This window comes from Pseudophryne corroboree, chromosome 4 (genome assembly GCF_028390025.1).
Source record: "Pseudophryne corroboree isolate aPseCor3 chromosome 4, aPseCor3.hap2, whole genome shotgun sequence".
Classification (NCBI taxonomy): domain Eukaryota; kingdom Metazoa; phylum Chordata; class Amphibia; order Anura; family Myobatrachidae; genus Pseudophryne; species Pseudophryne corroboree.
In genome coordinates this window covers 837,188,238-837,260,326 of record NC_086447.1, presented here as the reverse complement: position 1 = coordinate 837,260,326, position 72,089 = coordinate 837,188,238, and positions in this window count along the sequence as shown.

Genomic DNA, 72,089 nt, shown 5'->3' with positions numbered 1-72,089 from the left:
CACCCACCTTCTATTAATGTCCCCCCTCTTCTCTCCTCTGGTATTAATAACGATCCTCCTCTTACACACCCTGCATGAATATCCCCCCTTCCTCTCACCTGTGAATTAATACCCCCATTCCACTCACCCAACTTGCATTGATGTCCACCTCCTCTTACCCTCCCAGCAATAATATCCCCCCCCCCTCCCCCTCCGTCTCACCCACCCAGCCCTCCTGCTCTCCTGAGTGTTATTTTTCTTAGGTGACTGTGACATTGCCCAGTACCAGCTCAAACATTCTGTGGGGGGCATTGTCTATACTTTTTTTTGGGGGGGGAGGCGAGTGGGGGGGGGGCAGCCAATAATGTTATGCCTAGGGGCGGCCAGATCCCAAAATCCGCCTCTGCTGCCAGCGTGCCTGCGGTTCATCTCGTCTGCTGCTTTACTAACCGCTAACCATTCTTGTGGATTCCACCATTGTACAGGATACTTTCATGGACTGTGTTTGCAAATATTTCCTATACTCTCTGGTTCACTCAGGTTACAGTACAGCATTTTCTCACTGACTATTATTGGTTTCCCGGTACTGTGTGCTCTTGGGCTGGCAGTTTAGTGTATAGGTTCCAGGTCTGGGGTACATGATCAGGTTACAGTCTATGCACTCCAATGTCCAGTACTGTTTTACCTGGGTTGTTCCTCTGTTCTGAGTTCCTCATTCGAATTCCGGTGCCAGGTCTTATATCAGAGCAGTACCAGGGATATAGTTTTCCCAGGCCCTTTTCTGGTTACATAGGATTATGATTCCTGATTTGGATTCCGGTTCCAAGCTGTCAGTACTATGCTGCTTTGAGTTCCAGGGGTTGCCTTGTTTCTGGAGTGGGTTTCTGGCCTGACTGGTCTCTCTGAGCATTAGGTGAGAGGTCGCCCTGTGACCTGGTGGCTTCTGGTTCCATTTCAATATCCTTGTATATCACCAGTCCGTGGTTCCTACATGTAATTAGTGTGCCCAATCTGTAAAACCTATGAGCCTTTGACCATCAAGCCTCATTCGAAATCACTCCATGAGCATACCCATATTACATCCTGCTCATGTCACTCATATGCCTACATCAGCAGAGCCCAGGGTCCCGATACAAAACAGACTCTCATTCCATGACAAGGGGCACTACTGTGTGGTGTAACGTGTGCTAATGTGAATAAGGGACACTACTTTCCTGTGCACTACCGTGCTGTGTAATGTTAATAAGGGTCACTACTGTAATCTACTCTACCGTGCTGTGCAACGTGAATAAGGGGCACTACTGTGCTCTACACTACTGTGCTGTGCAATGTGAATAAGGGGCACTGCTGTGCTGTGTAATGTGAATAAGGTGCACTGCTGTGCTGTGTAATGTGAATAAGGCACACATCTGTGCTTTGTAATGGTAATGTGAATAAGGCGCACTGCTGTGCTGTGTAATGTGAATAAGGCGCACTGCTGTGCTGTGTAATGTGAATAAGGCACACTGCTGTGCTGTGTAATGTGAATAAGGCGCACTGCTGTGATGTGAATAAGGTGCACTGCTGTGCTGTGTAATGTGAATAAGGCACACATCTGTGCTTTGTAATGGTAATGTGAATAAGGCGCACTGCTGTGCTGTGTAATGTGAATAAGGCGCACTGCTGTGCTGTGTAATGTGAATAAGGCACACTGCTGTGCTGTGTAATGTGAATAAGGCACACTGCTGTGCTGTGTAATGTGAAGAAGGCGCACTGCTGTGCTGTGTGATGTGAAGAAGGCGCACTGCTGTGCTGTGTGATGTGAAGAAGGCGCACTGCTGTGCTGTGTGATGTGAATAAGGTGCACTGCTGTGATGTGAATAAGGTGCACTGCTGTGTGATGTGAATAAGGTGCACTGCTGTGCTGTGTAATGTGAATAAGGTGCACTGCTGTGCTGTGTAATGTGAATAAGGTGCACTGCTGTGCTGTGTAATGTGAATAAGGCACACTGCTGTGCTGTGTAATGTGAATAATGCACACTGCTGTGCTGTGTAGTGTGAATAAGGCACACTGCTGTGCTGTGTAATGTGAATAAGGTGCACTGCTGTGCTGTGTAATGTGAATAAGGCACACATCTGTGCTTTGTAATGGTAATGTGAATAAGGCGCACTGCTGTGCTGTGTAATGTGAATAAGGCGCACTGCTGTGCTGTGTAATGTGAATAAGGCACACTGCTGTGCTGTGTAATGTGAAGAAGGCGCACTGCTGTGATGTGAATAAGGTGCACTGCTGTGCTGTGTAATGTGAAAAAGGCACACATCTGTGCTTTGTAATGGTAATGTGAATAAGGCGCACTGCTGTGCTGTGTAATGTGAATAAGGCGCACTGCTGTGCTGTGTAATGTGAATAAGGCACACGGCTGTGCTGTGTGATGTGAAGAAGGCGCACTGCTGTGCTGTGTGATTTGAAGTAGGCGCACTGCTGTGCTGTGTGATGTGAATAAGGTGCACTGCTGTGCTGTGTAATGTGAATAAGGCACACTGCTGTGCTGTGTAATGTGAATAAGGCACACTGCTGTGCTGTGTAATGTGAATAAGGCACACTGCTGTGCTGTGTAATGTGAATAAGGCACACTGCTGTGCTGTGTAATGTGAATAAGGTGCACTGCTGTGCTGTGTAATTTGAATTACTTCCTCATTACTGGACTGCTAGGCACAATTTTGATAATATAAAATCAAGTTAATAAGGGGCATTTTAACTATTTAATGGTGTTTGGTTGGTTTACAATACTGACATTTTAATATTTTTCTCAATGTCTTTTGATCCTGAAAATGACATTTGTAATTACTGTAATTAAAGTCAGCCAATACCTGATAATAATATGTGTCTGGTAAATTGCAGTCAATAACAAAATACAATAATTTCAGATTGTGTAAAGATAAGGCATTCATGTAACCAAGGGACTGATTCAGTTTGAGTTGTAGTTTTGCAAAAAAATCACAACACTACAACTCCTTTCTTTAGGATGTGGGGGGCCGGCCAACACAGGGCAAGGCCGCCCCGTATGCCGGGTACTCCCCTGCCCCCTGACGAGCACTTTGCGAAAGAGTGAAGGGCTTGCATATTAAGGGTAGCCCTTAAAATAAAAAAAAGGGGTGCTGGGCCATCATGTTTGTGGTCACAGCGACTGCATGTGACGTCATGCGTCTGCCGCAGCCTGCCCCACAAGTCCTTACACATGCGTGCAGCGCCGTGCGCAGAAGTGCGGAAATTGACGAATAGCGTTCAATTCTGAATTAGGCCCCAAGTACTTATTTCCATTTGTTATCCTAGGTAATTTCTTACCACCCCATCCCCCTCTATATGACCACTTCAGCTCCCCATAGTCCCTTCCCCACTGCATTCAACTTTATTAAACACATGAACAAACTAGGGCCACAATTAAATACTTTAAGTCAGAGGCGGCCAAAAGGTCGATCGCGATCTACCTGTAGATCGCGGAGCTCTCGCCGGTAGATCGCGATCCAAGTGTGACTTGCCGCCTCTGCCGCCTGAGTCAGCAGCATTCCCAGTGAGGCATTGCACGGGTGCACGGGTGACATCATGACGTCAGCCGCGTACCCGCACAATGCATGATTGGGAACGCGATGTGAGGAGCAGCAGCGGCAGCGGGAAGCAGGAGCAGGCACCTGACAGCGGGGATCCAGCCAGCCAGTGGGGAGACAGCCAACCAGCGGGGATCCAGCCAGCTAAAGTAAGTATTAATGTTAGTGGGGGTATATGTGGCACTGTGGGGGCATGTCTGGCACTGTGGGCACATGGCACTGTGGGGGCATATGTGTATCTGGCACTGTGGGGGCATATGTGGCACTGTGGGGGCATAAGTGGCACTGTGGGGGCATATCTGGCACTGTGGGCACATGCCACTGTGGGGTAGAGATGAGCCGGTTCGGTTCTCAGAGAACCGAACCCTATCGGACTTCACATCACGAGCACGGTTCCGAGCCAGGCTCAGGTTTTCCTGCCTGACTCAGTAACCCAAACGAGGCAAAATGTCATCATCCCGCTGTTGGATTCTCGTGGGATTTGGATTCCATATAAGGAAACGCGCGTCGCGGTCACTTTCACTCCAGTCTCGGAGAGTGTAGTGAGAGGACGTGTCTCCGTCCTCAGTGTCTGTGTGGGGGCGGGAAAGTGGGGTGGCGAGTCTAGTGCAGTCTTGTGCTGCTCAGTGCAGTCCAGTGTAGTCAGTGTCTTACAGTATGCTGCATCAGTCCAGACAGTCACAGTGTTGGTGTCCTCTGCTGCTATATGTCCCCAGTACTGCTGGCTGCTGTACAAGTCCCTTGCATTTTTGCTGTGTTGTCTTGCATCAGACCAGGGGTAGTGTCTTGTGCAGCATCAGTCCAGTGACCAGTCACAGTGGTGGTGTCCTCTGCTGCCATATATCCAGTGTAGCTGTATAAGTCCCTTTCAGTGGTGCTGTGTAGTCCTGCATTAGACCAGGGGAAGTGTCTTGTGCATCAGTCCAGTGACCAGTCACAGTGGTGGTGTCCTCTGCTGCCATATATCCAGTGTTACTTGCATATAATTCCCGTGATACTGGCGTATAATTCCCGTGATATTGCCGTATAATTCCCGTGATACTGGTGTATAATTCCTGTGATATTGCCGTATAATTCTCGGAATACTGACATATAATTCCTATGATATTGCTGTATAGTTCCTGTGATATTGCCGTATAATTCTCGGAATACTGGCGCATAATTCCTGAGACATTGCCGTAGAATTCTCGGAATACTGGCGTATAATTTCTTTGATACTGCCATATAATTCCCGTGATACTGGCGTATAATTCCTGTGATATTGACGTATAATTCCTGTGATATTGCCATATAATTCTTGGAATTTTGTCGTATAATTACTGTGATACTGCCATATAATTCCCGTGATACTGGTGTTTAATTCCTGTGACATTGTTGTATAATTCCTGTGATATTGCCATATAATTCTCGGAATACTGGTGTATAATTCACGTGATACTGGCATATAATTTCTGTGATACTGCCATATAATTCCAGTTATCCTGCCCTATAATTCCAGTTATCCTGCCGTATAATTCGATATAAATCCATATAATTCCGTATAAATCCAGTCCAGTGGTGCTGCCATATAAGTTCAGTGGTGCTGTCCTGTGCTGTATATTATTTACTCCAAATAAAGGGGTTATTAATATTTAATACAAATCATTTTTACAGGGTTTGCCCTGTGAGGTGTAGGGGTACGCTCTCTTGTGCCGCATATTGTGTTATATAACTCCAGAAAAATAATGGAGAACAAACATTTGGAGGATAAAATAGGGAAAGATTAAGAACCACTTCCTCCTAGTGCTGACACTAGCCATGACATAGACCATGAAATGCCATCAACGTCGTCTGCCAAGGCCGATGCCCATTGTGTTAGTAGAGGGCATGTAAAATCCAAAAAGCCAAAGTTCAGTAAAAAGACCCCAAAAAATAAATTTATATGGTCTGAGGAGAAACATAAACTTGCCAATATGCCATTTACAACACAGAGTGGCAAGGAATGGCTGAGGCCGTGGCCTATGTTCATGACTAGTGGTTCAACTTCACATGACGATGGAAGCCCTCATAACTGTGGCCTTGACACTTATGTTGGTGTTAGACGTGCGTCCGGTATCCGCCATAAGTGCAGTGGGATTTAGACCATTGATGGAGGTATTGTGTCCCCAGTACCAAATCCCATCTAGATTCCACTTCACTAGGCAGGCGATACCGAGATTTTGCCATTTAATTCCAGTGATATGAATGTATAATTATTAATTACAGTGATTTTGCCAATTAATTCCAGTGATTTGGACGTATAATTCCAGTGATTTTGCAGTATAATTCCAGTGATTTGGACGTATAATTATTAATTACAGTGATTTTGCCAATTAATTCCAGTGATTTGGACGTATAATTCCAGTTGGAATTGTTTGTGTCGCTTGGCTTAGTCATACAGCTACCTCATTGCACCTCTTCGACATCTTTGCATGAGGTGCTATTTGGGGCCTTTTTTTTGGATATCTGCCCTCCTGTCTGCCACTGCAGTGCCACTCCTAGATGGGCCAATTGTTTGTGTCGTTTGACTTAGTCATACAGCTACCCCATTGCACCTCTTGGGGCCTAGTTTTTGAAAAGTGCTATCCTGTCTGACACTGCCGTATGAGTCCAGGGGTACTGCTGTATTAGTCCTGGGGTACTACTGCTGTATAAGTCCACCAATTGCAGAATTTTTTAAAAATGACAGGGACGTGCTGGAGATGCAGTCAGTGGACCGAACAATTGCGGCCCACTCTCGACATTCAACCACTGCGTGATACTACTAGATGGGCCAGGAGGTTGTGTCGCTTAGCTTAGTCATACAGCAACCTCGGTGCACCTTTTTTTCTTCTTTGCATTATGTGCTGTTTGGGGCCTTTTTTGATATCTGCCCTCCTGTCTTCCACTGCAGTGCCACTCCTAGATGGGCCAATTGTTTGTGTCGCTTGGCTTAGTCATACAGCTACCTCATTGCACCTCTTCTACATCTTTGCATGAGGTGCTGTTTGGGGCCTAGTTTTTGAAAAGTGCCATCCTGTCTGACACTGCAGTGCCACTCCTAGATGGTCCAGGTGTTTGTACCGCACACTTGTGTCGCTTGGCTTAGTCATACAGCAGCCTCGGTGCACCTCTTTTTTTTCTTTGCATCATGTGCTGTTTGGGTCCTAGTTTTTGAATAGTGCCATCTTGTCTGCAACTGCAGTGCCACTCCTAGATGGGCCAGGTGTTTGTGCCGCACACTTGTGTCGCTTAGCTTGGTCATGCAACCACTTTGGTGCAACTTTTATGCCTAAAAACAATATTGTCAGGTGTTTAGAATAGACTGGAAATGAGTGGAAATTAATGGTATTGAGGTTAATAATACCATAGGAGCAAAATTACCCCCAAATTCTGTGATTTTAGCTGTTTTTATGTTGTTGTTTTTACAAAAATTATCCAGATCCAAAACCAAAACACAAAAGGGTGGTTTTGGCAAAACCAAACCAAAACCAAAACACAAAAGTGGAATTAGAACCAAAACCAAAACACGATAAGTGCCAGCCGCACATCTCTACTGTGGGGGCATATGTGATTGAGATTTTTACCTGTGGGGACCAATGTGTGATTTCGTGCGAGACAGTCATTATACCCTGTGCAGCAAGGCTATGCCCCTTTTTTGCTATACCACGCCCCCTTTTTGTTATGCGACGCCCCTATTTTCGGGACGCGCATTTATCCCTCCTAGGTAGATCACAAAAGCTTTTCAGCTTTCAAAGTAGATCACCGACTCCAAAAGTCTGGCCACCCTTGCTTTAAGTATTTAAAATAGAAATACTTCATTCTTAATGTGCAAAATAAAACCAGAGACAATTAAGCTCAAAGTGCGCAGTGTGCCGTTCCTACAACTCTGCCAACCCATGCCCATGTGGCAGATCCAGGCCTAAAGCATTGATTGAAGAGAAATTGATTGAAGTAACGATAAACACTCTTCAGTTTTGTCCTCTGTAAGCAGAATAAGTTGCACAGTGTTATTACTTGTCTGATGTAATACCGCTCTTACACATGGATACCTTCTGGACAGGAGTAAGAGGAGACAACAGTTTACAATGTTTGGGGTGACCTACTTTCTGCATGACTCACACATTTCTGTACACTCAGACAGCATCATACGTGTCAGACAGCTTTACTGTGCAGGGGAGAGGACAGAAATGAGGCAGGAGGCATTTCCAGTTACCTTTTGTAATTATTAAATATCAAATGGACAGAGCCTTAACTAGAGTTTTTAGTACCCGGTGCCAGAGAGAAAACTGGTGCCCCACCAATTTTTCAATAAGGACATAAGGTGCATGCCTCGTGGGGAAGGGGCATGGCAAGATTGATCACAGAGAAAAGCCCATGCATAATGATGATGCCCCTTTATATATATATAATGTTTATGTTTGGTTAATCTGTTGTTCACCTTGACAAAGGGCCAGTGAACACCAAAATGTTGGCATTTTGATGTGAAATACACTTTACTTTTGTTGGAAGTCTCTGAGTGCCGCTGCCTTGCATTTTATGGAATCTCTCTCTCTCTCTCTCTCTCTCTCTCTCTCTCTATATATATATATATATACCGATCTACGATCTGCCGGCACTCAAATCACCAATCTATCATGCTCAGGTGCCCATCCATAAGAATCCATATCCAATTCCAGAAGTTATGGCACTCAGAGACTTTTTCAAATGCAAAAACAATCACATGTATTTAAAAATTTCATTTTTCAATGTCATTTTTCAATACATGTGATTGTTTTTGCATTTGAAAAAGTCTCTGACTGCCATTACTTCTGAAATTGTGTGTGTGTGTATATATATATATATATATATATATATATATATATATGTACTGTGTATATATTCAAAATTATTTGAATTAAATATTAATAACCCCTTTATTTGGAGTAAATAATATACAGCACAGGACAGCACCACTGAACTTATATGGCAGCACCACTGGACTGGACTTACATGGCAGTATCACTGGACTGGATTTATATGGCAGTACCACTGGACTGGATTTTTACGACAATACCACTGGATTTATATGGCAGTACCACTGGACATATACGGCAGTACCACTGGACATATACAGCAGTATCACTGGACTGGATTTATACGGCAGTACCACTGGATTGGATTTATACGGCAGTACCACTGGACTTATACGCCAGTACGACTGGAATTATACGGCAGTACCACTGGACTGGATTTATACGGCAGTACCACTGGATTTATATGGCAGTACCACTGGACATATACGGCAGTATCACTGGACATATACGGCAGTACCACTGGACATATACAGCAGTATCACTGGACTGGATTTATACGGCAGTACCACTGGATTGGATTTATACGGCAGTACCACTGGACATATACGGCAATACTACTGGACTTATACGGCAATATCACTGGACTGGATTTATACAGCAGTACCACTGGACTTATACGCCAGTATCACTGGAATTATACAGCAGTACCACTGAACTGGATTTATACAGCAGTACCACTGGATTTATATGGCAGTACCACTGGACATATACAGCAGTATCACTGAAATTATATGGCAGTACCACTGGACATATATGGCAGTGTCACTGGACTGGAATTATACGGCAGTACCACTGGACATATACGGCAGTACCACTGGACTGGATTTATATGGCAGTATCACTGGACTTATACGGCAGTATCACTGGACTTATACGCCAGTAACACTGGAATCATACGGTAGTATCACTGGAATTATACGGCAGTACCACTGGACTGGATTTATACGGCAGTATCACTGGACTTATACGCCAGTACCACTAGAATTATACGGCAGTATCACTAAACTTATACGCCAGTACCACTGGACTTATACAGCAGTATCACTGGACTTATACGGCATTATCACTGGACTGGACATATACGGCAGTACCACTGGACATATACGGCAGTACCACTGGACATATACGGCAGTATCACTGGACATATACAGCAGTATCACTGGACTGGATTTATACGACAGTACCACTAGATTTATACGGCAGCACCACTGGACGTATATGGCAGTATCGCTGGACATATACGGCAATATCACTGGACATATACGGCAGTACCACTGGACATATACAGCAGCACAGGGACACCACCACTGGACTGATGCAGGACAACACAGCACCACTGTAATGGACTGGACTTATACAGCAGCACTGGACATATGGCAGCAGAGGACACCACCACCGTGACTGGACTGATACAGCATAAGACACTACACTGGACTGAGCAGCACAAGACAGCACTGGAATCGTCACCCCACTTTCCCTCCCGCACAGACACTGAGGACGGAGACACGTCCTCTCGCTACACTCTCCAATGCCGGAGTGAAAATGGCGGCGACACACGGCTCCTTATGTGGAATCCAAAACCTGCGAGAATCTGACAGCGGGATGATGACGTTTTGTCTCATTCTGGTTTCCAAGTCAGGCGGGAAATCCCGAGCCGGGCTCAGATCCGGGCTCGGGTAGTGAAGTTCGGGGGGGTTCGGTTCTCAGATAACCGAACCCGCTCATCTCTATTCTTAGGTGAGATGCTCATTCTGAGTCAGTATAGGGTTCCTTAAAGGTTCAATGGAATGGTTGATGTGCGCTTGATGTTTCTGATGGTTCTACCTTTGAACATAGGCGGATGTGAATGCCAGCAGTGGGTGTCTCTATGAACAAGAAGGCGTCTGAGCCAGTAGCATATTCTCGCAAGTCCTGTGTACAAATTTACAGCTAAGCACGCAACTGTATGCACCTCTATATCATGCCCTAAAAGAGGAGGGGGACTGTATACGGTCTCCATGTAAATCCCCTGTCCCCATCTGCTCTGCTCTGCTCACAACCATACTAACAAAAAAAATTAATGATTTGCGTGGGGGAGTGAGCTCGCATTTGCTTTTTGGGGGTAATTCTGAGTCAGATGCAGCGGAGTTCATGCACGGAATCTGCACTGTTTTGTTCACAGCCACACTGAAAATTAATCGCGGATGCAGAAGAATTATATTTCTTTCACGTTTCCCCAGCCTTCAGCTGAATTGGGAGGCTTGCTGCATAACCCACTAGCTGTTGCTAGGTGGCAAGTGTCCCGATGAACAAAATGTAAGGTGGCGGTTGAGTGATTGATAGCTAATATAACGTCCGTTGACAGTTTGAAATGGAGCCTTCGATGCCCCACAGTGTCCTTTTGTCACATTTGTTTGAGACTACAAATATTTTAGTAAATTGTGTTTTAATGCCAGTTCATGCACTCACTATCTTAAGTTTCCAGCCTGTATTTTATAATCTACCCAATATCACACAGGGACCATCATACAAGGTCTGGATTTTTGCACATCTTTGAAGCAGAAGCCAGGTATCTCTGGCCGAGCATAATTAAAAACCCTACGTGTGTCGGCATAGGGCCTTTTACGAAGTGTGGGTGGCTGGTTTGGTGTCAGATTTTGATTGAGGGGTTCGTTAACCATTTAAGTTAAAGGTGGGTGTGTATGTTTATTTATAAACAATTATTTATGAGCGACTGCCCCTCTTTATCTTCTGGTAATCCCTCCCTCCCTATTTGACTGTCCCTTTCTTTGTTCTTGGATTTGCAGAGGTGGGGTAGAACAACTTTATTCATTATTTATATTAATGGGTTCGCTCTCCTATCTGGAATTTAACACAAACCCATCCGGGGGGTAAATTTACTAAGATGGGAGTTCTATTTAAGATGGGATGTTGCCCATAGCAACCAATCAGATTGTACTTCTCATTTATCTAGCACCTTGTAGAAGATAATACCTAGAATCTGATTGGTTGCTATGGGCAACTTCCCATCTTAAATAGAACTCCTATCTTAGTAAATTTACTCCCGGGTGTGTAAAGTAATTATGGAGAGTTGAACACAAATATTTGGGTTCGTTTGAATGTGTGGTGTTATGTTTGTTATTGTACTGTATCTCACCCATTCTTGATCTGTCACCATACTAATATTAGGGATTAGTTTTTTAATAAATAATAAACTTCATTGAAATGGCTTCAAATAAATCTGACCTGAAATGTAAAACTCCTGTGTCTGTGTCGTTATTTTAGTGATGTTGTTATTAAAGGGGGTAAAGTACTATAGGAGGTAACTGATAGGGGGTTTATTGAATTTTTAAGTAAAAAGTGTTACTTACAATTAAATCAAAATAATTGTATTATCTGTATCTCTTATATGGATGATTTATTAAAGATCCCATTTTTTCTGCTGTAGTAATTTTTTTTTCATATTAAAAGTACATACTTACTTAAGAAATCAAGGGCCTAATTCAAGGTTTATCGCAAAAACCTTCCTCTAATGGGCAAAACCATGGGGGTCATTCCGACCTGATCGCATGCTGCAGTTTTTCGCAGCACAACGATCAGGTCACTAGTGTGCATGCGTATGCACCGCAATGTGCAGGCGCGTCGTACGGGTACACAGCGGATCGTTGCTGAGCGATGTATTTAACAAAGAATCCATGCGCGCAGCCGATAGCAAGGAGATTGACAGGAAGAAGGTGTTTATGGGTGTCAACTGACCGTTTTCTGGGAGTGTTTGGAAAAACGCAGGCGTGTCCAAGCATTTGCAGGGCGGGTGTCTGATGTCAATTCCGGGACCAGACAGGCTGAAGTGATCGCATGGGCTGAGTAAGTTCAGACCTACTCAGAAACTGCACAAAATGTTTTTGCAGAGCTTGGCTGCACAGGCGTTCGCACACTTGCAAAGTGAAAAAACACTCCCCCGTGGGCGGTGGCTATGCGTTTGCACGGCTGCTAAAAACAGCTAGCGAGCGATCAGGTCGGAATGACCCCCATGTGCACTGCAGGTGGGGCAGATATAACAAGGGTCATTTCAAGTTGTTCGCTCGCTGCTTTTAGCAGCATTGCACACACTAGGCCGCCGCCCTCTGGGAGTGTATCTTAGCTTAGCAGAATTGCGAACGAAAGATTAGCAGAATTTCGAATAAATAATTCTTAGCAGTTTCTGAGTAGCTCGAGACTTACTCCTACACTGCGATCAGCTCAGCCCGTTTAATTCCTGGTTTGACGTCACAAACACGCCCTGCGTTCGGCCAGCCACTCCCCCGTTTCTCCAGACACTCCTGCGTTTTATCCTGGCACGCCTGCGTTTTTCCGCACACTCCCAGAAAACGCTCAGTTTCCGCCCAGAAACACCTGTCAATCACACTCCGATCACTTCAACGATGAAAATTCTTCGTTCGGACGTGAGTAAATCTACTAAGTTTTGTGCTAAATTACTTAGCGCATGCGCACTGCGTACCATGCGCATGCGCATTTTTGCATTAATCGCTCGGTTGCGAAAATCGGCAACGAGCGAACAACTCAGAATGACCCCCAACATGTGTAGAGAAAGTTAGATTTAGGTGGGGTGTGTTCAAACATTACAGTGTAAAAATAAAAGCAGCCAGTATTTACCCTGCACAAAGACAATATAACCCACCCAAATCTAATTCTCTCTCTCTGCACATGTTACATCTTCCCCATCTGTCTGCAGTGCACATGGTTTTGCCTATTAGAGGAAGATTTTGCTTTTGCAATCAACCTTGAATTAGTCCCTTTATTTGTGCATTTACTATATAGTAACAGTAGCTTTTTCCTACAGCGCTCCATAACCATTTTATGTAATGCAGTGATATCACAGTGATACCAGCTAGAGGAAGATGTTGTGTTATGTATACTGAATTCTTAAAGGGGAAGTTTCATTTTTATTTGTATTATTACTTTCTCTGACGTCCTAGTGGATGCTGGGAACTCCGTAAGGACCATGGGGAATAGCGGCTCCGCAGGAGACTGGGCACATCTAAAGAAAGCTTTAGGATCACCTGGTGTGCACTGGCTCCTCCCCCTATGACCCTCCTCCAAGCCTCAGTTAGATTTCTGTGCCCGACGAGAAGGGTGCACACTAGGGGCTCTCCTGAGCTCTTTGTGAAAGTTTTAGTTTAGGTTTATTATTTTCAGTGAGACCTGCTGGCAACAGGCTCACTGCATCGAGGGACTAAGGGGAGAAGAAGCGAACTCACCTGCGTGCAGAGTGGATTGGGCTTCTTAGGCTACTGGACATTAGCTCCAGAGGGACGATCACAGGTTCAGCCTGGATGGGTCACCGGAGCCGCGCCGCCGTCCCGCCGTCCCCCTTACAGAGCCAGAAGAGCGAAGAGGTCCGGAAAAATCGGCGGCAGAAGACGATCCTGTCTTCAGATAAGGTAGCGCACAGCACCGCAGCTGTGCGCCATTGCTCTCAGCACACTTCACACTCCGGTCACTGAGGGTGCAGGGCGCTGGGGGGGGCAGCGCCCTGAGACGCAATAAATCGATAAAAAAACCTTATATGGCTAAAATAAATGCATCACATATAACTCCTGGGCTATATGGATGCATTTAACCCCTGCCAAAACATACAGAAAAAGGATGATAAGGACGCCGAGAAAGGGGCGGAGCCTATCTCCTCAGCACACTGGCGCCATTTTCCCTCACAGCTCAGTTGGAGGGAAGCTCCCTGGCTCTCCCCTGCAGTCACTACACTACAGAAAGGGGTTAAAAAAGAGAGGGGGGCACAAATTAGGCGCAGTATATAACAATACAGCAGCTATAAAGGGAAAAACACTTATATAAGGTTATCCCTGTATATATATAGCGCTCTGGTGTGTGCTGGCAAACTCTCCCTCTGTCTCCCCAAAGGGCTAGTGGGGTCCTGTCCTCTATCAGAGCATTCCCTGTGTGTGTGCTGTGTGTCGGTACGTTGGTGTCGACATGTATGAGGAGAAAAATGATGAGGAGACGGAGTAGAGTGTCTGAAATTGTGTTGTCACCCCCTAGGGGGTCGACACCTGAGTGGATGTACTGTTGAAATTGCATGACAGTGTCAGCTTTGTATAAAAGACAGTGGTTGACATGAGACAGCCGGCTACTCAGCTTGTGCATGTCCAGACGTCTCATACAGGGGCCCTAAAGCACCCGTTACCTCAGATACAGACGCCGACAGGGGTACTGACTCCTGTGTCGACGGTGAAGAGACAACCGTGATTTCCAATAGGGCCACACATTGCATGATTGAGGCAATGGAAAAAGTTTACACTTTTCTGATAATATGAATACCACCAAAAAAAAGGGGTATTATGTTTGGTGAGGAAAAACTTCCTGTAGTTTTCCTGAATCTGAGAAATAAAATGAGGTGTGTGATGATGCGTGGGTTTCCCCCCGATAACAATTGATATTTTCTAAAAAGTTATTGGCAGTATACCTTTTCCCGCCAGAGGTTAGGGTGCGTTGGGAAACACCCCCTAGGGTGGATAAAGCGCTCACACGCTTGTAAAAACAAGGGCTCTACCCTCTCCTGAGATGGCCGCCCTTAAGGATCCTGCTGATAGAAAGCAGGAGCGTATCCTAAAATGTATTTACACACATACTGGTGTTATACTGCGACCAGCAATCGCCTCAGCCTGGATGTGCAGTGCTGGGTTGGCGTGGTCGGATTCCCTGACTGGAAATATGATATCCTAGATAAGGACAGTATATTATTGCCTATAGAGCAATTAAAAGATGCATTTCTATATATGCAGGATGCACAGCGGAATATTTGCCGACTGGCATCAAGTATAAGTGCGTTGTCCAATTATTCCAGTAAAGTGGTCAGGTGATGCGGATTCCAAACGGCATTTGGAAGTATTGCCTTAAAAGAGGGGATGTACCCCAGGTCGCCTCTCAAAATAAGACGCCGTATTATCAGGCGCAGTTCTGGTTGGCAAGCGGACAAAAGGGTTCCTCTTTTCTGCTCGTGACAGAGGGAGAGGAAAATGGCTGCAGAGATCAGCCAGTTCCAAGGAACAGAAACCCTTTTCCGCCGCTGCCAAGCCCTCAGTATGACGCTAGGGCTTTACAAATTCAGGCACGGTGGGGTCCCGTTCTCAATGAATTTCAGTGCGCAGTGGGCTCACTCGCAAGTAGACCCCTGGATCCTTCAGATAATATTTCAGGGGTACAAATTGGAATTCGAGACGTATTCCCCTCGCCGTTTCCAAAAGTCTGTTTTACCGACGTCTCCCGCTGACAGGGAGGCAGTTTTGGAAGCCATTCACAAGCTGTATTCCCAGCAGGTGATAATCAAGGTACCCCTCCTGCAACAGGGAACGGGGTATTATTCCACACTATTGTGGTACCGAAGCCAGACGGCTCGGTGAGACCGATTTTAAAATCTAAAATCTAAAATCTTTGAACACTTGCATACAGAGGTTCAAATTCAAAATTGAGTCACTCAGAGCAGTGATTGCAAACCTGGAAGAAGGGGACTACATGATGTCTCGGGACATCAAGGAGGCTTACCTTCATGTCAAAATTTACCCTTCTCACCAAGGGTATTTCAGGTTATGGTACAGAACTGTATCAGTTCGGACGCTGCCGTAGGGATGGTCCACGGCACCCCGGGTCTTTACTGAAGTAATGACCGAAATGATGATATTCCTTCGAAGGAAGGGAATTTTAGTTATCCTTTACTTGGACGATTCCCTGATAAGGGTAAGATCCAGGGAACAGTTGGAGATCGGTGTAGCACTATATCAGGTAGTGTTGCGGCAGCACGATTGGATTTTCAATATTCCAAAATCGCAGCTGGTTCCGACGACTTGTCTTCTGTTCCTAGGGATGATTCTGGACATAGTCCAGAAAGAAGGTGCTTCTCCCGGAGGAGAAAGCCAGGGAGTTATCCGAGCTAGTCAGGAACCTCCTAAAACCGAACCAAGTCTCAGTGCATCAATGCACAAGGGTTCTGGGTAAAAATGGTGGCTTCCTACGAAGCAATCCCATTCGGCAGATTCCATGCACAGTGGAACCTTCTGGACAAATGGTCCGGGTCGCATCTTCAGATGCTTCAGCGGATAACCCTGTCACCAGGGACAAGGGTATCCCTCCTGTGGTGGTTGCAGAGTGCTCATCTTCTAGAGGGCCGCAGATTCGGCATTCGGGACTGGGTCCTGGTGGCCACGGATGCCAGCCTGCGAGGCTGGGGAGCAGTCACACAGGGAAGGAATTTCCAGGGCTTATGGTCAAGCCTGGAGACATCTCTTCATATAAACATTCTGGAACTAAGGGCCATTTACAATGCCCTAAGTCAAGCGAAACCCCTGCTTCAGGGTCAGGCGGTATTGATCCAATCGGACAACATCACGTCAGTCGCCCACGTAAACAGACCGGGCGGCACGAGAAGCAGGAGGGCAATGGCAGAAGCTGCAAGGATTTTCGCTGGGCGGAAAATCATGTGATAGCACTGTCAGCAGTGTTCATTCCGGGAGTGGACAACTGGGAAGCAGACTTCCTCAGCAGACACGACCTTCACCCGGGAGAGTGGGGACTTCACCCAGAAGTCTTCCACCTGATTGTAAACCGTTGGGAAAAACAAAAGGTGGACATAATGGCGTCCCGTCTAAACAAAAAACTAGACAGATATTGCGCCAGGTCAAGGGACCCTCAGGCAATAGCGGTGGACGCTCTGGTAACACCGTGGGTGTACCAGTCAGTGTATGTGTTCCCTCCTCTGCCCCTCATACCAAAAGTACTGAGAATCATAAGAAGGAGAGGAGTAAGAACTATACTCGTGGTTCCGGATTGGCCAAGAAGGACTTGGTATCCTGAACTTCAAGAGATGCTCACGGACGAACCGTGGCCTCTACCTCTAAGAAAGGACCTGCTCCAGCAAGGGCCTTGTCTGTTCCAAGACTTACCGCGGCTGCGTTTGACGGCATGGCGGTTGAACGCCGGATCCTGAAGATCCCTACCCTGGTCAAGGCCAGGAAAGACGTAACCGCAAAACATTATCACCGCATTTGGCGAAAATATGTTGCGTGGGGTGAGGCCAAGAAGGCCCCTACAGAGGAATTTCAACTGGGTCGTTTCCTCCATTTCCTACAAACAGGACTGTCTATGGGCCTAAAATTAGGGTCCATTAAGGTTCAAATTTCGGCCCTGTCGATTTTCTTCCAAAAAGAACTGGCTTCAGTGCCTGAAGTTCAGACATTTGTAAAAGGGGTACTGCATATACAGTCTCCTTTTGTGCCTCCAGTGGCACCTTGGGGATCTCAATGTTGTGTTGAGTTTCCTAAAGTCACATTGGTTTGAACCACTCACCACTGTGGACTTAAAATATCTCACATGGAAGTGACGAGTTAGCCCTGGTTTCAGCCAGGCGGGTGTCAGAATTGGCGGTTTTATCATATAAAAGCCCTTACTTAATATTTCATTCTGAAAGGGCAGAATTGAGGACTCGTCCTCAAATTTTCTACCTAAGGTGGTTTCTGCATTTCACATGAACCAACCTATTGTGGTACCTGCGGCTACTAAGGACTTGGAGGATTCCAAGTTGCTTGACGTGGTCAGGACCCTGAAAATACATGTTTCCAGGACGGCTGGAGTCAGAAATTCTGACTCGCTGTTTATCCTGTATGCACCCAACAAACTGGGTGCTCCTGCTTCTAAGCAGACGATTGCTCGTTGGATTTGTAGTACAATTCAGCTTGCACATTCTGTGGCAGGCCTGCCACAGCCAAAAATCTTAAAATGCCCACTCCACAAGGAAGGTGGGCTCATCTTGGGCAGCTGCCCGAGGGGTCTCGGCTTTACAACTTTGCCGAGCAGTTACTTGGTCAGGAGCAAATACGTTTGTAAAATTCTACAAATTTGATATCTTGGCTGAGGAGGACCTGGAGTTCTCTCATTCGGTGCTGCAGAGTCATCCGCACTCTCCCGCCCGTTTGGGAGCTTTGGTATAATCCCCATGGTCCTTACGGAGTTCCCAGCATCCACTAGGACGTCAGAGAAAATAAGAATTTACTTACCGATAATTCTATTTCTCGTAGTCCGTAGTGGATGCTGGGCGCCCATCCCAAGTGCGGATTGTCTGCAATACTGGTACATAATTATTGTTACCAAAAAATTCGGGTTATTGTTGTAGTGAGCCATCTTTTCTAGAGGCTCCTCTATTATCATGCTGTTAACTGGGTTCAGATCACAAGTTGTACAGTGTGATTGGTGTGGCTGGTATGAGTCTTACCCGGGATTCAAAATCCTTCCTTATTGTGTACGCTCGTCCGGGCACAGTATCCTAACTGAGGCTTGGAGGAGGGTCATAGGGGGAGGAGCCAGTGCACACCAGGTGATCCTAAAGCTTTCTTTAGATGTGCCCAGTCTCCTGCGGAGCCGCTATTCCCCATGGTCCTTACGGAGTTCCCAGCATCCACTACGGACTACGAGAAATAGAATTATCGGTAAGTAAATTCTTATTTTATCTAGCCATTTACCAGATCTGAAATTGGTTGCTGTTCTCTTTACTAATTGATTAAAGAGCCAGAGTGTTTTATAAGGATTACAGGCATAGCTCTGGGCTGGTTAAACTTACAGAATGGATTGAGTTACTTTGAATTGCATTTTACAAAATTGCTAAATTAGGGTATCATAAGATTTACAAGGATTGCTGATCTGAAATTGCAAAGCCCTGCAAATCCGAGAAGATGCCTAAATGCCTAGAGGCGAAAGAGATGGCATGAGCCTGAGTTTCGGGTTACTTGAGAAGACTTGTGCTGTATTTAGACAAAGGAGCACAGCAAGAATATATCTAACAAAAGACAATACAAAGAACAGATGACTGCATTTTAAAACTGTATTCCTTTTTAATTTTAAACTCTTTCATACATTGGAGGCTATTCAGAGATGGATGCAGATCTTGCTTCCTTTCACAGGGCTAGGCCACCCAGCAAGTGTGTTGCGCCGCCTCACAATATGTTTGCAATTTAATTGCAAATGCATCAATTAGAGGATGACCCCTGGCTGGGCTGCCATCTTTTTTCTCATTACGGCTGAATGTGAGGTCACGTAGCCACCCCAAAAACGGTACGAACGTGCCTGCGTTGTCCAGACTATGCACACGAAATTCCACGGCACCACCCCCTCGACGCCGGGAACTGTCAATCACGATGCTATCGCATATTCCAGGATCTGATCGCATCATGATTCATGACAGTCTGCACATGTGCACTGCGGCCAGTGTGTATGCGCAGACCCTTGCGCGGCTGCATTCGGATCTGAAAAAGGCCCATTGTAAGCAAACGCAACTCAAAATTTTATTTATGTTCGTATTATTTTCCTACAACCAGTCTTTCTCTTCATATTTACATTCATTATTATAAATTGAAGCCTCCACCAATGGCACCACCTGGGCAATGTTATCTTGTGCCATTTTTTTGTAATATGGTAGAAATAGACTTGATAATACAGATCACCAAACAAGGATTAATCAGTGAGCAATTGGCATACAGTGTTGCAGAGCTTTGACCCCCAAAATAAATCTTCAGGGAAGTGTCGTACTGGGGCATGAAGGGCAGTGGTAGGGGTCCCCCTTTCTTAAGAGGTGGGCCAGTTACCACAGGGTGAGGCCAGCCCACACAGAGGCTTGGACAGTCATTACAGACCATGGGGCCCACTGGATATTTCTCTTCAAACCCTACATGACCAGGGCCCCAGGTACCTGAAGCAGCTTCTGATTCCATACCGGCCTGCTTGATTACTGCGATCTGTAGATGAAGGACTTTTATCAGTCGCTGGAATCTCCCATAATTCATGTGGGGGGGTCAGCTTTTAGCCATGTGGCACTGACTCTATGGAACTCACTTCCCCACACTGTTCGAGAGGCCCCCACTCTAGAATCCTTCAAAAACAGACCCAAGACTTTCCTGTTTCCTCAGCATGCCCTTAATATTCCTTTAGTACCTCCATGCTCTGTATTTTCTGAAAAGTTTTTGTGTACTTTATTGTTTCTGTACTGTATTATGTTCTTTCTATCTGTTAAGTGCCTTGAGTCATAGCCGCTACTAGGGGGGGCCTAAGGGGGCACGTGCCCTGGGTGCTGGAATGAAGGGGGCTCTAAGGAGCCAGGATCTGGTGCTGAACTTAGCTGAGGGCACTGCATGCTGCTCCCGCTGGCTCCGAAAATGCAGTAGCTGTCAATAACTGACAGCATGTCGGGTGCCGGCTACCGAGTCTCACTCTTCCAGGTTCCGGCTGCTGCTTTGTGCATGTGACGTCATGATGTTGCAAGTGCATGTGATGTCACATGCACAAACCAAGAGAGATCAGAGAGAGAGAGGTCAGAGGCAGGAGTCCGACAGCAGTGAACCTACCCTCACCTAAAAATAAAAGAAGATGCGTGCTGGCAGTACTGCTGCAAAGCTAGGCTAAACCTGCAGGCTGTATTGAAAGTAAAGGGGGGGGGGGGGTGTGAAGACTGTGCTGCCTTTTCACTGATCACAAAGTAGCTGCCAATGAGCAAGCAGTGGTCCTCCTACCCTGCACTGTAACTAAATGGCATACAGTATGAAGGGGGAACCTCTGGTGCTCACCTTATGAGTTTAAAGAAAATGGCTGGGGGACACTGATTCCCAAATTTGAAAGTGCAAATTTATTTATAACGATGTGTATATTACTATATTAATTTTTTTTATAAAAAATGTACTAATTTTAATACATACTGTACCTATAAATGAATTTGCTCTTTAAATTTTGGAAACCAGTGTCCCCAATTTTATATATATATATATATATATATATATAATTTGTTTATTTTATATAATATATAATATATATATAATATATATATTGGAGTAAGAGCGCTACATAAATTAAATTAGTACTTAGTATAATATACCTGACTACCATGCTGAGGTCCACTTCCTCCTCCTTCTACTGCAAATAATGAAAAGAAGTATTTACCCGCCATGCTTCTATCCCCATTCTCCCTTTATTCCTACTATTACTCATTTTTTCTATTTAATAACAGATCTAAAATAATGGTTTATTCTCTGTACTTACTACTGTAACTGTACCATTTTCTCCTCAGCTTGATCCTTTACACATCTGATCTCTTCCTTAGCCTCCTTCTGTCCCCTTACAGACACAGTATATACTGTACTGCTTTATCTTCATTCTTCTGAGTCCGTTTAGATTTTCAAAAAAAACTATATTTTTTTCCCCCCATCAGAACTTCCCAGTTCCTCTGAGCTGACAATCAAATGACTTGTCTTTCTGTTGTCATTTATTTTATGAATTGCCGACACAAAGGTCTTTCTTTACAGAAGGGCTGTTTAATATTTGTCTCTGCTTCTCCATTCAAATGTCTACACAAATTGAATTGATAGTTGGGTTAAATGAAACTGCACACGCTAAGGCTTGACTATTGCATTTGCCAGCACTGTGAATCCCAATATCACTTAAATTTAGACCCTTTCCAGCAATGTGAACTTTTATTACTTGATGGACAGAGGTGTAATAGAGAGGAGGGGCCCGTGTGCAGTCTCCATCTGGGCCCCCTCCTCTATAGCCTACGGTGCAATGGAGACCCTAGTGCTGTACCAGAGTCCAATGAGCATGCATCCAGCAAAATGGCGTGGCAGCCATTTTCTTGACGATTTCTCTACTGCACATGTGCAAATGCTGTGAAAATGTCCGCTGCTCCATTTTCCCTGTGATTTGTGCGGGTGTGGTTCGTTTTATCCACAGTATCTAGGTCGACAATGTTTAGGTCGACCACTATAGGTCGACAGTCAATAGGTCGACATGGATGGAAGGTCGACAGGGTTTCTAGGTCGACATGTGCTAGGTCGACAGGTCTAAAGGTCGACATGAGGATTTTTTTTTTTTGTCGTTTTCTTCGTAAAGTGACCGGGATCCCAAATTAGTGCACCGCGTCCCCTCGCATGGCTCGCTTCGCTCGCCATGCTTCGGGCATGGTGCCTTCGCTCCGCTACCGCTTCGCTCGGCACACTTTACCGTTCCAATCGTATTCCACGTGGGTCGTTAAGTATGAAACCCCCCCCCCAAAAAAAAGTGAAAAACTCATGTCGACCTTTAGACCTGTCGACCTAGCACATGTCGACCTAGAAACCCTGTCGACCTTCCATCCATGTCGACCTAGTGACTGTCGACCTATAGTGGTCGACCTAAACATTGTCGACCTAGACACTGTCGATCTTCAGACCGGATCCCATTTGTGCAGCACTTGTGGAGGACTCTGCAGGGGAAAGTACAGTATTCAATAAAAGGGTGCAGGGTATGCGGTTTGGGTCCCCCTGAATCAAGGGGCCCACATGTACTACACATGATAAAGGCTTCACTGATCGCAAGAGGGGGAGGTTGTGGTATGCAGTCCTCCACTAAGTTGTGCATCCCACTTTATTGCCTGGTAACAAGTTGGTGACAATTTACTACACTATATATAGCCTATAATCACTATGGACACAGTTAGCTAATCTCCTTCCACCACAGAACCACTAGCAAGCCCTCTGTCCCCGTTCTATGCTGTTTTTAGAGACCGGGATTATCTACATCACAGCCGAATAGAGCCTGTGGTTTCTTTGTGACAACAGGACAGTTTGTGTCCTTGCTGTTCAGTGACTCAGCAAGTTTATTTACAGAATAAAAAAATGCAAACGTATCAAAGTAGCATATTATTGCCTCTAGGAAACTCTGCACTATGCATGTTTAATGTGCTTAAATGTGACTGCAATCATAGGTTATGTGGGAAGTGCAGGAGCAGATAAGATTGTACCTGGTGGAAGGTCACCTTTTCTGCGTCACCCCATGACCTTAGCCACTCTACACAACACCATCACTTCCCAGTCATCCCAACTGCACACTGTGGAGCTCGTGTAGGGCTAAGCCCCGGAAGGGACTTGTATGGTGGGTTTTGGGGCACGTGAGATGCAGCTTTTGTACCGCCAAACGTAAGCAGGAATACATGCATTGCATGAAAGAACATATTAAGATGCATTTGCAAAAGTCACGGCGCATCCAGTCCTACTACATTACCATACTGTATGCACCAGGTTACTCATACTTGCTGAGTTTTACAATGCCCCATTGTGTCATCGTGGTTCCACAGCCCTGCTATTTAAAGCCGCCATTCACTGCAGGGGGGCAAGGCCACGACGACGCACTTTAATGCGAATTGCAATCCACTGGGCTACTCACTTCACTTTCAAAGTGGGCAGCATTTGGAGGACTGGTCCACTTTTTCAGGAGTCTGGGAGAACCACAATGAACTTGGGACTCAAACAAACATGGGTGCACAGTGGGGGTCATTCCGAGTTGATCGCTCGCTAGCTACTTTTAGCAGCCGTGCAAACGCATAGTCGCCGCCCACGGGGGAGTGTATTTTCGCTTTGCAGGAGTGCGAACGCCTGTGCAGCAGATTGCCTGCAAACACATTTTGTGCAAAACAAGACCAGCCCTGTAGTTACTTATCCTGTGCGATGATTGCTGTGACGAGTGACACGGTAATGATGTCAAATACCCGCCCAGCAAATGACCGGCCAAGCCTGCGTTTATCCAAACACTCCCAGAAAACGGTCAGTTTACACCCAGAAACGCCCTCTTCCTGTCAATCTCCTTGCGTTCAGCTGTGCGATTGGAATTGTCCCTAGAACCAGTGCAAAACCACAAAGGACTTCGTACCCGTACGACGTGCGTGCGCATTGCGGTGCATACACATGTGCAGATTAGCCATTTTTTTCACTGATCGCTACACAGCGAACAACGGCAGCTAGCGATCAACTCGGAATGACCCCCAGTATCTCAGGGGGCATCAAGTGGACAATTGTCTTTTTTCAACCTTAGTTACTATGTTACTAAGTGTGTAAACTTACAGTACTAAACTCAAAAACTTTTAGAAAGCGTAAAAATGTGGCTTTATAGTAATAGTACTAAGGGGAACATTCCGAGTTGATCGCTAGCTGAATTTGTTCGCAGTGCAGCGATCAGGCTAAAAAACGGAAGTTCTGCGCATGAGTACATGGTACAATGCGCATGCGTGACGTACGGGCACAACGAACGATGTAGTTTTGCACAGGGTCTAGCGATGCATTTCAGACGCACTGCTTGCCGCAGAGTGATTGACATGAAGTGGGCGTCTCTGGGTGGCAACTGACCGTTTTCAGGGAGTGTTCGGAAAAACGCAGGCGTGCCAGGAAAAACGCAGGCGTGGCTGGGCGAACGCTGGGCGGGTTTGTGACGTCAAATCCGGAACTGAATAGTCTGAAGTGATCGTAAGCGCTGAGTAGGTTTTGAGCTACTCTGAAACGACACAAACATTTTTTGCAGGCGCTCTGCGATATAACCGTTTGCATTTCTGCTAAGCTAAAATACACTCCCAGTGGGCGGCGGCATAACGTTTGCACGGCTGCTAAAACTAGCTAGCGAGCGATCAACTCGGAATGACCCCCTAAATACTAAAGTTGCATTGCACTATTTGTACACAAAACAGCAATGTAATGAAGTGTCATAAACACAAGACAGAATAGTAAATAAAATATAATTACACACAAATAGAAACACAAAATGAAAAAACAAATCAAACATTTAATTATATTAAGTGAAGGGAAGCACAAATTTCTATTGTTTTCTTCTTTAAAACCCAAATCTTCTTTCTTGCAGATTAATTACCCACCAAACCCTAGGAGGAAAGACTGGATAAGCGAGAGAACCTCCAGAGCCTAGAAGACAATTTCTTACGTTTACTGGGAATGCTCACAATACGCCCCCTTCCATAAACACAAGCTATTTGTATTCATTAGAAAACACCATTTATAAAACGTTATTAGAACAATTATTAGTACATATATTATACAGCAGTAAGTATAATCGCTATTTCAGTGCACATAGGTATCACTATGAGCATATAGCTATATATTTTATCAGGTGAAACAAAATACTGATTGCATTGTCTACTATTTTTGCTCATTCTAATATCCACATTGACTAAGCGGGTTGGGTATGATATCCTGGGGCACTCTGACGATTGTCAGAATCCCAACGTTCAGACTCTCAATGTATTTTGGTTAGTATTGAAACCGTAAACCCTAATCCTAACCCTCACCCACCCTTTCCATAGCCTAACTCTAACCATCCGCTCCCACAGTCTAACCCTAACTCTCCCCTAGTGCTTAACCCTAACCGTCCCTTCTACAGCCTAAACCTAACCCTCCCCTAGTCCTTAACTAGTGGCGGATCTAGACTTAACTTTTAGGGGAAGGGGGGGCGCGGTTTAAGATGCACGACTCCTCCCCCTAATCATAACTCCTCCCACTTAGAAATGCCCCTCCCGTTCGCTTAAAAAATGTCCTACTGTTGCCATTACTAATAAAATGTTACCAGTTAGTGGAGAGAACCCTGCGCACTGGTGAGACAGGCTGGCGAATCAGCACATTCGTAGATCATACATTTACAATAATGCAGCTAAGATTTGGGCTACCAGTCCACTTTCAGAGAGAAATAAGTGAAATCTATTTATTTTAGCAGGAAAAAAAATGCTTTATATAAATACTAATTTCTTTTAATAGATCCTGTGATGGCATAAGTAATAAGACAACAATGGTACACATTATAGCACACGGTATGAGCTGAAATTCACATTTTATAACACACAGAATGAGCTGAAATTCACATTACACCACACGGTATAGACGAAATTCACATTATAGCACACTGTATGAGCCGAAATTCACATTATAGCACACAGAATGAGCCGAAATTCACATTATAGCACACGGTATGAGCCGAAATTCACATTATAGCACACAGACTGAGCCGAAATTCACTTATAGCACAAAGAATGAGCCGAAATTCACATTATAGGACACGGTATGAGCCGAAATTCACATTATAGCACACAGACTGAGCCGAAATTCACATTATGCCACATGGAATGAGACAAAATTCAGGGAGAGTGACAGCAGGGACATAGGGACAGGGAGCGTGATAGAGGGACAGGGAAAGTGACAGCAGGGACATAGGGACAGGGAGAGTGACAGAGGAACAGGGAAAGTGACAGCAGGGACATAGGGACAGTGAAAGTGACAGCAGGGACATAGGGATAGGGAGCGTGATAGAGGGACAGGGAAAGTGACAGTAGGGACATAGGGACAGGGAGAGTGACAGAGGGACATGGAAAGTGACAGCAGGGACATAGGGACAGGGAGAGTGATAGAGGGACAGGGAAAGTGACAGCAGGGACATAGGGACAGGGAGAGTGACAGAGGGACATGGAAAGTGACAGCAGGGACATAGGGACAGGGAGAGTGATAGAGGGACAGGGAAAGTGACAGCAGGGACATAGGGACAGGGAGAGTGACAGAGGAACAGGGAAAGTGACAGCAGGGACATAGGGACAGTGAAAGTGACAGCAGGTACATAGGGACAGGGAGTATGACAGAGGAACATGGAAAGTGACAGTAGGGACATAGGGACAGGGAGTATGACAGAGGGACATGGAAAGTGATAGCAGGGACATAGGGACAGGGAGAGTGACAGAGAGAGGGACAGCAAGGGCATACAGTAGGGATTAGGGAAAGAGAAAGGCAGCAGGGTAAGATTACCTATTTAGCAGCGGCGGTGCTGAAGATGCTGTGGTCTGCGGTGCGGTGGATAAGGAGGCTGTGGCTGGCATGGTGGGGAAGAGGCGGAGGTGCAGAGAAGGACTGAGGGCGGCAGCGGGGCACAGTATTTAAAGCTACAAATTCAGTCCGTGAGCATAAGGAGTCGATTGTGTTCTTTCTGCAGTTGTGAATGGAATCATCACCGCTCCTCTGCTGCCGTGAAAATGGAGCCTGCCTCTGAACGACGTCCTACTGCGCATGACAGTGTTTGTCATCGCGCAGAGGCATACTGACACTGAGCCTGAGGAGGAGCGGAAAAGGCCAGGGAAGGGGAGCCGGGCGCGGAGAAGACAGTGAGTGACACACTGCTTGCCCCGGCCCCCAGCACCTTGCAAGTTGCTCTCAGACTCTCAGCGGCGACGGCGGGGGGATGGATGGTCAGAATGGATGGTCGTTACTTCCGCCCACCACAGCAGCGACGATCATCTGTGGTAGCCGCAGCCTGGTAGCACCTCAGTGCTGGCTGCGACTGCCTCAGGTGATTGTCGTGGCGGGACCTGGCCATCCATCCCGACGCCAGTATGTGTAGGGGGGGCATTTGCACCAATCGCCCCCCGCTAAATCCGCCACTGTCCTTGACCCTAACCGTTCCCTCCCATAGCCGAACCCTAACTCTACCCTAGTGCCTGACCCTAACCCCAATAATTACTGCCTTGTTCCGTCGGGATTTTGAGTGTTGGGATTCTGCTGTCGGGATTCTGACTGTCAGCATGCTGAGCGCAGATATATTGACTACATCCTGAATAAACATGTTATTCCCATTATGTTATTATCAATGATGGAGAAATTTGTCTTGAAACATTCTAATAACATTTTATTCAGATAGCAAGAGAAGGTTTTACTCCTAGTGAAAATATAAACATTTGGTCTGGTCTTATGGGACAAAACAAAGGAGATTTATCAAAGCTTAAGAGAGAGATAAAGTTCCAGCCAATCAGTTCCTGGCTGACATGTTACAGGCTGTGTTTGAAAACTGACAATTAAGAGCTGATTGTTTGGTACTTTATCTCTCTCCACTTTATTTCTCTCCAGGCTTTGATAAATCACCTTCATTCTAAAAGGGTTAATGGACAATTCCATCTTTAAATTATATTTATCGTACAAGTACAAAAACTTAATTTGTTTTATATATTGTTTGTGACCCTTTATTCTGGCGCTCTTAAAGCTGGTAGTAAGGACTAGTGTAGAGGGTCCCCCCAAGGGCATAGCTACCATATGTGCAGGCAGTGCAGCTGCTATGGGGCCCAGAGCTGAGAGGGGCCCACCTTGCCTGTCAAAATTACATGTGTTATATACATTTTTTGCCATTGGGTTGTATGTAGGGTATAAGATGAACTGGAGGGCATTTTAATGTTATATAATTTGAACCGGGCACTGTAATGAGGCACAATATGAATGAGGAGCACTATATATCATAATGTGAATTGGGGGTACTGTGCGGCATAATGTGTACTGGCAGCTCTGAAATGTGACATAGTGTGAACTTATGCACTACTACAATTCATAAAAGAAACTACAGTAGGTCACTACTATGGGGCATAACATTAAATAATGCTCTACTATGGTTCAGAAAATTAACTAGGGCACTATTATAGTATAGAGCATAAAATGAACAACTGCTGCAGAGAGGTGTCTCTCTAAAAGCACTGGAACGGGGCCCCTTCAAAATGTTGATATGGGGCCCACATAGTTCTGGCTACGCCCCTGGTCCCCCCAAATTAAGTCCCAGGGCTGTCTCTATACAGCCGTTTCTTTCCAGGGTGCCTCCATTCCTCTCTGCAGGAAGAGAAGACCTTGCGGCTTGTGATTGGTTCCCCCACTCACGCCACTCTCCTGCCATTTAAAGACTGTTATCTTCATTGATTTGCTGATCCGTATTACAGCGGGTGTGGTTCATCAAATCGACAGTATCTAGGTCGACCACTATAGGTCGACAGTCACTAGGTCGACATGGATGGAAGGTCGACAGGGTTTCTAGGTCGACATGTGCTAGGTCGACAGGTCTAAAGGTCGACATGAGGTTTAATTATTTTTGGTGTCGTTTTCTTCGTAGAGTGACCGGGATCCCCAATTAGTGCACCGCGTCCCCTCGCATGGTGCCTTCACTACGCTACCGCTTCGCTCGGCACAGATTACCGTTCCAATCGTAGTCCACGTGGATCGTTAAGTATGAAAAAATTCAAAAAAGAAAAAAAAAGGTGAAAAACTCATGTCGACCTTTAGACCTGTCGACCTAGCACATGTCGACCTAGAAACCCTGTCGACCTTCCATCCATGTCGACCTAGTGACTGTCGACCTATAATGGTCGACCTAAACATTGTCGACCTAGACAGTGTCGACCTTCAGACCGGATCCCATTTCAGCACCAGCAGAGCCACAGAAGAGCCATGACTGCAACTAGCTCCTACACTGCCTTGATTGATATACTTTAATATTTTATACATTTTCAAGTAGGTTATTCATGGGATTATTTTCTTAATATAAATCAGTATAGCATGCAGTTCATATAATAGCACATGAACTTATCATTTGAAGAAGGCCCAATGAAACGTCAGAGTGCTGCTTAATGACAGAGCCTGATATTAAACAGCCCTGCACTAAGACTTTCAAGTGATTTATATGAAGAGCTGCATTAATCTTTCATAAACCTGAAATTACATTTATATGGGTAGTAACAGGTGGGACAGTGGAATAAAAAAACAAAACGCTTTATTAATCACAGCAGAACCTTGCGCCAGATATGATGGCATGCATATTACAAATATAGACATACACAGGGCATAATAAAGCACACACAGCTAGTCTAAACACATAATGAAACCTGCCACAGCACATACACAAGAGAATATTGCACAGACAGAAAAAAAGGTGTGAAAACGTTCCTTAGATACATAATTAATAGGGAAGAGCAAGGAGAAGAATTGTAAGGCTACAACAGAGGGGGTGGGTACGAGGGGGAGACAAAGAATTGAAAGAAATAGACAAATATCTCTTTATGTTCTGTAATTAAGGTTCAAAGGGTGACATAGGCTAGAGTACACTTACATATTAATATATTTACTACAGAAATGAAAATGAAAATGCAGAAATTACAATGATGTTGGCACGTGTAAACAGTATCCAGTATCTAGGTCGACAAGACTTAGGTCGACAGTGTGTAGGTCAACCACTGTTGGTCGACAGTAACTAGGTCAACAGGGTTTCTAGGTCGACAGGGTCTCTAGGTCGACAGGTCAAAAGGTTGTCATGAGTGTTTACATTTTTTTTTTAACTTTTACATACTTTACGATCCATGTGGACTACGATTGGGAATGGTAACTTGCCCGTACGAGGGGACACGGTGCACTAATTGGGGTTCCCGGTCACTGTACGGCAAAAACGACATAAAAAATATTTAAAAACTCATGTCAACGTTTTGACCTGTCGACCTAGACCATGTTGATCCAGAGACTCTGTCAACCTAGAATCCCTGTCAACCTAGTTACTGTCGACCAATAGTGGTCGACCTAGACACTGTCGACCTAAGTGTGGTTGACCTTCAATATCACACCCGTGTAAACGCATGCAGCACAAGCTATGGTATACGGATTTATTTTTATTTAATATTCAACTTTCATTGACTGCCTTTCAAACCTTACTTTTAATTTCTTCACATTTACTTTACTTATTTACATTTAAATTATTTTTTCTTCCAGTAGGATCATGCCCTTACCATGCACTGAAATATGTTTGCCCCCTCTCCAATGAGGGAATACACAAAGCTACTGCATACCACCCCACTGTCCGGATTTTGGGAGGACAGTCTCGTTTTTCACAAACTGTCCCACCCGCAGGTCGCAGTGTCCCTCGGTGGGGGGGCAGTTGGCAGACCCTCTCTAACTTGCTGATCTGCTTAGCAGAGCAGCAGTGAATAGATGCTGTGCCCATGCGCACACCGCGTCTATTCACCAGCAGAGAGGGACAGGGGGCATGCCAGCAGCTCAGAGAGCGCTGTTTATGCCCCCATAGTGACAAAAACAGTTTGTGGCTTGCGATCACGGCACTTGACATGAGGCCACGCCCCTGATTTCAGGCTCCGGAGCGCACAGATGTCCCTCTTTACAAGAACAAAAAGTTAGGAGGTATGCTACTACATACAGTAATTGCTATCAGCAGAGCCGGTGCAACCCGCTCAGCAAGGGTATGCAATGCTCTCCCTGCTCTGCATCCCTGCTGCTACCAGCTGCCGCTGCACCTGTCACACTGTATGACAGGCTGCGGCGCCGGCAGCGGGAAGCGCAGTGGCGGCTCTCAGGGTCAGGTTCCTTTAGCTCCGTCTCCTAACTGCTGTAGTACACCCGGCCGGCGCACTGCCGCTGGGAGAGCTGCTGCTGACAGACTGATGGGGGAGGCTGGAGCTTACTCAAGCGGCGCCAGAGCTTGGTGAGGATTTGCAGCTGCTGAGAGTATCCATCCCGCCCCACACGTCGCCCTGCTCAAAAACTGCTAGCAGAACACGGAATGGCTGATGAAAGTTCAGGTTAATTCAGAGCAGAGGTACAGCAGTTTGCAAAGCAGGGTTTTCTGTGTGTCCCTGCTGAGCTTCAATGGAGCAGAGTGCAGGGGACGCCCTCCGGAGCGCAGCCCAGGGAGAGAAAGAGTTATGGGCTGGCTGAGTGCATGGAGCTTTATGTGACCAGTTTCAAGTGCTTGGTGAGATTTTAGAAGGGATTTTACATATTGGACTGCATATTACAAAAAGGACTTTTCAAGGGTGATTATTACTTTTCAGATCTTTTAGTGTTATCTAGGGCACCATTTTATGTGTTGTTCACCTGGGTGTTTAGGGATTGCGGCTGAAATTCCGGTGTGCGGGATGCCAGCAGTCAGAATGCCGACTACAGCATCCCACTGTTTAGAATACCAACCAGGGTTGGGAAGCAAGCTAACCTTCACACCCTTACCCTAGCCCTCCCCGGTGGTGCCTAATCCTAACCCCTCTCCTCGTGGCCTAAACCTACCCCACTCCCCGGTGGTGCCTTGACCGTTACCCCCCTCCCTGCAGCCTGAACCTTACCCTACTACTCCCATGGCCTAACCCTCCCCAGGAGTACCTAACCCTCCCTCCCACAACCTAAACGTAACCCCTACTTTCCCACAACCTAACCGTAACCCCTCCCCCCGCAGCCTAATCCAAACCCCCGTCCCCCACGTGATTTACCTCTGAGACATCACGGCAGGCAGTCAATCAGGATCACAGCTGTCAGGATGCCGGAGCAGGCATTGTGATCCTATTCAGGATGCCAGTGGTGGCATTGTGATCATTGTTGGGATTCCGACATCGCCCTTTTGACAGCCGGGATCCCAACCGCCCAAATCCTGACCAGATCCGAGGTGTTTGTCAAGTGGACGTATTAATGGGGTGTGCGCTGGTGTGTTGCATATAAGTTTTTCTATTTTTTTCTTATTTAACATCATTGTGGGAGTGACAGGTGGCACTACTACTGTGGACATTATGTATATAAGGGACACTACAGTGGGAATTGTGTATAAGAGGCACTACTGTGTAATGTAACATGTACAGTATAAGGGGCACTACTGTGTGATGTAACGTGCATAAGGAGCACTACGTAACATGAATTAGTGGCACTACTGTTTGTCGTAACATGAATAAAGTAAACTACTATGTGGTACAATATGAATCAGGGGCACTACGTGCGGTGTAATGTTAATAAGATTATGCTACTGTATGGTGTTATTTGAATTGGGGGTACTGTTTTGTGGCCGTGCCCCTTTATTGTGAAACCACACCCCTTTTGCAGGGCGCAAATTTATCATTTTCAGGGGGGGCGCCAAACACCCCAGCACCAGCCCTGGCTATCAGACATGTATTCTTACATTGGCGTTTTAATGTTCTGATTCTGAACAAGATTAATGATGTTCTAAAGCAGTTTAGTTATACTAACCCAGGGGGCCCATGTTCTGAATTTGAACTGGCTTTCTATGTCCCTGGGAGGGAGATCTGATGATAGTTTGACTGATTGCACTGGGAGCCATGTGGTCTAGAAATTGCCCAGAGGGCAGCAGCTATTAGCTTGTACAATTCCTATGTGCAGGTAACCACTATTCCTGTTTCTGCATACAGTATGTGCTAATGACTGTCTGCTACTACTATGGATTCCTAACGCCATGCAGCATGTATATGTTCCAGGTGAGAATGCTGATTTATATACAGGAATGAAAAGCTATACCTTATACACACTTTAAATACACTTTACCATGGAGCCGCTGCGGCCGCTCAAACTTAATACACACTCTACGCACCTTTTACGCTGTTAGCGTACAGAGTCCCGTACCGTGTACGGACTTTGCGTACAAACGCCGCGCTGACGGTACAAAGTACACAGGGGCGTACACACCCAATGAATACACTTTAAACCTTATGCAGCAATGCAGTGCGATGCTATTACACTTTTAACCTTAGCAGGGAAAGAAAGACACAACACCAGTCTGTAGTTAAACCACTGGGTTCCGACACCACAGCGTATTATTGCTGAAAGGGGGTTACAATATAAACAATACAATACAACAGAATAATGGCTACATTCAATGGTACATACGTGATTGGATTCGCCACGCTACCCGGTCCGGTCCTCGGTCATCTAATAGATAACTTTGTGAGTCTTGTGTCTGACCAGGCCTGCTGCAGGCTCTCTTTATACAATTCATCCAAAACATAACACAATGGATAGTGTAATCTCTTTGTCCATTGGACACAGGGATGGTCATTTACAGTACAGGCGAGGTCATAGGTCGGTTTGAATAGGTAGGCGATGTCTGTTCCAACTGCTCTTGTGAGTGGTCTCCTCTGGATTCCCGCCGCATACATAATGTACAGTAAATACAGTTCATATCTATATTCTGCTCCTGCACATAACTATCCGCAGGAACATGCGATCTTTCTCAAACCAACACCGGAATGTTACCCTTAAAATACCCTTCAGCTGGATACCAAACACCACCTTATAACCTTGTTCTGTCCCCTCCTATCCTGTAAAGGTGGATCCCTTTGTTCTGTTACCATTTAAACTGCTTTTACTTTCTGATGTGGTGCAGGGAGACTATGGCCCTCATTCCGAGTCGTTCGCTCGGTAATTTTCATCGCATCGCAGTGAAATTCCGCTTAGTACGCATGCGCAATAATCGCACTGCGACTGCGCCAAGTAATTTTACCATGAAGATAGTATTTTTACTCACGGCTTTTTCTTCGCTCCGGCGATCGTAGTGTGATTGACAGGAAATGGGTGTTACTGGGCGGAAACACTGCGTTTTAGGGGCGTGTGGATAAAAACGCTACCGTTTCCGGAAAAAACGCAGGAGTGGCCGGAGAAACGGGGGAGTGTCTGGGCGAACGCTGGGTGTGTTTATGACGTCAAACCAGGAACGACAAGCACTGAACTGATCGCAGATACCGAGTAAGTCTGAAGCTACTCTGAAACTGCTAAGTAGTTTGTAATCGCAATATTGCGAATACATCGGTCGCAATTTTAAGAAGCTAAGATACACTCCCAGTAGGCGTAGGCTTAGCGTGAGCAACTCTGCTAAATTCGCCTTGCGAGCGATCAACTCGGAATGAGGGCCAATGTGTACATTGTGCACTATTTGGATTAAATATGTAATGTGTTTTGATAGCCTTCCATGCGTTCACTAACTCTACCATAAATACTCATACCACGCGCTAATGCGCAGGGCCGCGGGAGCGACCATACGCAAATTGCGGATATCCGCATGCACGGCAGAACAAGTACACGTGCAGAGGCCATCTGTGTGTAGTTTGTACGTGATGTGTGTACTGCAATATTTTTCGACTTTGACAGTCCACCCTCTGGCAGTCACCAATAACTGCCACTATCTAATCACTAAACAGAAAAATATCTTTACAATATCTACAGAAGTTTTGGATGGTCGGGGGAGAGTTGTAGGTGGGAAATGTATGACCTAGTGGGATAGTAGAAAGCATGTATGTATGAATCCATGTCTGAGGGGCATGTATCATTGTGCCGTATATGTTCTAAATAAGCTTCGAGGTATTGCGAAGTATACATTAAATCCTTCTCATCCTGTATTAAGGGTCTGTAAATGGGCCAACAAACACTACTGAGCTCTTTTTCGGCTTTTTGTTAAAACAAATGGGGTGCACAATTAATTGATGATACATGGAGGGGGAAACATAAGTGAGTGCTAGTATATGTGGATATCACCTGTCGATTATGTGTGCTGTTAACTGGAGGTTGCAGAGATGAAGATAAGACACATATCTAAAATACATTCACATAAACATTTTGGGTAGGGCTGATGTCTTTTCCGGATGAATGTATCTGGGCAGAGGGGGAAACAAAAGAAAACCGGGTGAAAGAAACAGGCCATGAAATTCATTTGCAATCCTTATAACACTGGCCCTCATTCCGAGTTGTTCGCTCGCAAGCTGCTTTTAGCAGCTTTGCACACGCTAAGCCGCCGCCTACTGGGAGTGAATCTTAGCTTAGCAAAATTGCGAACAAAAGATTCGCAATATTGCGAAAAGACTTCTCTGTGCAGTTTCTGAGTAGCTCGAGACTTACTCTTCCAGTGCGATCAGTTCAGTGCTTGTCGTTCCTGGTTGACGTCACAAACACACCCAGCGTTCGCTCAGACACTCCTCCGTTTCTCCAGCCACTCCCGCATTTTTCCCAGAAACGGTAGTGTTTTTTCAAACACTCCCATAAAAGCAGTTCTTCCTGCTTGCTGTGGTGTTGGGTGGTTGCTTCCAGAGTCTATCGGCAGAAGGGATGTGTCCAACGCTCTTCAACCAGCCAATTGTGCCGGGCTTCGTCAGGGGTGAAGTTTGTTGTCCCTTGTTCCCGCCTGCCTAATCTGTGCAGGTGCAGCAGCAGGCCCTGGAGCTGCACCCCTTGCACCCATGGAAGTTACGCCACTTTAGCAGGGCCATAACTGTGGTGTGTGACAGTGCTGCCACACAAAGCACAGGGCCCTATAAGAGGCTCGGTCCCTGTCCCTTGGTCCCAGCCTATGGCAAGCAGGGTGTCTAGATGGGTACCCTGCAGCCAAAGACAATGCAGTGTCCTAGGGATTCTCCAGACATGCAGACAGCAGCATCAAACAGCTCCCCAAAGTAGCTCTGGGCATCATGTTGCTTACTGGCACTGACAGTCACACTCCTTCTGCATGAATTCATGCACCCGGGAAGGGACATGGTTGGCACAGGGCATTTGTAAGCAGTGTTACGGCACTGTAATCGAGGTATTGCATAGCTGGGCCAAAAACATGCAATCACATCATCACACCCCCTGCCAGCATCCACTTGGCTGTGCTATGATCACCCACACCGCCCACCTGACTACCTCCTCCTGTAAGAGGTAGCCAAAAAGTCTTCAATATGTGAAGAGATGGTAGTCATAGAATGCATTCAGTTGATAAACAGTAGTAAGCTGGCTTCCTGGGCAGCATTATGCATGTGCACTCTGGTGGAGGGCTACAGAGAGAGGCCTCTTTATAGAAGTGGGCCCTTCATAATGCTGCTCCTGGACCCTCAAAGTTCTGGTTGCCCCCCGGGTAGTACTATTGAACTGTCATGGTGCTCAACCTACAGTCCCAGAGATGTACTGTAGTCAGTGTTATTCCACATGAATACTAGTTATCTTGAGGTTAGTTACCCACAGTTTAGTAAATGGTTTTAGAGATAACTAGCAGGTAATCCTGAAGTGCGACTTTGGAATAGCCCCAAGTTATACAGTGATGCAATCAATTTGCCGGCTGTCGAGATCCTTGCAGTCAGGATACAGACGTCGGATTCCCGACAGCCGACAATGGTGACAGACGGAATCCCGATGCACAGGGGCTAATCGCACTCCTGGGTGTCTATGATACCCACAGAGGGAGAATAGAACCTGTGGTGAGCGCAGCGAGCAACCGAGTCTGCAGTGTGGCGAGCGCAGCATGGCAAGAACAGTGAGCCCGCAAGGGGCGTCTTAGTGCTCGCCCTGCTGTCGGCATTCTGGCGGGCTGGATGCTGCTGTTAGGATCCCACCCGCCGGTAAATAGTATGTATTCTGAATCTTGACAGCCGGCATCCCGCCCACTGGTAAATAGTATGTATTCCGTTATATCTATATGTGAGATACTATATAATACAGCAACAGCTGGCATATCACCCATTGCTTGAGCATAGCGTCTTGCCAACAATTATTACTTATGAGGTTGAAAATAGTAATGCAATAAGATCATTGATGATTATATGCGGGGGCTTAGTTGACATTAAATGGAAAAGAGAAATTGTTTTGAGATTGCAGCCTTTATATTTGTCAATAGTTGCCAACAATCCAGTTCAAAAATGGTCCAAGTAAGTGAGCCAGCTACTGTACTGTATGTAGGGGAAGCGGTCTGGATGGCGGCGGCTATAGGAGTGGGAGCATTTGGCTTCAGATGTCATTAAAAGCTCTGTGCTGTGTCTTTCCCTCCAGGTCTCCTGTTCTCGGCACAGGCAGATGCACAGCTTGCAGCTCATGAATTTCAGGAGTAAATAAATGCTGCAAACTTTCAGAATAGAGCAGCAGAGAAATACACAACCAGATCTAACAATGTTTTCTCTGACGTCCTAGTGGATGCTGGGAACTCCGAAAGGACCATGGGGAATAGCAGCTCCGCAGGAGACTGGGCACAAAAGTAAAAGCTTTAGGACTAGCTGGTGTGCACTGGCTCCTCCCCCTATGACCCTCCTCCAAGCCTCAGTTAGATTTTTGTGCCCGAACGAGAAGGGTGCAATCTAGGTGGCTCTCCTGAGCTGCTTAGAGTAAAAGTTTAAATTAGGTTTTTTTATTTTCAGTGAGTCCTGCTGGCAACAGGCTCACTGCATCGAGGGACTAAGGGGAGAAGAAGCGAACTCTCCTGCGTGCAGAGTGGATTGGGCTTCTTAGGCTACTGGACATTAGCTCCAGAGGGACGATCACAGGCCCAGCCATGGATGGGTCCCAGAGCCGCGCCGCCGCCCCCCTTACAGAGCCAGAAGAGCAGAAGAGGTCCGGAAAATCGGTGGCAGAAGACGTCCTGTCTTCAATAAGGTAGCGCACAGCACCGCAGCTGTGCGCCATTGCTCTCAGCACACTTCACACTCCGGTCACTGAGGGTGCAGGGCGCTGGGGGGGGCGCCCTGAGACGCAATAAAAATACCTTAGATGGCAAAAAATACATCACATATAGCTCCTGGGCTATATGGATGCATTTAACCCCTGCCAGTTTTTCCTTAAAAAAGCGGGAGAAAGGCCGCCGAGAAGGGGGCGGAGCCTATCTCCTCAGCACACTGGCGCCATTTTCCCTCACAGCTCCGTTGGAGGGAAGCTCCCTGACTCTCCCCTGCAGTCCTGCACTACAGAAACAGGGTAAAACAAGAGAGGGGGGGGCACTAATTTGGCAGATAAATCAATACAGCAGCTATATAAGGGAAAAACACTTATATAAGGTTATCCCTGTATATATATATATAGCGCTCTGGTGTGTGCTGGCAAACTCTCCCTCTGTCTCCCCAAAGGGCTAGTGGGGTCCTGTCCTCTATCAGAGCATTCCCTGTGTGTGTGCTGTGTGTCGGTACGTTGTGTCGACATGTATGAGGAGGAAAATGGTATGGAGGCGGAGCAATTGCCTGTAATAGTGATGTCACCCCCTAGGGAGTCGACACCTGACTGGATGGTCTTATGGAAGGAATTACGTGATAGCGTCAGCACTTTACAAAAGACTGTTGACGACATGAGACAGCCGGCAAATCAGTTATTACCTGTACAGGCGTCTCAAACACCGTCGGGGGCTCTAAAGCGCCCGTTACCTCAGATGGTCGACACAGACCCAGACACGGACACTGACTCCAGTGTCGACGGTGAGGAAACAAACGTATTTTCCAGTAGGGCCACACGTTACATGATCACGGCAATGAAGGAGGTTTTGAACATTTCTGATACTACAAGTACCACAAAAAAGGGTATTATGTGGGGTATGGAAAAACTACCCGTAGTTTTTCCTGAATCAGATGAATTAAATGAGGTGTGTGATGAAGCGTGGGTTTCCCCCGATAAAAAACTGCTAATTTCTAAAAAATTATTGGCATTATACCCTTTCCCGCCAGAGGTTAGGGCGCGTTGGGAAACACCCCCTAGGTTAGATAAGGCGCTCACACGCTTATCAAAACAAGTGGCGTTACCGTCTCCTGATACGGCCGCCCTCAAGGAACCAGCTGATAGGAAGCTGGAAAATATCCTTAAAAGTATATACACACATACTGGTATTATACTGCGACCAGCAATCGCCTCAGCCTGGATGTGCAGTGCTGGGGTGGCTTGGTCGGATTCCCTGACTGAAAATATTGATACCCTGGACAGGGACAGTATATTATTGACTATAGAGCATTTAAAGGATGCATTTCTATATATGCAAGATGCACAGAGGGATATTTGCACTCTGGCATCAAGAGTAAGTGCGCTGTCCATTTCTGCCAGAAGAGGGTTAGGGACGCGACAGTGGTCAGGTGATGCGGATTCCAAACGGCATATGGAAGTATTGCCGTATAAAGGGGAGGAGTTTTTTGGGGTCGGTCTATCGGACCTGGTGGCCACGGCAACGGCTGGGAAATCCACCTTTTTACCCCAGGTCACCTCTCAGCAGAAAAAGACACCGTCTTTTCAGGCTCAGTCCTTTCGTCCCCATAAGGGCAAGCGGGCAAAAGGCCACTCATATCTGCCCCGGGGCAGAGGAAGGGGAAAAAGACTGCAGCAGGCAGCCTCTTCCCAGGAACAGAAGCCCTCCCCCGCTTCTGCCAAGTCCTCAGCATGACGCTGGGGCCTTACAAGCGGACTCAGGCACGGTGGGGGCCCGTCTCAAGAATTTCAGCGCGCAGTGGGCTCACTCGCAAGTGGACCCCTGGATCCTGCAGGTAGTATCTCAGGGGTACAAATTGGAATTCGAGACGTCTCCCCCTCGCCGGTTCCTGAAGTCTGCTTTACCAACGTCTCCCTCCGACAGGGAGGCGGTATTGGAAGCCATTCACAAGCTGTATTCCCAGCAGGTGATAATCAAGGTACCCCTCCTACAACAGGGAAAGGGGTATTATTCCACGCTGTTTGTGGTACCGAAGCCGGACGGCTCGTGAGACCTATTTTAAATCTGAAATCCTTGAACACTTACATACAAAGGTTCAAATTCAAGATGGAGTCACTCAGAGCAGTGATAGCGAACCTGGAAGAAGGGGACTATATGGTGTCTCTGGACATCAAGGATGCTTACCTCCATGTCCCAATTTGCCCTTCTCACCAAGGGTACCTCAGGTTCGTGGTACAGAACTGTCATTATCAGTTTCAGACGCTGCCGTTTGGATTGTCCACGGCACCCCGGGTCTTTACCAAGGTAATGGCCGAAATGATGATTCTTCTTCGAAGAAAAGGCGTCTTAATTATCCCTTACTTGGACGATCTCCTGATAAGGGCAAGGTCCAGGGAACAGTTAGAGGTCGGAGTAGCACTATCTCAAGTAGTACTACGACAGCACGGGTGGATTCTAAATATTCCAAAATCGCAGCTGATTCCGACGACACGTCTGCTGTTCCTAGGGATGATTCTGGACACAGTCCAGAAAAAGGTGTTTCTCCCGGAGGAGAAAGCCAGGGAGTTATCCGAGCTAGTCAGGAACCTCCTAAAACCAGGCCAAGTGTCAGTGCATCAATGCACAAGGGTCCTGGGAAAAATGGTGGCTTCTTACGAAGCGATTCCATTCGGCAGATTCCACGCAAGAACTTTTCAGTGGGATCTGCTGGACAAATGGTCCGGATCGCATCTTCAGATGCATCAGCGGATAACCCTGTCTCCAAGGACAAGGGTGTCTCTCCTGTGGTGGTTGCAGAGTGCTCATCTTCTAGAGGGCCGCAGATTCGGCATTCAGGACTGGGTCCTGGTGACCACGGATGCCAGCCTGAGAGGCTGGGGAGCAGTCACACAGGGAAGAAATTTCCAGGGCTTGTGGTCAAGCATGGAAACGTCATTTCACATAAATATCCTGGAACTAAGGGCCATTTACAATGCCCTAAGTCAAGCAAGGCCTCTGCTTCAGGGTCAGCCGGTGTTGATCCAGTCGGACAACATCACGGCAGTCGCCCACGTAAACAGACAGGGCGGCACAAGAAGCAGGAGGGCAATGACGGAAGTTGCAAGGATTCTTCGCTGGGCGGAAAATCATGTGATAGCACTGTCAGCAGTGTTCATTCCGGGAGTGGACAACTGGGAAGCAGACTTCCTCAGCAGACACGACCTCCACCCGGGGGAGTGGGGACTTCACCCAGAAGTCTTCCACATAATTGTGAACCGTTGGGAAAAACCAAAGGTGGACATGATGGCGTCCCGCGTCAACAAAAAACTAGACAGATATTGCGCCAGGTCAAGGGACCCTCAGGCAATAGCTGTGGACGCTCTGGTAACACCGTGGGTGTACCAGTCAGTGTATGTGTTCCCTCCTCTGCCTCTCATACCCAAGGTACTGAGAATCATAAGAAGGAGAGGAGTAAGATCTATACTCGTGGCTCCGGATTGGCCAAGAAGGACTTGGTACCCGGAACTTCAAGAGATGCTCACGGAGGACCCGTGGCCTCTACCTCTAAGAAAGGACCTGCTCCAGCAGGGACCCTGTCTGTTCCAAGACTTACCGCGGCTGCGTTTGACGGCATGGCGGTTGAACGCCGGATCCTGAAGGAAAAAGGCATTCCAGATGAAGTCATCCCTACCCTGATCAAAGCCAGGAAGGATGTAACTGTGCAATATTATCACTGTATATGGCGTAAATATGTTGCGTGGTGTGAGGCCAGGAAGGCCCCTACAGAGGAATTTCAACTGGGTCGTTTCCTGCATTTCCTGCAAACAGGACTGTCTATGGGCCTAAAATTAGGGTCCATTAAGGTTCAAATTTCGTCCCTGTCGATTTTCTTCCAGAAAGAACTAGCTTCAGTCCCTGAAGTTCAGACGTTTGTCAAGGGGGTACTGCATATACAGCCTCCTTTTGTGCCTCCAGTGGCACCTTGGGATCTCAATGTAGTTTTGGGGTTCCTAAAATCACATTGGTTTGAACCACTCACCACTGTGGACTTAAAATATCTCACATGGAAACTAATGCTGTTAGCCCTGGCTTCAGCCAGGCGTGTCTCAGAATTGGCGGCTTTATCCTATAAAAGCCCTTACCTAATTTTTCATACGGACAGGGCAGAATTGAGGACTCGTCCTCAATTTCTCCCTAAGGTGGTTTCAGCGTTTCACTTAAACCAGCCTATTGTGGTACCTGCGGCTACTAGGGACTTGGAGGATTCCAAGTTGCTGGACGTAGTCAGGGCCCTGAAAATATATGTTTCCAATCTGACTCGCTGTTTATCCTGTATGCACCCAACAAGCTGGGTGCTCCTGCTTCTAAGCAGACTATTGCTCGTTGGATTTGTAGTACAATTCAGCTTGCACATTCTGTGGCAGGCCTGCCACAGCCAAAATCTGTAAAAGCCCATTCCACAAGGAAAGTGGGCTCATCTTGGGCGGCTGCCCGAGGGGTCTCGGCTTTACAACTTTGCCGAGCAGCTACTTGGTCAGGGGCAAACACGTTTGCTAAATTCTACAAATTTGATACCCTGGCTGAGGAGGACCTGGAGTTCTCTCATTCGGTGCTGCAGAGTCATCCGCACTCTCCCGCCCGTTTGGGAGCTTTGGTATAATCCCCATGGTCCTTTTGGAGTTCCCAGCATCCACTAGGACGTCAGAGAAAATAAGAATTTACTTACCGATAATTCTATTTCTCATAGTCCGTAGTGGATGCTGGGCGCCCATCCCAAGTGCGGATTGTCTGCAATACTTGTACATAGTTACAAAAATCGGGTTATTATTGTTGTGAGCCATCTTTTCAGAGGCTCCTCTGTTATCATGCTGTTAACTGGGTTCAGATCACAGGTTGTACGGTGTGATTGGTGTGGCTGGTATGAGTCTTACCCGGGATTCATAAATCCTTCCTTATTGTGTACGCTCGTCCGGGCACAGTATCCTAACTGAGGCTTGGAGGAGGGTCATAGGGGGAGGAGCCAGTGCACACCAGATAGTCCTAAAGCTTTTACTTTTGTGCCCAGTCTCCTGCGGAGCCGCTATTCCCCATGGTCCTTTCGGAGTTCCCAGCATCCACTACGGACTATGAGAAATAGAATTATCGGTAAGTAAATTCTTATTATTTCTTAACGTATTTAATATAAAGTATGTGTTCATTTATAGCAATGTCCAACTTTTGTGGAATAGAAAATTTAAAGCGAGGATATTAGTCCTACGTATGCTACAGAGCTATTCAGGTTGAAGACAAGTTGGCAGCAATGCTTTTCATGTCCACATTTTGACCCATTCGACCATTTGACTATTGACCTTTTGACCCTGTCAAACGTTTAACTATCTAACTTTTGACCCTGTCTAACTTTTGACTGTCAACCTTTTGACTGCCAAACGTGTGACCCTGTCTAACTTTTGACCCTGTCTAACTTTTGACTGTCAATCTTTTGACTGCCAAACTTGTGACACTGTCTAACCTGTGACCCTGTCTAACTTTTGACTGTCAACCTTTTGACTGACAAACTTGTGACCCTGTCTAACTTTTGACCCAGTCAAACTTTTGTCCCTGTCTAACTTTTGACTGTTGACCACTTGGTGTCGCCTATTGACTGTTTATCTAGACACTGTCTATCTATACATTGGAACCCATTTTACACAACTTACTAGCTAACTGGTAGCAAGAATCTTCAATAGCCCTTTAAAAGTGTTGCAGAACAGGTTTCATTGACACCAGTACACCATACTTACTCTCCCGGAACAGCCGGGATCCTCATGAATCTCAGGTAACGCTCCCAGCTGCCCGGAAGAGTATTCAAGCCTCCCAGAGCCTAGTCGCATTTCTACAGCGCCGCCCACTTCCAAGTGGGCAGTCCAGGTGGCTATAACTTGAATTGCATTAAATCGCTTAATCGTAGCCATAGGTTCCCCGCGTGCTTTACAATACCGGTAATCTCGGCATTGTATAGTGGGAGGTGGGGCCGGGCTACACATTGACCCTTGCACCGCACACCTATCATGTGCCTCCCCAACCCTCACTGCTGTGCCAACCTGGCTGTCCCTTCCCAGATTCTTGGGGCATCTCTGCTACACAAGCAGGAGAGACTGAAAGCCGGAGCTGAAATTGCTCTCAAATACAAATTGTTTTTAATGTAACCACTGTCACCTCTCATGTGAGATTCAGGAAACAGCAATCTCTGTTTCTTTAAAGGAGTCTAGGAAAATTGCACAAAGCTATTACTGGCAATTATAGGAGATTTTATATGGATTTTCATCATGCTGATTCATTGTACAAAACTGCAATTGTATTACAGACCTCGTTACATTGTGTACATATGTAAAAAAGTAACACATGAGTCTAACATCATTTGCATCGCAATAGAAAATGAACAGTTTTAATCATTTTCTCTATGGAAACCGAATTTATAGTACAGCTAAAATAATGATCAGCTCTCCATGGTACCTACAGAGGGAACGTGTGCTGTGAGTCATGGGCAGATAATTATGTTTAGTCTAAAAAAAAAAACCGGTGTAACTGGTCGGGCAAGGTGTCATTATAAACCATCCAGTGTAACGTACGTCACAAAGTGAACTCTAAATACAGAGTATTTAATCTCCGCCAGTCCTCTCCAGCCAGGGTTTCATTGTCTGCACCCCAACCCCCAACCTGCTTTTGTTGTGCAATCCCCCATCAATCTATCACTGTAGAGCTCAGAGGCAGAGGTATTAAGCCTGGAGACGGCATAAGGAAGTGATAAACCAGTGATAAGTGCAAGGTGATAAATGCACCAGCCAATCAGCTCCTGACTGTTAATTTACATATTGGAGCTGATTGGCTGGTGTGTTTATCACCTTGCACTTATCACTGGTTTATTACTTCCTTATGCCTTCTCCAGGTTAATACATCTGCCCCATTGTCTGTAGTAGTTATACAAGGTTAGGGTTAGGGTTAGGTAAATTATAATTTTTAATGCTGTCGGCCCCATCAGCCACAGGACATACGCTCTCTGTGTCAGCAAGTGAACCCAGACAAACATGAATTTCAAGGGGGAAAAAAACATATTCCATTTAAAAACTAGCAGGGACCCGAGAGCACGGCTTCTGTCACTGTAATTACACCTTATTCCGAGGCATATACAGCATTATCACACTTTTAAGCTTGGGACAGGATGCTAGAAAAAATCAGACAGTTTGAGTGCATTGGGAACAACCTTTTTAATTATATTTTCTCTGGAGCTGCAGCAGGACTGAAGCTGAACAGTTCATGGATCGCACACAATTTTGGTTTCAGATACCATAACCCAATAGACAGGCAAGGACACAGGACAAAGGCTAGTACATAGACTGACACCGTAGGTCTATAAAAGTGTTATATAGAGGCAGAAGGGCAGGTTCGAACTGGCCCACAGGGGTACAGGGGAAACCCCAGGTGGGCCCCTCTATATGTGGGCCCACCGTCTCCTGTGCACTTTAATTATACATTATACATATGTTACCTTATACTGCACAGGACTATAGTGTATTTTCTACAATGCATTGCTGTCATTAATCTGCTGCATTATTACCATGCATGTACTAGCGGTTTTTACTGTATATATTTAGCAAAGCTCCAAGACCATGCACTCTCTAATGGTTAGCCAAGTCTCTGTAAACTCTGGCCACACCCCCTCTGGAGACTGGCCAAACCCCCTATCGTGTGCCCTTACCAATGCATGCCCTGGCAGCATCTTTTCACTGTTATCTACATTTGGAGATTGTTTCCGAGCTCGGGACAAGCATGAGAAAAAAGGAGCAACTTTACACCTTGGCAAAGACATGTTGCACTGACGTTGGGGCAGATCTAAAGTGTGCAGCATTAAAATTTAGGGGAGGAGTGTCCTAGCTGAACTCCAAATTGCAGCGTGTAACTAAGCTACCCAGTAATTGTGGGCTACATGCAAAAGCCACCAGTATTGACCCTGAAGGCAAAATAAATAAATATATACACGCATTTGCACCCCTTGAATGCAACACAGTTTGTCCTGGTGCAAAGTTGCTCCTTTTTTTTTATTTTGCTGATAACTGTGAATATGACCCAAGGGGGTTTATTTACTCAAGGCTCATCAGCGATTTTTATCTATTTTAAATAGTTGAGTATTGACCTCAATCAATGTTGGGTTTCAGGGGCAGAAGCACACTTTTACTAACAGATGATCTTTAATATTAATTATTACATGCTAGTAAATATGTGCTTTAGCCCTGGAAGTACAGCATTAATTTAGATTGATTGTTATCAATTTAAAAATCGGGGGGAAAAACTATGAAAAACAAGTAAGTAAACCCCTTGGTTTTTTTCATTAAAATATCAAATCAATGTAATATAAAATAAGATATCACTAATAAATTCCAATTTTTGGAACTGGCATGAGAAGTGTGTCTACCTCTCGGTGGTGATGTGTTTACACTTGTCCCAGTGGGGCTTGCACCCATCATTTTCCTTTCGCTGAAAACGGGCTTGCACTTCCTTATGCATTAGTGGACAGTAGACTAGTGTATGTGTGTGTCACTAGTTTAGTGTTGCTTGGCAAACAGAATATATCTTCCAACATTCCCAGCAGTCCTGGCTGCCACCAAAATTTTGGCTGTCCCAACTAAATTGGGGCAGTTTGGACTGGAGGCATCACTATACTAAGGTGAAGACATCATCCAGACATAACTTTTGGTGTCTAATAAGGAGTCACTTCAAAATCACCATGTACTAAGGGCAAGCCTTGGAGAGAGATGAAGTGGATGAAGATAAAGCACCAGCCAATCAGCTCCAAACTGCCATCTGTTGGGGAGATGTACTAAGCAACGAAAAGAGTGTATAAGTGAGCCAGTGGAGAAGTTGTCCATGGCAACCAATTAGCATTTAAGTAATATTTATAATTTGCATACTGTAAAATTATACAGAGCAGCTGATTGGTTGCCATGGGCAACTTCTCCACAGACTCATTTCTCCACTCCTTTCACTGCTCAGTACATCTCTCCCATGTTTGAAAAATCACAGTTAGGAGCTGGTTGGTTGGTACTATTGGGGACATTTACTAAGCAGTGATAAGAGCAGAGAAGTGAGCCAGTTGAGAAGTTGTTCCATCAACAGCTCTGTATAATGTTATAGTATGCAAATAATAGATGTTACTTAAGTGCTGATTGGTTGCCATGGGCAACTTCTCCACTGGCTCACTTTTCCACTCGTATCACTGCTTAGTAAATGTCCCCCTATATCTCTCTCCAAGGCTTAGTACATAGAACTCTCAGATAGCAAGTAGAGCGAGATAAGTGTGCTCTTCCACCCTTTCAGCCTAAGTTTGGATGGCCTTTGTAATAGAAGTCATGTGTCAAGTACAGTATTGCTGTTATTTAGGGCTGGTGTTTGTGAATGTGGCATCCTGCAGAATGTCCATTGGAGGGTCACACTAGAGGGTGTAGCCATTGACAATGTAGGAGTGGCTATCTACTTTTTACATTTTACCATAGAAATAAATTTAAATAACATGTGTAGGGCGCTCCACAGCAGCAGGAAACACTGACCAGTGGTCAGCAGCAAAAACAGGGATTACTGTAATGCTGAGAGATAGAACAAGCAACAGTAGTGTGGGTGTAGCAGTAACACAGTGCCTGCCCAGATCTGATAATGAGTCTAGTGAGGCCCCTACATTAGGACGACTCGCATTAGATGCGAGCCGTCCTACGACCACCCCCCTGCACCGTTTGATCTATCGTACCTCCGCAATTGCCAGCGGCAGGAATAGATTAATAATATGTGTAGCACATATGATCAGTTGGTGCGATGTACGACCAGCGGGGCCACGCATCGCATCATATTCTCACCCAAAACATGTACGATCTGCATGCGATGGGTCGAATGATGGTTGTCAGGGCCGACTGTTTTTGTGAATCCGTTAACCCTGGATCAACCGAAGGTGTAGGTGCTGGAGTATGGTGAAAACAGGGAGGATGAAGAAAGTTCTGTTTCAAATATTTATTAAGGACAATTCCAATAATGAGTTAAATGACAATCATTAGTCACCGTATGTAAACTGACGTACTGCAATCAATGGCATAATAAGCAGAAGAATCAGTATTATAGATGCATTGAAGAAATGTTCATACAACTGAGTTTAAGCAGGCTGGAGAATGAACAAAGAATTGTCCAAATGAAGCAATGATTGGTGCCCAACTGTAAGGAGTGTTAACTGGATATGGTCAGGGGCGGATTGGGAACAAAAAGCGGCCCTGGAAAAATTTGTACAAGTGGCCCCACATGGGCAGCACCAGAGGTGTAAGGTCTAGCCATGGGCCATGGCAGCAGCTCCCTCCCCCCAAGACTTTCCAGATAGTGGGGATGTCCAGCATCAAGGGGGAAGGTAAAAAGAAATAAAATTACATTTTATGAGCACATTATATGATACACCTTCAGAATTTAGGAAACTATATAATTCTTTAGAAAGATATATTTTCTTTCTTATTACACCAACCGTATCCCAATCACTATTCACTCAATCTTATATGTCAGCCAAGCAGGCAGACAGAGCATACACTAGATCATCTGCAATCACAGGCTAAGTGGCAAAGTCATTTTCATATATGCAAATTATTTTGCATGTTATTCATTATGTCTATAAAAAGGACCACTTGTCCTCAAACAAAACAGGCCCCGTGGGTGCGTCGGCCCACCGGGAATCTTCCCTGTAAACTCTATGGCCAACCCGCCTCTGGATATGGTAGACATAAATGAATAACTGTAGAGACTTGTACTGAAGCTTAAAGGTTAAACTGGAAGGCTGTGATGAATTGTCCTTGAATGAAGCAGCAATGAAGATACAATAATACTTGCAGGTTGAAGATAACACTTGAAGCACTGTGTAGCTGTAGCAGACAACAATGGTGAAGAATGAGTTCAACTGAATGATGAGAGAACGAGAACCAAGATTAAGTAAAAACCTCCACAGACTGTGTGATTACAGCAGGCAGTCACTGAACATGAAACCCTCTCACAGGACTCTGGGAATCCACTTGTTTGCCACTTGGAGAGCGATTAACTGACAGCACAGCAGGGAGCTGGTGGATCTCTTGTGGTGAAGGCTGCAGACAGACCCCTGGGAGCGGAGGCGATATCAGAACCACTGGAACCACACATGATATCACGGAGAGAGCACAGAGCTAGGGCATAGAGTAGATACAACAAAGCACTGGCTCAGAGTAACATAATCCCAGCCTACTTAAAGGCAGCGCAAGCACGGGATTGACTGAAGATACACAGCGGTGCCTTTAGCCATTTGGTCCCCGCACTCCCGGCTCCCAGAAACTGCATCACCTCTGACCACGCCACGTCCCCACACGCCCGCACAGCACCGCGAGCAACCGTGCTGGTAACAGATGGATCCCAGAACCCGCAGTGGTGAGTGATCGGTTCGTGACAGTACCTCCCCTTTAAGGGTGGACTCCAGCGCCTTTGAGCTTTGTCAGGATTCTTGGAGTAGAATTTTTGTACCAGTCTTGGAGCATGAACATCTTTGGCAAAAACCCAGGACCTCTCCTCCGGACCAGTGCCAGATTAAGGTCTTAATGGGCCTGGAGCTGAAATTTTTGAAGGGCCTGTTGTGTGCTTCGCAGGGGTTGTGGGGCTGTGATGGGGGCTACGGATATGGGTGGGTGACCAGTGCTGTATTTAAATATGTATATGCGTGTGTATGCATGTTTGAAAATAAAAATAAAAATCTATCTATATATCTTTATCTCTCTCTATATCTATCTAGAGAGAGAGTCACTGGGGGCAATTTATTTCTTGGGTGCCCAATGGAACTATTCAATTGTATTGCCATGACTGCATGATTTCTGCTCACAGTCTCTTGAGGTGGTGAGAAGAAATCTGTGAAAAATTGGCTGTTGGATCGCCCAAACTGCTGTTTTGGCAGCATGACCAATAGTTTTAGACTGGTTTAGCCACTTTTACGCAGTTTTACCAAGTGCTTCTAAGTGATAAGCATTAGACACCCACGGACCTCACTTTCATTTGCATTACAATTGAATAGCTCTGTCAAGCTGCCATTAATTATGGGCATGCAAGAAACAATTGGATTAAACTCACTAAGGGGGTCATTCAGACCTGATCGCACGCTAGGATTTTTTGCTGCGCTGCGATCAGGTCAGAACTGTGTATGCACTGCAATGCACAGGCATGTCATACAGGTACATAGAGGATCGGTGCTGGGCGATGGATTGTACGAAGAATCCATTCACACAGCTGATCGCAAGGAGATTGACAGGAAGAGGGCGTTTGCGGGTGACACCTGACCATTTTCTGGGAGTGGTACGAAAAACGCAGGCGTGTCCAAGCGTTTGCAGGGCGTGTGTCTGACGTCAATTCCGGGACCAGACAGGCTGAAGTGAGTGCAGCGGCTGAGTAAGTCCTGGGCTACTCAGAAATTGCACAAAACTTTTTTGTACCGCTCAGCTGCACATGAGATTGCACACTTGCAAAGCGAAAATACAGTGCCCTATAGGCGGCGGCTATCTGATCGCAGCGCTGCAAAAAGTAGCTAGCGAGCGATCAACTCGGAATGAGGGCGTATGTCAAAAGGACACAGTATGTCTAAACCAATATAGATATGTGTTATGTACATTATATACACACATATATACTATGCTGTGAGGGCATCTGTGAAGCTTAACCTGTTACTGGGAGTGCCATACCGAAAAAAAGAATTTTATATATATATATATATATATATATATATAAATATCCCAAATGGGACTGGCACTCTCCTGGCTGGCGTGAGGGTACCCCGGTGCCTTCTGAAGTGAAGATGTAGCAATCCAGAAGAAAACAGCACCAGACATCATGGAGATTTAGAATTGGCTGATGAATTGATGTCATGAATATGTATTATCTGAACAGAACCAGATGCGCCCATCATGTTTGGTATTGAAGCAAGCAGAATGATGTATGGGTTAGTTTGATGCTGGTTGTGAAGTTGTGGGACATTGCAGCGGATAGATATGATTATATGTATAAAAGCTGAGATCACTTTGTTGAGAACAATGGATGATCAAGCCAACCTTTTACTAAGATTTTCAGGGCTGAACCTGATTAACATATACAAAGGAGAGAGAGAGACCCCTCCCCTAGGAACAGACACACAGGAGGATGGTTCCTGTCTGGGGGGGTTGGGGGTCAGTTTTTGCAGGTGGCCTCAGAGAACAGATGTAATGAAGCTACACTCAGAACAAAGCTCCCAGAAGCATGGCTGGATCATCACCAGGCACCAAAGGCTAAGTATTGAATTCACATCGCTAGATAAGGAAATATAGACAGATTGCTTTCTGGTTTAAATAGGATATTGTAACTTGGTTGTGTGATTGTTGGGTGTTTGTGTGATAGATCTGGGAATCTGTGATGGTAGCTGGGACATTAGACAACCTGTAGCATAGCATTTGTGGTATTTGTTTGCCTATGGTGATTTAAAATAGATTGTGCTGGTTAGTTATAATATATCTTGTTAATCATAAATACCACCATGCAGTTACGTTTGAACATGTGCTGGTAGCAATGGCAGGCTGAGATGTGTGGTTACATTGTGATCTGGTCTTGTGATGAATATGCTCTGGTTATTGAGATACTGAAGTTGTTTGGAATGTGAAAGTGAATAAGATGGTTCTAGGAAGTTGGATTGAAATTGTGAAAGGTGATTTAGATGGTTTGGAATTGTAAAATCAGAACATATGCATTGTTCTGAGGCTTGGACATTTTGGAATAAAATGGAGTCTTGTGTCTTCTGCTATGTGATTGTGGTGTAGTAGAGAGTGCCATGTGTTTGGACCTGCAAATCTAAAATGGCTGCTGCCGGGTGTTTTCCCCTCCCCCTTTCAACCATGTGTTGCAGTCTTCATGGGAGTTTTCTCAAAATGGAGTCTAGCTTCTGTCCCTTGCGGTATTGTAGGGTTGTGTTGTATATAGGGACAGCCAGTATGGGTAAGGTCAAGTATTTTCTCCACAAAGATTCTCAGCATTGAATAACTGCGCAGCGATTGTTCCTCACATGTGTAAGCTTCTCTGAAATCATATTGATCTTCTTGTTATTATGAGCCATTTCTCTCTCTCTCTCTCTTCCCCTCTTTCTCTCTTATTTTCCCTTAAATAGTATTGTATTGTATTGTATTTCCTGTGTAGTTATCTGGTTAGGTAGTCTATGTTATATTGTAGTGTATGATTTGTATTTGTATTAATTCTTTTGCAAGTATATCATTCATAATATATATATTAGGCGTTGGACCCTGAGCACGGTATCTGTGTATTCCTTATAGTGTTAAGTATTCTCAGAGCGTCGGTGACGCTCGAACAGCTTTAAAGGTAATAAGGTTATTCTGTGTTGCATTTACACTCTACCACTACACAGAGGTTTACAGTATAAGTACATTCCTTAAGGTATAGTTAAGGGAGTACCCTTGCGGTACTTTTTGCGCCAATTGCGTACTGTGTTCTTTAACCTTTAACGTGTTTTTAATAAGATAAATATTTAGCTTTGTTAGATGGGGGCTCTGGTCCGGGATATCACGATCTTAATGATGCACTGTACATTACAAACGCGGCTGTAATTGACCGGCTAATGATGGACATCTCGCAAAATGCTGAAAAAAAAAAAAAAAAAAACATCCACGTTAATGTATTGTGGTATCAGTAAGACGCTGATAGGAAATTTTAAGGGACAAGGCGTTTCTCATAATATTTAAGATGCTAAAATGTATTTTTATTGTCGCAAAACCAGGTTCAAATGGATCATATCGTGTTTGATTAAGATTAGATTGTTTATCTGTTTAAGTAGGTTTAAAAGTACATTTAAAAGTTACTTTGGGAGCTAGCATGGTGATTTTCTTTATGGCAGGAGAGGCCGCATGGTCTGTCCACCATTTTGTGTGACCCTCATGGAGGTGGAAGGGGGAGGAGCAGCGGCCATTTTGGGAAGGTCAAATTTTTTTTTATTTTTTTTTTGAACGGCTGATTTTCAGTTGACTCAGGAAATAATCAGCCATCCATTGTCAAAAAGAAATCATCATTTAATGAGTTTTTTAATGCATTTATTTAATCTATATCATAGTCAATCATAAGTAATAGTGATTGGTACTTATATGTAAAATCTATATGCGTGTGCTTACATCAATGTATGTTATTAGATTAAATTTAGAATTGCATTTTCATCTGTGTACTTTCACATATCTCACCTTCCTGTTTGCCATTTGAATTGATAAACGTGCTAAGAGAGATTTGTCGCTATTTAAATAGTTAAAGTGTAAAAGTAATACATTAAGGGGTAAATTGTAAGACACACGCACAGCTTTACCTGAGATACAAGGAAAGACCTGTGTGGTGCTTGGTAGATGATTACAGTTAAAGATCATCTACATTGATAAACGTGCTAATTGTATTTTTGTGGCCAGCGTACACGTGTCTCTAACAAAAGACTGAGACTCGCGAACGCAACACAAAGGCCGACGCACGCAGCGTATATTACGCAACGGAGCGTACGGGTACGCCCACGTAACTCAAATCACAAGTGTTAATTTTTTGCAACGCGGTAAATAACGCAAGGCGATAAATCGCGCAAATCTATTCTAACATTCGAAATTTAAATTAACAGATCCTTCTCCTAATTGGTAACACATCTGGTCTAAAGAGAAATTTCTGCGCAGAAATAGAAATAGAAACAAAAGTGTATATGTGGTGAGTGAGTGTTTGTTTTTACAATTTTTGAGGTTGAACCACAAGAAAAGTCGAGTTCTCGTGAGGTACATGCGTGAAAGTGACGTACATGGTGGCTAGGGAGGCATCCCTGGTTAAAACATACAATTTGAGCATTAGAGTGTAGCAGACCAGGAGGTCATACTGTAACAGACCAGGAGGTCATAGCAGACTAGCAGGTTTAGGTACAGCAGACAAGGAAGTCCGCTATACAGTCCACAGGCACAACACCAAGAAAGGGTTGGTGCAACACCCATATAGGCCATACAAGCTCTGGCTGAAGGAATTCGCAGCCGTAATTTTCGATTCCGTTGGTCGCTCAGTACATAAGATTAGTTGCTTATGTGCTGAACGATTGTACCGCACGTAATTGTGTGCATTAGTAAACCTGACCGGTACTATTTGTGTACGAAGGTCATAAACGCTATTTGTACATTCTAACGTGATTTGTGTAATTTTTTTTATTTTAAGGGAGGTTCGCTGCTCACTCAGGAACTATCCAACAACCAATAGTTACTGGAAAGAGTAAGTGTTCTTCGGATCACCCTCACAGGTTCCAGTAAATAGAGGTTCAGGTCGCAGGGGCCCTGGGTCGAGTACGCCAGCACCATATCGGTGTGATCAGGTCGTATTGGTCGGCGTGGGCGAGTGAGTGGGGTACTCGGTAAACCGCCACCGTCAGCCTATTTTGAACATTTTGGTTTGCGTAAGGGTTGGCTGAATAAAGCAACACCTTCGAACTATGGGGGCCACTTGTTCAGGTAGGGGGCGATCAACCTCGGTTCGGGTTGATTCAGTGAACCGACCAGTCGGGTCGGCAAGGTATGTAATGTGTGAGAAATACGGAAGTCACACAGAAGCTTTATGTGATGAATGGGAGAGAATGACAGTACATGACGGGGAGAAATTCCCAAGAGTAGGTAGCTTCAGCACAGAAGTGTTAACGAATTTAAGGAGAAGGATATGTCTCATTAAATCAGCAAAGAGACGAATCAAGCATTATGATTGTTTGCAGTTATGGCAACAGGAAAGTGAAATGCAAAGAAATGTAACTTACATACCTAACTTTCATCTTGAGAGGAGAGACATGGCAATGGAGAGGATTATGGTTGCAGAGAAATGGCACAAGGTTGTACGATAAAAACGCACTTAGTAACTGTCTTAAAAATGAAAGTGTAAAATGTAACAATGTTTATGAAAATGAAAGTGTAAAAAAAAATTACAAATGTTAACCTGTGCAAGTCGCACCCCATGTCAAACTTCCCTCAGGAATACGAACAAGAAAGTGAACCCAACACGATGTCGGCACCTCTTCCAGCAGCCATCACACAAGACATCCAGGTGGACGCGACCAAATCGGTAAAGGCAATAATCAAACCCCCTAACGGAGGGTCAGGTGAGGTCGTGTCCACAGGTACGTACAATGTTTTATATCACGCACAAACAAATGTACCCCATATTGTAAGACCAAAACAAGGTGATGTAATTGAGTTTAGTCCTGTCAGGGTGATCACAGTCCCCAATGGGAAGACTGACGATCAGGGAACCATTCCCGTCAAGGACAGTGCAATGCGCCATCCCTGGTCCCGGACAGAATTGAGATCAATCATGTCTGATTACCCAGATCCTAGGAAAGATCTAAGTGTATGATCAAAGATTCACAGAAGGTATATGAACCCCCTAGACAACGACATAATCATGGTATCCAAGGAATCAGGTAGGTACAGGGAAAGCGGTTGATGGTGATGAGCATCCAAGCGTTTGAGGAGGCATCAAATCAACCAAAACCCCAGGCCATTGGCACATGGAGGAACTCATGGATTTGTGATCTTTGCAAAAGAGAAGGGCATTATGCCAGCAACTGTAATAGCCCACATAAAGTCAGACCCCCTAGACCAAGAAATGAGAAAAGTTAGGACACACCAAATTATAAACAGGGATCATATAGGAAGAATTTTGGGCCACACCCATAATATATAGTCAGGAAAGGTGATCATTAGGACTGATGGTAAGCCTGAGGTAACGGTTAATAAATTGGGAGGTCATTCCCTGAAGACACAGGAATGACCAGGTGAAACATTGTAAATGTATCTGTGAAATGTTTTTTTTTTCTCTTTCTCTCTCTCTATCCCCATCTCTGACGATTATTGGTAGGATTCAAACATTGCATATATACTTGGTCTTTGCAGAAGTCTACCAAACCCCAGCATGACCTATCCGCACCAATGTATTCTGGCCAGATACAGACAATGGAATATGGAAGTGCTGGGGGGGAGGGACTGCGCAAGGAAACCATTAGACATGTAGATATGACAGCCTGATGATCTGACAATGTTTTAAAATGTTTGAAAAATGTTTTTTTTCTGTTTTCCTATTGATGGCTATTGTTGATTTAAGTAATATACACATGCATAATAAATTGTTCTCTCTCTTTTGTTTTTTTTGCTGTTGTTGTTTTCTCTCTCTTCTCACTCATGCTTTCATGTTTTAAAGATGGTATGTCACCCATCAGTTAGACAAATGGTAATGCAAATTTTTGCTCCTTACAGAAAGATCGCTGGTTTGGAGGGAATATTGCATCACCAGAATGTTCGTTTGGAAGACTGAGAGACAGCACCTTTGAGAGGACAGCAGAACAAGAAGAACAACAAGACGAGAGAACTAATTATCGTAACAAGTTTCTCTCCCCCTCAAACTGATTTTCTGTACCCCATTACAAATTTCTTCTTTTCTCCTCCTGTAAGATGGACTTGCCCCGAGAGACTGTGATATGGATTTTCCTGTTGACCATGACGTTGACCCGAGCAGTCTGTTTCGGTGAGAGTACCAGTGAGGTCGAGAAAGGATCCAGAAAGGTTCCAATGACTAAGACGGAGGTGTAAATTTCCAATAGCAACACAAGCACCGAGCAAAGGCGAGTACCGGAAACGATCTAACAGCCATGTTATTTGTAAACATTGTTAGCTGAAAAGAAAACTGTATCTGTAGGCTCTGTAACAATGTAGTTGAGGATGGGTGCATTAAGAAATGCCAATCCAGTTTTAATATCTATATGGACCGGCATCCATTGAGTGACTATCACTCCTTAGTGGGTAGCGTGTTAAATAAAACAGATTGTTGGGTATGCTCTCAAGTACCTCAAGGTCATAGCAAATCAGGGCTAGTACCATTTCCTTTAACGGTAGGGGAGGTACTTGAGCTAAAGGGTGGGAGACCGGTGGACAGGAGGTTTAATATCTCTAGTCCTCCTAGTTTGAAGCTCCACCAATATCATGTGGATAGACCCCTAGTATGTTTTAACATTACCAATCCCCGAAAGCCGGGAAATTGGGAAGTGTCATGGAGTAACCAAACCATGACCTTTTCATATAGAGCAGATAGAATGCCGACAGATACAGAGCTTGTACGCCACATAGCCAGTAGAGGAAAATCTTTCCGGTATAGGTATACCTTAGGAAATAGGATTACGAGAGTTGGAGAGGTATCACCAGGATACTGTGCACATATCGTACAACCTGATACGTGTACTAAGCAGATGGAAGAATTAGGGTTAGGAGAGTTCACATGGAAAATGTGTAACATGGTAATGACATATTCAGTCCCATATGTTCTCCCCGATGATGCATATTTCACATGCGGGAGAAAGGCGTATGAGCGGCTTGCCCCAAACTCAGAAGGATTGTGTTATATTGGAAAAGTACTACCTGAGGTAATGAGTCTAAGGAGTGGGGAAATTGTAATTCCAATGGATTTGATTTATGACCCAACGGTAGAAACAATGATGTGATGAAAATGCGATTATACGGTCCGTTTCTTTCACCTGTTTTTCCGGTTTCTCCTAGGTAAAAAGACCCACTTTTGACGAGGAGTTTGATGATCCTGTATACAGACAACGGATGGATTAAAGAAGAAGTTTTGACAACCTGATACACAGATTTTTGATGAACTATGCCATGGATCCCCAGTTTCCCTAGAAATTTTAAAATTACGCTAGCCCAACACTTTTGTAAATCTATGGACATTGACAGCTTTTGCTCGCACCTTATGGGCAAAAGCACAAAGAAGACTGCATTCAACAGACACCAAACAAGACCTCAATCGACGAATGTTCATTTACCTGACATAGAATACCACCGCATTTACCGTAATTATGTCTTTTCTTCATTTCTACAACCCTCAGGTAATGACACACCTAGTCGATAGGGAATACAGGCACAGATATCAGCAATCACATATCACCCCCATTCATGTATCATCAACTAAAATGTGCTCCCCCATTTTGTTACAACCAAAGCCGAAAAGAGCTCGGTAAAGTTTGACAGCCCATCCACAGACCCGTACCACGGGATAAGAAGGAATTCAAATGTATACTTCGCAATACCTCGAAGCTTGATTTAAAACACGTACGGCACGATGATACATGACCCCCAAGCACGGATTCATACACACATGCTTCTGCTATCTCACTAGGTCATACCCTTTTTCTACCTTCTCCTCTCCTCCCCTACCCAACCATGTAAATGTATTAACCCCTGACATATATTTTTCTCTTTTTGAAATGTTTTAGGAAGTGGCAGTTATTGGTGACTGCCAAAGGGTGGACTGTCAAAGTCAAAAATATTACATAGAGAGAACATACAAACCACACACACATTTAAGTCGATATACTTGCAAATATGCGCAGCGAGCACAGCAATATATGGAAACACACGCATTTGCTCGGACATGGCACGGAGATGGATTCGGCGCTTGTTTCATACAGTACATGGTTATAATAATGTCAAGCACCAGACATCATGGAGATTTAGAATTGGCTGATGAATTGATGCCATGAATATGTATTATCTGAACAGAACCAGATGCGCCCATCATGTTTGGTATTGAAGCAAGCAGAATGATGTGTGGGTTAGTTTGATGCTGGTTGTGAAGTTGTGGGACATTGCAGCGGATAGATATGATTATATGTATAAAAGCTGAGATCACTTTGTTGAGAACAATGGATGATCAAGCCAACCTTTTACTAAGATTTTCAGGGCTGAACCTGATTAACATATACAAAGGAGAGAGAGAGACCCCTCCCCTAGGAACAGACACACAGGAGGATGGTTCCTGTCTGGGGGGGTTGGGGGTCAGTTTTTGCAGGTGGCCTCAGAGAACAGATGTAATGAAGCTACACTCAGAACAAAGCTCCCAGAAGCATGGCTGGATCATCACCAGGCACCAAAGGCTAAGTATTGAATTCACATGGCTAGATAAGGAAATATAGACAGATTGCTTTCTGGTTTAAATAGGATATTGTAACTTGGTTGTGTGATTGTTGGGTGTTTGTGTGATAGATCTGGGAATCTGTGATGGTAGCTGGGACATTAGACAACCTGTAGCATAGCATTTGTGGTATTTGTTTGCCTATGGTGATTTAAAATAGATTGTGCTGGTTAGTTATAATATATCTTGTTAATCATAAATACCACCATGCAGTTACGTTTGAACATGTGCTGGTAGCAATGGCAGGCTGAGATGTGTGGTTACATTGTGATCTGGTCTTGTGATGAATATGCTCTGGTTATTGAGATACTGAAGTTGTTTGGAATGTGAAAGTGAATAAGATGGTTCTTGGAAGTTGGATTGAAATTGTGAAAGGTGATTTAGATGGTTTGGAATTGTAAAATCAGAACATATGCATTGTTCTGAGGCTTGGACATTTTGGAATAAAATGGAGTCTTGTGTCTTCTGCTATGTGATTGTGGTGTAGTAGAGAGTGCCATGTGTTTGGACCTGCAAATCTAAAATGGCTGCTGCCGGGTGTTTTCCCCTCCCCCTTTCAACCATGTGTTGCAGTCTTCATGGGAGTTTTCTCAAAATGGAGTCTAGCTTCTGTCCCATGCGGTATTGTAGGGTTGTGTTGTATATAGGGACAGCCAGTATGGGTAAGGTCAAGTATTTTCTCCACAAAGATTCTCAGCATTGAATAACTGCGCAGCGATTGTTCCTCACATGTGTAAGCTTCTCTGAAATCATATTGATCTTCTTGTTATTATGAGCCATTTCTCTCTCTCTCTCTCTCTCTCTCTTCCCCTCTTTCTCTCTTATTTTCCCTTAAATAGTATTGTATTGTATTGTATTTCCTGTGTAGTTATCTGGTTAGGTAGTCTATGTTATATTGTAGTGTATGATTTGTATTTGTATTAATTCTTTTGCAAGTATATCATTCATAATATATATATTAGGCGTTGGACCCTGAGCACGGTATCTGTGTATTCCTTATAGTGTTAAGTATTCTCAGAGCGTCGGTGACGCTCGAACAGCTTTAAAGGTAATAAGGTTATTCTGTGTTGCATTTACACTCTACCACTACACAGAGGTTTACAGTATAAGTACATTCCTTAAGGTATAGTTAAGGGAGTACCCTTGCGGTACTTTTTGCGCCAATTGCGTACTGTGTTCTTTAACCTTTAACGTGTTTTTAATAAGATAAATATTTAGCTTTGTTACTGTCAATGCTGCCAGTGCTTCCTGGTGTAGTGGTGGCAAGGCGGCACACTCAGAGCCGGCCCTAACCAGTTTGATGCCCAAAGCAAGATTCTAGCTGGTGGCCCCTAGCATCACCCGCTAGTTCCGCCTCTGACCAGCACCCTTCTCCCAGCATCGCACCCATCACCCAACAGTACAGATCACAGCAGCAGCCAGCAACACCCATCACCCCTCATAAAGGGGAAGGGAGGGATAGAGACACAGTGGGGTGAGAGAGAGAGAGAGAGAGAGAGAGAGAGGGAGTAAAGAGAAAGAGAGAGAAAGGGACACAGACAGCAGGGTAGAGAAAACAGGGTGAGAGAGAAGAGAGAGGTGAGAAGGGGAGAAAGAGAGAGGGGGAGTGAGAGAGGAGGGGCAGGGTGTAAGAGGGGAGGGAGAAGAGAACAAAAGAAAGAGAGATAGGTAGAAAGAAGGTTAGAGAGAGAGAAAGAAAGATAGGGAGAGAGAGAAAAATAGAGAGAGGTAAGACAGAGGGAGGGGTGAATGGAGAGAGCAGGGGGGAGAGAGAGAGAGAGAGAGAGAGAGAGAGAGAGAGAGAGAGAGAGAGAGAGAGAGAAATAAAGAGAATGAAAGAGAGTGGAGACAGAGAGGAAGGATGAGAGATAAGGGAAAGAAAGAAAGAAAGAAAGAAAGAAAGAAAGAAAGAAAGAAAGAAAGAAAGAAAGGTGGGTGAGAGGTTTGAAAGAGGGAGAGGGGCGGGGGAGAGGAGCCAGGGGAGAGAGAACAAGAGAAAAAGAAAAGAATGAGAGAGAGAGACAAAGGAGGGGTTGAGGGAACAGGGGAGGGAGAGATGGGAGTGGAAAGAGGTGACAGAGTGTAGGTGAGAGAGAGAGAGAAAGAGGAGAGAAAGGGGCGAGAAAGAGGTGAAACAGACAGCAGGGTAGAGAAAGCAGCGCGAGAGAGGCGAGAGGGGGAGAAAGAAAAAAGACAGACAGAGGGTTGTTAGAGTGGGGGAACAGGGTGTAAGAGAGAGTGGGGAGGGAGGGAGATGAGAGAGGGAAAAAGAGCAAAAGAAAGCGAGGGAGAGAGGGTTAGAGAGAGAGAGAGAGAGAGAGAGAGAGAGAGAGAAAGTATGAGGGAGAGAAAGGTGAGACAGAGAGGTAGTGTAAGAGAGAGGGTTGAGAGAGAGTGGGATGGGGTGGAGAGCAGGGGAGAGAGAGAGGGAGAGAGAGAGAGAGAGAGAGAGAGAAAGAGAGAGACAGGGAGGATGAGAGATACAGTTGAGTGAAACAGGGGTGGATGAATGAGGGAGAGGGTCGGGGAAGAGGGAGCAGGGTATAGAGAGAGAGAGGGGAGAGAGAGAGAGAAAGTGAGAGAGAAAGAAAGAGCAAGACAGAGAAATGAGAGAAAGAAAAGAGAACGAGAGAGAGAGTTAAAAAGAGAGAGAGAGAGAGAGAAGGGGGTGACAAAAGGGGGGGGGTATAGAATGAAAGAAAAAGAAAGAGGGAAACAGTGGGGGTGAGAGAGACCAGGGTTGAGAGAGAGGGGAGATAGAGAAAGAGAGAAAAAGAGAGAAGTGAGACAGATGGAGGGTTGAGAGAGAGGGGGTACAGGTGGCCCTGTGTACTTCGCTCTGTCCCCTGCCCCCAGTACAAGTGACACTGTGCTTCCCTCCCTTCAGTGAAAGGGCACTGTGTACCTCGGGCAGTAGTGGGTCCCCATTCTCATCAGTGACGGTAACAGCGGGTCCCCTTTCTTCTCCGGCAGCAGTGGGTCCATTCTTCTGTTTTCTGTCGGGCAACAGCGTCAGAGAGTGGTAAAAAAGGTGAGTGCGGCTGGACTGGCTGGACCACCTCCTCCTGCTAGTACTGCTGCATGCCCCTTCATGGCACCACACTGCCGGAGGTCCCTGCTAAAAAAACAAACAAAAAAAAGTGGCAGAAACAACATGCGGTGGCTCCGACAGTGCCTCCAGTCACCCCACACAGCTTGTTCCCCCCCAGTCACCCCCCGTCCCTCACACACACACACACACACACACAGCCTGTTACCCGCAGCCACAGACCCCCTTCCCGCACATACACAGCCTGTTCCCCCTAGTCCCACCCCCCTCGACACACACACACAGAGCCTGTTACCTCCAGCTAAGTCATCCCCCCTCCCCTCTCACACAGCCTGTTACCCCCAGTCACCAACCCCCCACACACACACACACACACACACACATTACCTCCCAGTCACACACCCCTCCCACACACACAGCCTGTTACCCCCAGTCACCACACCCCCCATACACACACACACACACACACATTACCCCCCAGTCACACACCCCTCCCACACACACAGCCTGATACCCCCAGTCACACACCCTCCCCCACACACACACACAGCCTGTTACCCCCAGTCACCCCCTCTCACACACACAGCCTGTTACCCCCCAGTCACACACCCCTCCCACACACACAGCATGTTACCCCCAGTCACCCCCTCTCACACACACAACCAGTTACCCCAAGTCACCCCCACACACACACACACTCCCACACACACACAGCATGTTACCCCCGTCACCCCCTCCCACACACAAACACAGCCTGTTACCCCCAGTCACCACACATACACACAGCCTGTCCCCTCCCCCCCACACACACAAACACACATGTATACTATACCTGTCACCTCCAAGTCCCCACAGAGGAAGCAGTGAGGGGCAGGACACACACAGACTACCGCCAGGAGCCAAGCAAATTTGGGGCGTGGCCTAACAACGGACCCCCCCCCGTGGCCACGCCCATTTTTATGAAGAAAACCCAAGCATGCAGCATTACAGCACCTGGCTGGAGGCGAAGCTATCCTGGACTCCGGAAAAGAGGAGGAAACACTGACTGCAGTTACGTCACTGCCTGTGTGGTGCAGAGAGGGTTAGTGACCCCTTCCACTCCGCCGCCCTGTGTATGAAGTTTGTGCCTGCGGTGGTGTTTGTGCGCAGCTGCCACAGGAGGAAGGGAAGTTACAGCCCACTGTCGGAGGGCAGGAGGTCGGAGGGTGGCAATTGCAGGCTGCTGTAGCAGGAAAAATGTTTCCTGTCTACAGCCGCAGCACAGTAGATGCAGTGGGCCTATTTTGATGGGGGGGCCTGGAGCTGCAGCTCCATCCGCCCCATTGTTAATCCGGCCCTGCTCCGGACCATAACCCTTCCAATCAACAAGAAACTACAGATGTCCATATCGACGATGTGAGTCCACAATCTCCTTAACCTCAAATTCCTCATCCTGCAAAGAGTGAACTTTAGGAGGTTTGGACAGGGCAGTACGAAACTTATTGAGAATCAAAGGTTTCAACAATGATGTATGAAAGGCGTTAGGAATTTTAAAAGAAGGTGGCAACTTTACATTGTATGCCACGGGATTGAGTACCTTTTCTATAGGAAATGGACTAACAAACTTGGGAGCAAACTTCTTAGAAGGAACTTTGAAGTTAAGATTACGAGTAGAAATCCAAACTTGGTCTCCTACCTTGTAGTTTGGTACATCCTTACATTTTCCATCTGCAAAAGATTTATAATGAGCAGAAGATTTAATCAACGACTTGCGCACACAACTCCAAATTTTAGACAAACGTTGAAGCACTTGATCTGCTGAGGAACCTCTTGAGCTGGCAACGGATGGAACTCTGGCACACGAGGATGATAACCAAAGTTAGTATAAAACAGCATAGATTAAGAAGATGAATGAAAGAGATTATTATGAGTGAATTCTGCCAATGGAAGGTAGTCAATCCAATCATCCTGTGAGGAAGATATGTATAACTGGAAAAAGGTTTCAAGATCTTAATTTACTCTCTCAGTTTGTCCATCTGTCTGGGGATGATATGCCGAAGAAAATTTCAACTTAATGTTTATAGATGAACAAAGTGACCACCAAAACTTGGCTACAAACTGTGTTCCCGATCAGAGATTATCTCTTGAGGAAGGCCATGCAATTTAAAGATCTCAGCAATGAATAATCTGGCTAGTGAAGGAGCTGATGGTAATCCAGTTAACGGAATGAAATGCTCCATTTTCTAAAATCGATCCACTGTCACCCAAATGGTATTCCGCCCTTTTGATGGAGGTAAATCGGTCACAAAATCCATTGTATTATAAGTCCACAGTTGTTTGGGTATAGATAACGGATGTAACAAACCTGGGGGAGAACCCCTTGGACTCTTCTGTTGGGCACATTTAGGACATGCTGCTATAAACTCTTGAACAGTGGCTTTAAGACGTGGCCACCAGTAAGACTGTTGAATACATTTTTTAGTCTTTAGGACCCCAGGATGACCCATGAAGGATGAAGAGTGAGCAAGTAGTCGTTTTCGAAGATTTGTGGTGACAAAGGTTTTGCCAGGTGGAGGAACCGGGACCAAGAAGTTTGAGTCATTAAAAAGGACGTAGGACTCACAATGGCTTGATTCGTGGTAGCATCATTAGATTCGGAATAATTGAAGGACCAAGAAAGGGCATCTGCTTTTTTGTTTTGAGACCCTGGACGATAGGTGAGCTTAAAATTAAATTGGGTGAAGAAAAGAGCCCATCGAGCTTGTCGTGGATTCAAACACTGAGCCGACTGCAGATAAAGAAGATTCTTATGATCAGTACATACTGTGATGGGGTGTTGTGCTCCCTCTAGACGGTATCTCCACTCCTCAAACGCCAATTTGACGGCAAGTAATTTCTGCTCCCCAATATCATAATTACGTTCAGCCAGTAGAAACTTACCGGAGAAATATCCACAGAGATGGACTTTTTTATCTTCAAAGACTTGTGACAACACAGCTCCCACCGCCTCCGTAGATGCATCTACCTCCACTAGAAAGGGACGGTTCAGATCCGTCTGTCGAAGAATGGGAGCTGACACAAAAGCTTGCTTCAAATCGGAGAAGGCTTTGATTGCTTCAGAAGACCAGTTCATAGGATTTGCTCCCTTGCAAGTCAGGGCTGTGATGGGAGCGGCCAACGTAGAGTAATTCTTAATAAATTTCCTATAATAATTATCAAAGCCAAGGAATCGCTGAATCCCCTTAACAGTCGTAGGAGTGGACCAGTCTCGGATAGCTTGTACCTTTACAGGATCCATACATAGTTCTGATCCGGAAATTATATATCCAAGGAACGGTATAGAAGTTACTTCAAATGTACACTTCTCCAACTTACAATATAGTCGATTTTTCCTCAGGCGGGTCAGTACCTCTTTAACTTGGAGGCGGTGAGACTTTAGATCCTTGGGGAATATTAGGCTATCATCCAAGTACACTACTAAACACTTGTAGAGAAGATCTCGAAAAAGTTTGTTCACACAGCTCAGGAAAACTGCAGTAGCATTACAAAGACCAAAAGGCATTACAAGGTATTGGTAATGCCCATCCTGGGTATTAAAAGCAGTCTTCCATTCTTCCCCTGCACGGATGCGAATTAAATTGTAGGCTCTATGAAGATCTAATTTCGTAAACACTGTTGCTCCCTTTACCTGGTCGAATAATTCTGGTATTAATGCCAGTGGGTACCTGTTCTTCACAGTGATCTCATTAAGTCCGCGATAATCTATGCATGGTCGTAAGCCACCGTCTTTCTTCTTAACGAAGAAGAATCCGGCTCCTGCAGGTGATGAAGATGGTCTAACAAATCCTTTGGACAAATTCTCTTGTATATAATCAGACATAGCTTGAGTCTCTGGAATGGACAGTGGATAAATTCGCCCCCTAGGTGTTTTGCCCGGCACCAAATCGATTGGGCAGTCCCATTCACAATGAGGGGGTAAGGAGTCAGCCGCTTGTTTACTGAAGACATCCACAAAGGATTGATAGACTGAAGGTAACTCGGGAAGACCGACTGACCAGAGGGGTTTAACTGCAGCTGAACAGTCCTTGGTACAAGATTGACCCCACAAAAGAATTTCCATGGTTTGCCAGTTGAATTGTGGATTATGTTTCTGCAGCCAAGGTAATTCTAGTATCACATCATGAGAAGCTTTAGGAATCACGAGGAAGGAAATATATTCAGAATGGAGCACACCAACTTTTATCTTGAGACATACGTTCCGATGAGTAATTATGCTGTCTGGAATTCGACTTCCATCTACTGCAGTAACAGAAACTGCTCCTTCCAGAGGCATAGTTTGAACTTTAGATCGTATGACAAAGGCTGAGGTGATGAAGTTCTCGACTGCACCAGAATCTAGGAGAGCAGAAACTTTAACTGTAGAATTTGGAACTTCTAAACGAATAGGCAAAGTTGGCTCCTTCCCAGAACGTGATTCCAAAGTAACTTCTAGCTTAACCTCTCTTGAACAAGCTAGGAGCGGGAGTTTCCCAGCCGGAGTTTGCAAGACTTAATGAAATGTTCGGAGGACCCGCAGTGCATGCAGAGGTTACCCTGTCGATGACGAATTCATTCTTCCTCCGTGAGGCGAGAGCGCCCAATCTGCAAAGGCTCTACTGTCGACACAGGAGACTAAGAGGAAGAAGAATCTTGTCGAGGTCTGGGATGATATCGTGGACTAGATCGCTCGGCCTTGGATTTCTCTAAACATCGCTCTCTGTAGCGTAGATCAAGTTTATTTCAGATGGAAATTAATTCATCCAGCTCAGTTGGCACATCACGAATGGGTAAATCATCCTTAATTCTTTCTGAGAGTCCATTCCAAAATGCCGCGACCAGGGCCTACTCATTCCAGTTTAACTCTGAAGACAACGTACGAAACTGAATAATATATTGACTAACAAGACGTAAACTTTGATGTAGACGGAGAATCTCCAAAGATGCAGAGGTGGTTCTACCTGGTTCATCGAAGATTTTGCGGAAGGATGACATGAACTCTTTATAATTAGAGAGAATAGGATCGCCCCTCTCCCACAGTGGCGACGCCCACTCCAAGGCCTGACTGGTCAGGAGGGCAATAATGTATGCGATCTTAGAACGGGCTGATGGAAAACTAGCAGACAACAGTTCGAACTGGATCTCGCATTGGTTAAGAAATCCTCTGCAAAGCTTTGGGGTCCCATCAAACTTACTTGGCGAAGGTAACTGCAGACGAGACATAGGCACCGTCACTGGAGAAACCGCTGCGGAAGCCGAGACCACTCGAGCTGGAACTTGAACTTGTGGTGTCTTTATAACCGTATGAAGAGCCTCCAAACGATCTGCAATAGTTTGCATAAACTGAACTATTTGTGTCTGCATGGACTCCTGATTTTCCAGACAGGAAAGGATGTTTGCCTTAGCACCACTTCCTGCAATTTGTTCACCCGACGGATCCATGGGCACAGTGCTTACAGTCAGGGCCGACTGTTTTTGTGAATACGTTAACCCTGGACCAACCGAAGGTGTAGGTGCTGGAGTATGGTGAAAACAGGGAGGACGAAGAAAGTTCTATTTCATATATCTATTAAGGACAACAATTCCAATAATGAGTTAAATGACAATCATTAGTCACCATATGTAAACTGACGTATTGCAATGAATGGCATAATAAGCAGAAACATTATTATAGATGCATTGAAGAAATGTTCATACAACTGGCTGGAGAATGAATAAAAAATTGTCCAAATGAAGCAATGATTGGTGCCCAACTGTAAAGGAGTGTTAACTGGATATGGGGGGTCATCCCGAGTTGATCGTAGCCCTGCAAAATTTAGCAGGGCTACGATCATGTCCATAGACTTGCGGGGGGATGCCCAGCACAGGGCTATCCCACACTGCATGTCAGTGCCGGCCCCCCCAGCAGAAGTGCATAAGCATCACACAGCGGCAATGCTTTTGCACTTTAGGAGTAGCTCCCGGCCAGCGCAGCTTTAGCGCGCTGGCTGGGAGCTACTCATCGCTCCCCGGCCCGCAGTGGCTGCGTGTGCCGTCACGCAGCCACTGCGGCCCGCCCCCTGCACAGTCCGGACACACCTGCGTTGGCCAGACCGCGCCCTTGAAATGGCAGCCAAACTCTGCAGTTTCATCCCCCCCGCCCAGCGACCGCCTCTGCCTGTTGCCCAGAGACCACCTTCAGCCGTCTGGCATGCGTCTGCGCTGCAGTGCAGTTCTGACCCGAATGTACCTCTGTGATAAACTGCAGCATGCGATCGGGTCAGAATGACCCCCATGGTAGACATAAATGAATAACTGTAGAGACTTGTACTGAAGCTTAAAGGTTAAACTGGAAGGCTGTGATGAATTGTCCTTGAATGAAGCAACAATGAAGATACAATAATACTTGCAGGTTGAAGATAACACTTGAAGCACTGTGTAGCTGTAGCAGACAACAATGGTGAAGAATGAGTTCAACTGGATGATGAGAGAACGAGAACCAGGATTAAGTAAAAACCTCCACACACTGTGTGATTACAGCAGGCAGTCACTGAACAGAAAAACCTCTCACAGGACTCCGGGAATCCACTTGTTTGCCACTTGGAGAGCGATTAACTGACAGCACAGCAGGGAGCTGGTGGATTTCTTGCAGTGAAGGCTGCAGGCAGACCCCTGGGAGTGGAGGCGATATCAGGACCACTGGAACCACACAGGATATCACGGAGAGAGCACAGAGCTAGGGCATAGAGTAGATACAACAAAGCACTGGCTCAGAATAACATAATCCCAGCCTACTTAAAGGCAGCGCAAGCACGGGATTGGCTAACACTTACTCAAAGGTGTTTCACAGGTGCTCATTTGGTCTCCAACATTGCTGCCTCCTATACTGCAGACACACAGCGGGGCCTTTGACCATTCGGTCCCCGCACTCCGGGCTTCCAGAACCTGCATCACCTCTGCCGCTGACCACGCCGCATCCCCACACGGCCGCACAGCACCGCGAGCAACCATGCCGACAACGGACGGACCCCAGAACCCGCAGTGGTGAGTGATCAGTTCGTGACAATGGGTCAATAGCGTGTATTCATACACGATATTGACCTAGTGTATAGCCAGCATAGGAGTGTCTCTTATGCTAATGCTGGTATAAGTCCTGTCCTGATGTATAACCATGCATCTGAATGTGCAAGAAGCCCACTTTGTGCGTCTTTAGACAGAACCATTGGTCTCACCGCCCCCATGCTTGGTGTAAATTCTCCATCAGATTCTCCACAGATGTTAGAGTTTATTGCCTTATATTCATTTATATGTCATAGGGCCTAATTCAGACCTGATTGTAGCAGATTTGTTAGCAGATGGGCAAAACCATGGGGGTCATTCCAACCCATTCGCACGCTGCAGTTTGTCGCAGCGGTGCAAATGGGTTGGAACTGCGCATGCGCGGTGGCCACATTGCACAAGCGCGTTGTTGCCCGGCGACAGCGGAAAAAGTTATCGCAGCGGCGATCGCCAGAAAACTAACAGGCGGGAGGCGTTCCGGGCCGTCAACTGACCGTTTTCAAGGCGCGTGAGGTGAACGCACGCGTGTCCAGGCGTTTGGAGGGCGGGTGTCTGACGTCAATTCCGGTACCTTCGTCGCTGGATCCGTTGCACAGGGTAAGTAAGTCTGACCCTGGTCTTCTTTTGCTCAAAACTGTTTTTGCATAGCAGGGCTGCAAAAGCGTTCGCAGCCTTGCTATGCAAAAAAATCCCTCCCCATAGGCAGCGTCTAGTTGATCGCACGGGCAGCAAAAAGTAGCTTCGTGTGATCAACTCGGAATGACCGATCAAAATCTCTGACATGTGGGGGACGCCCAGCACAGGGCTAGTCCGCCCGCATACCAGTGCCTACCCCCTCCCCCATCCCCCGCAGAGGTGCAAAAGCATCGCACAGCGGCGATGTTTTTGCACCTGGTGACTAGCTCCGTGTCTTTTGCACCCGGCGAATAGCTCCCTGAGGCAGGCAGCTACCCACCATATTTTTGGTTGCAGCGGCTGCATGTGATGTCACACAGCCGCCCGACCCGCCCCAGCAACGGTCCAGACACGCCTGGATTGTCCTGACTGCCCCCGCCCTCAGCGCCGGCTAAACACCGCCGGCACACCCTCCTCCTGCCCCGCGACCGCTTCTGCCTGTCAATCAGAGGCGATCGCACCAGTGAGATGCTTTTGCATCTCACTGTGTGAACACGTGCAGTGCTGCTGCTGCACCTGCACACACCATACTCGCCTACCTGACCCTCTCCATGAGGGAGAAAATGCTCTGTTCCTGGACTTTCCTGGTAATGTATGATTGCCATCACCTGTGGTGAGCTAGGTAATTGATAAGAAAGGTGTTTCACCACAGGTGAAGGCAATCATACATTACCAGGAAAGTCCAGGAACAGAGCATTTTCTCCCTCATGGAGAGGGTCAGGTAGACAAGTATGGCGCACACCTCACTGGGCTTCTGCCTGCTATCGCTGCACATTTGGTTTAATGGTCTATAATGGCTTTCCAAGCCTCAGTTATGGTGCCCATACACTTGTGAGATTATCGGTACTAGCCTTCGATTTTGACCACATCTGTGAGAGAAATCGGGGGATTGTATGCACATTTAAGGTACCTTTCGACGCGATGCGCAGGCACGCCGGTCGAATATCGCGTCTCAAGATAGTATGTGCTGCACTTAATATTTATAGAATCGGGGTGTGATCACATGCTGTTTTTTACCACTTTCGATTTATCACACCACGATGTGTGATATGTGAAGACAGGAGTCGACTTCCTGGACACTCCTCTTCCCCTCACTGCGCACATGACTGGAGAGGAGGCTGCAAGCACTTTGCTGAGCTCCGCACAAACACCGCAAAAGGTAGGCTATACCACTGGCCACCAATGATTATTCCTTTTTACCAACACTGCCCACCCTCTATGCTGCTCTACCCACATTTATATAGGCCCCTGCCCAAAATGCTGCGCCACTGCAAGCCCCAGCCAGCCGCGCCCTAAACGCCATTATACTGTGCCACTGACCACCAATGATTATTATTCTTTTTTAACAACACTGCCCACTGTTTCTGCTGCTCTACCCACGATTATACAGGCCCCCTGCCCAAAATGCTGCACTTCTGCAAGGCCCATGTGGCCACGCCCTAAACACCATTATACTGCACCACTGCAACCCACATCCCATTGTTATGCTGCTGCACCCTGCACACCAATGTATTCTCACTACATATTTCAGATAACTCACACCAGTAACTGGAAAACAAACTTTATTTAACCAGAATAGTTTACTTTTTTCATGTTTTGTAATTTTCCTTTTTTTTGCATTCTGCAGATGTCCTATGAGGAGAACTGTGACTTTCTTTCTGGCTTCATCAGCGTGTACCGCGAGGAGGAGTGTCTGTGGCTGACGTCCTCACCAGACTACAGCAACAAGCAGAAGAGGGAGGCTGCTTATACACGGATGGTGGAGTACTCCAAGCCCACCTACTCTGCTGCCTCGGTGGCCTGGGTCCGAAAGAAGATCGCCAATCTATGGACAGTCTTTTTCAAAGGTGGAGGAGTCCAAGAGGTCAGGGGCCGGTGCAGACAAGGTGTATGTGCCGCAGCTGTGGTACTTTAAAGATCTCAACTTCCTCCTGGAGAAAAGGTCTGCTAAGGAGTCCATGGTGGTGATGATGGCCGAGTTCGAGGAGGGAAGTCTGGACGTAGAGGAGGCCGAAGGGGTAAGTTGCCTTTTAAATTGTTTTGCCTAATACATTCCT